The sequence below is a fragment of the Engraulis encrasicolus genome, chromosome 15, assembly GCF_034702125.1.
Source record: "Engraulis encrasicolus isolate BLACKSEA-1 chromosome 15, IST_EnEncr_1.0, whole genome shotgun sequence".
NCBI lineage: Eukaryota > Metazoa > Chordata > Actinopteri > Clupeiformes > Engraulidae > Engraulis > Engraulis encrasicolus.
Window position 1 is genome coordinate 8,638,197 of NC_085871.1, and position 71,711 is coordinate 8,709,907.

General features: G+C 42.8%; 5 protein-coding genes across 6 annotated transcripts in view; 2 read left to right on the forward strand and 3 right to left on the reverse strand.

Annotated features, from left to right (window-relative positions):
- The first annotated feature begins 3,559 nt into the window (after window positions 1-3,559).
- Window positions 3,560-16,497, forward strand: LOC134463737 (uncharacterized). The gene is made up of 2 exons (XM_063216976.1): window positions 3,560-3,582; window positions 12,331-16,497. Exon 2 carries the CDS (start codon window positions 12,426-12,428, stop codon window positions 16,137-16,139), a length of 3,714 nt encoding a protein of 1,237 aa, XP_063073046.1. The 5' UTR covers window positions 3,560-3,582; window positions 12,331-12,425; the 3' UTR covers window positions 16,140-16,497.
- An 8,434-nt stretch (window positions 16,498-24,931) lies between these two features.
- On the forward strand, window positions 24,932-28,647 carry LOC134463740 (uncharacterized). Its single transcript, XM_063216980.1, has 3 exons — window positions 24,932-27,006; window positions 27,341-27,413; window positions 28,501-28,647. Exons 1-3 carry the CDS (start codon window positions 25,063-25,065, stop codon window positions 28,584-28,586), a joined length of 2,103 nt encoding a protein of 700 aa, XP_063073050.1. The 5' UTR covers window positions 24,932-25,062; the 3' UTR covers window positions 28,587-28,647.
- A 19,956-nt stretch (window positions 28,648-48,603) lies between these two features.
- On the reverse strand, window positions 48,604-50,582 carry LOC134463743 (zinc finger protein 239-like). Its single transcript, XM_063216983.1, has 3 exons — window positions 50,375-50,582; window positions 50,148-50,216; window positions 48,604-49,697 (listed from the first exon to the last, which is right to left on the reverse strand). Exons 1-3 carry the CDS (start codon window positions 50,556-50,558, stop codon window positions 48,931-48,933), a joined length of 1,020 nt encoding a protein of 339 aa, XP_063073053.1. The 5' UTR covers window positions 50,559-50,582; the 3' UTR covers window positions 48,604-48,930.
- Window positions 50,583-50,686: 104 nt separating this feature from the next.
- Window positions 50,687-57,989, reverse strand: LOC134464805 (uncharacterized). Its single transcript, XM_063218148.1, has 11 exons — window positions 57,877-57,989; window positions 57,574-57,631; window positions 57,241-57,333; window positions 56,620-56,808; window positions 55,247-55,342; window positions 54,456-54,529; window positions 54,140-54,197; window positions 53,816-53,924; window positions 51,384-51,451; window positions 50,833-50,961; window positions 50,687-50,707 (listed from the first exon to the last, which is right to left on the reverse strand). The coding sequence occupies exons 2-11, from the start codon at window positions 57,583-57,585 to the stop codon at window positions 50,687-50,689; spliced, it is 849 nt and encodes a 282-aa protein (XP_063074218.1). The 5' UTR covers window positions 57,586-57,631; window positions 57,877-57,989.
- Window positions 57,990-66,443: 8,454 nt separating this feature from the next.
- LOC134463741 (zinc finger and SCAN domain-containing protein 12-like) overlaps window positions 66,444-71,711 on the reverse strand; it is an 11,563-nt gene continuing 6,295 nt past the window's right edge. For both annotated transcript variants that reach the window (XM_063216981.1, XM_063216982.1), the window contains 3 exons: window positions 69,917-69,974; window positions 68,910-69,102; window positions 66,444-68,234 (listed from right to left, as the gene is read on the reverse strand). In XM_063216981.1, coding sequence (XP_063073051.1) covers window positions 67,444-68,234; window positions 68,910-69,102; window positions 69,917-69,974 — 1,042 coding nt within the window. In that variant the 3' untranslated portion in view covers window positions 66,444-67,443. The remainder of the gene's footprint in view (window positions 68,235-68,909; window positions 69,103-69,916; window positions 69,975-71,711) is intronic.

The following is a 71,711-nucleotide window of genomic DNA, read 5'->3' on the forward strand; positions in this document are numbered from 1 at the left end:
GCCATCATTCTTTGTGTGTACATACCTCCAAGAGCCCTTCCTGACATCGCATGTGAAGTAATCCACACAACAGTTGCGAGGCTTCAGACACAACACGCAGATGCCTTCTTCGCAATATCTGGTGACTTCAATCATGTTACACTTAACTCCACTCTGACCAACTTCCATCAGCATGTGGATTGCAACACCAGAAAAAACAGGACCATTGATTTACTGTACTCCAACGTGAGGGATGCATACATCTCCTCCCCCCTCCCACCACTGGGCAGCTCAGATCACAACCTCATACATCTGCAGCCTGTGTACAAGCCAAAAGTACAACGTCTACCCATCACCACACGCACTGTCAGGATGTGGACACCGGAAGCTGAGGACGCATTGAGAGACTGCTTTGAGTCGACTGACTGGGGTGTACTGCAAGACCATGGGAACCTGGAAGAGATCACAGAATGCACAACAGACTACATCAACTTCTGCAGGATGTTGCAGTGCCCACCAAGACTGTGCGCTGCTACCCTAACCATAAACCATGGGTGACCCGTGATGTGAAAGAGCTGTTGGACAGAAAGAAAATGGCCTTTAAAGATGGCAACACAGTGGAGCTCAAGGGTGTCCAGAAGAGCTCAAGAAAAGACTGAAAGAGGCCAAGAATGCATATGGAAGGAAGATTGAGATGAAGATGGACAACAACCCTAAAGAACTGTGGCGGGGCATCAAGACAATGACAGGGTGTGAAGCCAAGAGTCGTGGAGCAGACGGCGATTGTAGCAGGGCAGACGATCTCAATAGCTTCTACAATCGCTTTAATTGCCCTCCCATTGTGAATGCTGCTAGCAATGGGATAGACATTAACACCTCCAGGTCACCCTACACACCTACCACGGATAACTTCACTCCCAGCACAGCACCCCCTCCTCCATTGCACCTTCAACCTGCCATGGGCTCTCTCCCCCCCGGACTACCTCTGAATGCTCATCAACACCGACCCCACCTCTGTTAACCATTCAACACACTCCTCGCCTCCCCCCGGATTAACCATCAGCAGGAAGAACTTTCACCAGTCTACCTTACACAAATCTCTCCTCTGAGCCAGCCCCCACAAGCACAGGATCACCTGGGGAAGACAGGACACACTCAATACACATACCCCCCACCCCTGCAAACTCAGCAAACTCCTCAGTGTCACAGCTCAACAGGTCAGAAGCACACTCAAGAGGCTCAAAGTAAAGGCTCCTGGCCCTGATGGTGTTTTTGTGCCAAACTACTTAAAACCTGTGCTGAGGAGCTTGCTCTGCCACTTCAGTCCATCTTCAACAGAAGCCTACAGGATGGGAAAGTCCCTACACAGTGGAAGACATCCTGTCTCATCCCAGTTCCCAAAAAGCCACACCCCAAAGAACTGAACGATTTCAGACCAGTTGCCCTCACCTCTCCACATAATGAAGACTTTTGAACGTGTGCTGCTGATCAACCTACTGAAGCCCCAGGTCCAACATGCTCTAGATCCCCTGCAGTTTGCCTATCAGGAGAAAGTGGGAGTCGAGGATGCTATCCTGTATCTGCTACACAGGGTGCATGTCTAACCTGGACAAGAGAGACAGGGCTGTGAGAATCATGTTCTTTGATTTCTCTAGTGCCTTCAACACCATCCAGCCACTCATGCTGAAGGGACAAACTGCTGCGAATGGGAGTGGGAACAGGACTGGTGACATGGATAACTGACTACCTCACTGGGAGGCCCCAGTTCGTCAGGCTTGGTGACCATACATCCCAGACTGTTGTCAGTAACACCGGTGCGCCACAAGGAACGGTGCTCTCCCCCGTGTTGTTCACCCTGTACACCTCTGACTTCAGCTACAACACAGAGACCTGTCACATGCAGAAGTTCTCTGATGACACTGCCATTGTGGCGTGCATCAAGGATGGACAGGAAGGAGAGTACAGGGGAACTGGTGGAGAACTTTGTCAGTTGGTGCCGGGACAATCAGCTGCAGCTGAATGCCACCAAAACAAAGGAGATGGTGGTTGACTTCAGGAGGACCACCCCACCACTGTTGCCTGTCTCTATCGAGGGAGAGACAGTGGAGACAGTCAACACCTACAAGTACTAGGAGTACATCTGGACAACAAACTGGACTGGGCTGCCAATTCAAATGCTCTTTTACAAGAAAGGGCAGAGCAGGCTCTACTTCCTACGGAAGCTTAGATCCTTCAATGTCTGCAACAGGCTCCTGCTGATGTTCTATCAGTCTGTCATGGCAAGTGTCCTCACCTACGCTATTGCCTGTTGGGGAGGGTAGCGTTAGGAAGAGGGACGCTGGACGCCTTGACAGGCTGGTGAGGAAAGCTAGGTCTGTGGTGGGTATGGAACTGGAGGATCTCACAACCACAGCCGAAAAAAGGACACTTAGCAGATTGGACTCAATACTTGAAAATGACAGACACCCCCCTGCACCCGTTTCTGGCCAACCAGAGGAGCCTGTTCAGCTACAGACTCCGGGCCTTCCCCTGCCGGACAGGACAGACTACGGAAGTCTTTTGTGCCCAGGGCCATCCAGCTCTTCAACACCACACAGAAAGAGACAAATTAAAGAGATTGTCATTGGTGACTGGACTGCATAAACTACCCCCACACTGGAACACTCAACCTGCAGCCACTACAACCCCCCCCCTTCCCGATTCTTTTCTCTACTGAACAGTTTACACTTCATCCCACCCCTACCCCCCACCCCCCGGAGCAAGCGCCTGCACTACCTTGGACACTTTAAGGGTTGCCCAATACAGGACAATAACCCACTACACCCCACCTCAGCTACCTCACCCCCTGGAATAGCTGCTGTGAACTACTCAGCTTTTGCATGGACAATAATTAGAACTTCTTTGGCTCTTGTATGTGTACTTAACATGGTTATTTTGTTTTTCTGTGAGTGTGAATGTATGCAACATGACACCCTACCAGGACCTTGTGTCTGTGCAGGGATGTGTGTGTGTGTGTGTGTGTGTGTGTGTGTGGGTGGGACAATGTGTGTGTGAGTGTGTGTGTGTGAGAGAGAGAACATGTGTGTATGTGAGATAATGTGTGGCGGTAGTACTCAAGATATATTTTTCCTGTAATGTTCAATTATGTGTATAATGTCTTGTGTATGTTTTGTATTTGTGTATTTATGTAATCTGACAGACACCTTAATTTCCTTCGGGATTAATAAAAGTACTCTACTCTACTCTCTACTCTACTCTACTCTACTTTCTATTTCATGCATGGCAGTAAGAGTGGGCGGGCACATGCTTCTCGGCTACATCTATGCTGGGTACGCGACGCAAGTCAGTCAAGGGTCCGTTCAACATGTATTTTTAGGCAAAAACACGTTTTCACAACCCCACCAGTATGAAGGCTCTTCTTGTACGTTTCAAATATCACGAAGCTAAATAACAGCGCCTAGTCGCACGGATGACTAAAGAATCGGATTCTGTGCCTTCTCTTGCGCCTGCCCAACTAGCCTGCCTGCTGAGCTATATCCTGCTTCTGGTAGAGAAGTCTTCTCGCGGCATCACGAAGGATGGTCGAAGAGAACTTAATGATCGGTCAGTGTCATTTCTTTCTTGTATGTTAGCTTAGGAAATCCAATTCTACTTTCTATGGTCTGGTGATAACCATGCCTATGTGGAAAAGGGAGGATGGTCACTCTGCGAAGGTGCAGGGTTATCCACTTCTTTGTTCTCATTTCAATTGGAAATTTACAGATAGGCCTAATGATGAAGGTCTCGGATTTGTCTACTGTAGACAAAACACGGAAATAACTCGTGCTGTTTTCGCAGACTAAACGAAATGTGATATCAATGGGGTGGGTAGGCACTTTTAACCCTTGTAAAGCTAAGGGAAAAATAGAGGGCTAGTAGTATTATTGTTCTTTTACATTGAGATTCACTGGCCTTGGTTCATCAATCCCCCCCGCCCACATTTGAGCATATAGGCACGTGCATTTGCTATTCGTAGAGCAATACATTTATAAATTCATGATTTAATCAATGATCAAAGCCATCAAACACCAGCAGCATGCATGCAGCCCCACACAAGAGCTGTATCCCTACCATGTTTCACTTTAGGCACCATGTATTTTTATATATTCTTCATCTCCAACACCATGGCAAGCATACTAATAATAATTAGGGAAGTACCTAAGAGATGCTTAGGCAAGTCAGCATGAGCTTGAGCAGACTTGTGTAATTATCAGGGAAATACCAAATAAAAATGCACAGGTAGGCTTGTGTAATTATCAAGAAGTGCAAATGTCAGCACTAAGGGGGTGGTATAAATGTGTTGCTGCTGACTACTGGTGTGGCTAAATGCCTGTGGTCCTTGTCTTTCGGTACTACCTCTGCCCCCCCAAAGGACTTAGGCCCCCTCAAACCATATGTAAAAGACTCAGCAAAAAACCTTGGGGTGTTTTTAGATTCATTTTTAGTATGGAGAAACAGGTCAATATGGTTGTTAAGTCTAGTTTTTATCAGTTACGAGTAGTATCCAAGGCCAAACCCTTTTTATCTTTTAAAAACTTTGAAAGAGTCATCCATGCTTTTATCTCATCACGCCTTGATTACTGCAATGCCTTGTATGCTGGCCTCAGTGCTTCCACCTGGTGCTTCCTCCCTCTCCCGCCTGCAACTTGTGCAAAACGCTGCTGCCCGCCTCCTTATTAAAGCTCGAAGGCGGGAGCATATCACGCCTGTGCTTGCTGCTCTTCACTGGCTCCCTATACGCTACAGAGTAGATTTTAAGATTCTTTTATTTGTTTTTAAAGCTCTTCATGGCCTGGCACCATCTTATTTATCTGACCTACTAAACGTAAACGCCCCCTCTAGATCCCTCAGGTCATTAGAACAAGCGCTCCTCATTGTACCACGCTCCAGGTTGAAAACCAGAGGAGACAGAGCTTTTGCTGTAATGGGCCCCAAAGTCTGGAATGACCTGCCACTCTATATCCGCCTGTCCCCCTCCCTAGCTGCTTTTAAAACTCACCTTAAAACTCACTTTTATGCATTAGCTTTTAACACTGTATGACCTCTGTGTTTGCACCTAGTTATTTATCTATCTATTTCTACTTTTTTTTAAAAATTATTTCTTTGTTCTTACATGTTGATCATCCCCTTAGCTCTTATATGTATTCTTATTTTTAAATATGTCTTTTTATGGTTTGCCCTTTAGCATAACCTATCCACCCCCCTTTTTTTGTTCTACATGATCCTCAGTTTTTAGATCTTATTGATTGTGATTTTTCTTCTTTATCTTGTCCTATGTCCTCAAGTATGTCTATGTGTTCTAAGGTTGAAAGATTCCTTTCAAGTCCTCCTACTTGTCCAGCACTTTGGACAGCTACCTCTGTTGTATTTTAAAGTGCTTTATAAATAAAATTGACTTGACTTGACTTGACTTGACTTGACTTGAAAATTGCCTGTGGTTTGAACCAAAAAGTCTGTAACTGTCCCAGGGAGTACTAGGGAGTGTGAGACAGGAAAGTTGTTGCCCTGTATTGACATAAAGAGATATTGAAGGGGTTATAAAAAGGAGATTAGCATACTTTTTGAAAGAACCATTAGAGCCCTGCACAGTATATGAGAAGAACCTGTTGTCTTGTCGGCTGGTGGCTTTATCCACTTGCTCTCACGCTGCACAGTCGGTGACACCATAGAAGAACATACAAAGTACCATCATGTCGCTGGTAATGCTTTGGCATGCTCCATAAATAACGCTATAATGTGTTGCAAAGTGTTAGCCACTGCTGCCGTCACTCGAACATTGTCCTCACGTAGGCCTGTCACGATAACAAATTTTGCAGGACGATACATTTGCCAATAAATTATTGCGATATACGATAATATTGTCTTCTCGGTCATTTTCTAAAAATATAATGAAAATGGGATAAAAATGCGAATACACTCTTTCTAATTGTTAAAGTGTTGCAGCAGGGGGTGCTAGATAGAGGGGTAGATAGAGAGATATACAAGGTAGAGAGACTGAATATCGATAGGCACATTTCACTCAGCGCAATTATGCTTAAACGTAGGTGTACTTTTAATTTCCAGTCTAAGACAGAGTGACGAGAAAAACAAAGAAGTATGCAATAACTTATTGTGGAAAAAAGTTAAATGCTTGTAAAAACTTATTGTACGATATATTGACTTATTGAATATTGTGACAGCCCTATGCTCACATGTGATTGGTGTGACACAATAAAACTTAATTTACAAAGCATAGGAATCGATTCTGATGTACTCACGTTAAGATATGTTATCCCAGAATGGAGTTGGTAGGAGTACAGAAACCACAGAAACCGCTACAACATCCAGCCGACTAGAAAACAGGTTCTAACCATGCACTACACACTGGTCCAATGGCACTTCCAATGTGAAACACCTGCCACGTAGCATTTTGGGATTCCCGTCTGCGTGCGCAGCTGGGAAGAATCAAAACATACGAACCCATGTATAGTGGCTATCTTAAAACGTAATATGCTACTACAGCTTCTAAAAGTTGAGGCATTATTTGATGGTACATCAGCTTCTGTTTTAGTTTCTGTACAGTCCATGTGATAAAATGCCAAACAAACGCCGTTTTAAAAGACAATGGACAGACGTCATGGCCATTCATGCCTAGGGGGAAGACAGAATTGATGGCTGGCTACCATTATCAAGTTCCTAGCAGAAGAGCTATAACAACACCCTCAAAATGGATGCTTTTAGGCCTATAGATATTTTTTTAATTAATTGTTTGGGAGGTGTAATATTGAAATAGCCTAGTAAAACACAGTTTCTTATCTCCATGTCTCAACTCCAGTGATTTCGTGCCAAGCTAAATAAATCAATCGAACAGCCGTCATGATGTTTATCTTTCCTATTTCAAATCTCCGCGGTAGGGTAGTGGAAACACAGCTGACCAATCAGGGCTCAGTACTCTCCGCACTGCTGCTAGCGCATTGACCAATTACAGTCTTTTACTGTCCAAGAGCATATCGGGAGCTCACAGACATTTCAGTCTGGGAGAAGCATACCTGAATTGCTGTAACGGTAGGGACACACGCGAATTTGGCCAAGCGAAGCGAACTTCGCCACTCATTCCTATGAGGGAGACGAAAGCAAGCGAAAACAAGCGAACAGGAGCAAAGCGAAGTGAAATTATTAAACCAAGTTTAATATTATGCAAATGAGGAGCGAATCAAATCAACAACATAACTGTTCCATTCCATTTGATTTGCCGCAACAACCTGATGTCGGTTGAATTGTCAGAATGGAACACTGTAGCGAAGGGGAGTAGAGTTGCCCCGCCAGGACTCGAACCCAGACCTTCTGGGGTAGTGAATGGGGGCTCTGACCGCTACACCAAAGAGCCGGGCTCGTTGACTTGACAGTGAGAACACACCCACAACCCTACTGATGGTCACTCTATCACACTGCCTTCCCCTTCAGGAAGCACTTCACACATTCATGGTGTCCCTCACGCAACTGCCCATCATGCTTCTCCCATTCAGTGTGCCCCATCAATGCTTCACTCATCACTGGGGTCCCTCACACCAGGGTCACCAATCCTGGGGATCCCTCACATGGAATTATGGCCTACACACAATGGGTACGCTTCCGATGGCCTCACGGTAGCCATCCCACTTCTGACACCATTTGTAGTGAAGAGGAGTAGAGTTGCCCCGCCGGGACTCAAACCCGTACCTTCTGGGGTAGTAAACTGGAGCTCTGACCGCTACACCAAAGAGCCAGGCTCGTTGGCATTAAAGTCAGAACATACCCACAACCCTATTGATGGTCACTCCATCACAAACACTGAATTTCGCATCTCTTTGCCTCGCTCATTTCACCTGTGTCCCTAGCGTAAGTATGGAATAGCGGACGACGAGGTGTCCCGATATCAAGGGAAATAATGGACGAGGCGGAGCGTTCTAAACAGCCCGACGGCGCAGCCGAAGGGCTGTTCGCTTCGCCAAGTCCATTTCCCTTGATATCGGGACACCTCGAAGGCCGCTATTCCGCTTATCACCCGGTTACGAGCATTTAAGTATTAATTTATTAATAAGTTGATCTAAGGCTTCGTGAGAAAGTAGATTCACCACTGCGCTTGGTACGTTGCTATGGGCACCACTTCCTAATCTAGTGAGACGCGCCTCTATCGGAGGCATAGCCTAAGGACGCGCGCAGAATGTTGGGGTGACTTGACAACCAAATGCGATAGAATTGACGACTGGGGTTTTGACTTGACAAGGAGATGCAATAGAATTAGTAACGGGGTCTTGACTTAAGGGCTCGTTGCAGCGCTACAGAGAGGGCGCTGTTGCTGGTTTCTCAGCTGCAGCAGACGGACAGAGTATGAACTAGGCTTGAGGGGAGGCGCGCAGAGGGTCATAGTGAATAAAAGGCAAATGCCCAGGCCCTCAGATCAGACTTAACTTAAGTTGCTGTTTAAAGGGTACTCTACACCAACCCAACGTTTGGGTCTTGTCATGCGTTGACTACAGTTAGGTCAGAATTGGTTGTGTGTGTCGTTGCGTCTGGGGTAGTTGGAGGACGTTGGTGGTCGTGGGTCTCTGTCGGGAGACTTTCAACATGTTCAGTTGGGTTGAGGGCCGCGTCGGTGGTCGGGCTCCATGTCGGACTCTGATTGGTTTGTGCTAACTGGGCAGGAGGTGGGAGGGCATTTGTTACCTAGTTGTTACCTCAGTCTAGAAAACAGCAGGCTACGTGCAGGAAAGGGTCCGCATATGCGCTTAAAAACAAGTAGAAAAAAGGCGCACAGGTGTGACTTCCATCAACCCTTTCTCTTATTAAATGCTTAGGTCCAACCGGCACACAAAGAGCTCTTTTCCAAAATGAGATGTATCCACATCCACGCACGTGTAATATCTAATTTTGGAAAAGAACTCTTCATTTGTTGTTAGGTATCTATTGTCTGAGCAACCTCTGCGAGACGAAAAACTTGGGCAAAAATCGGAAGGTGAAGCACAGAAATGAACTACAGACCTACGGCTTTTTCAAATGTGTCAAGATTTATGCATGCGCCGATGTGTGTGGTGAGTGGAGATTGACTTTGGAGCGGAGAGGGGGATAGAAAGAGAGAGCGAAATGCTCCGCCTGCCGAAATTCATAAATCAGCCTGAAATCGCTAGTAAAGAGCTGCCCAAAATCGGACAAACGTTGAGGTCGATTAGCAGGATAGGCAGCATTATTGTCCTCCGCATTAATAGGCTTGCAGTGTTTCCCACAGAAATTTTGGAAACTATGGGGGCAGCCGGGGTTTATTTTGTCCGGGTGAGGGGGGGTCTTCTCACACGGGCCTTTTTTTGGGGGGGGTGCGGGTTGTATTCTTGCAGCGTAAATGCAAAACGGCAAAACAATGACTACAGTATGACATTGGCGCATGGAGAAACTGTAGGCCTGGGCCTATATTTCAGCCATTTATATTTTGAGAAATAAGGCTACATAAGATTTTACCCATGACTTGTATAATAGTAGTACATTGTCATTGTCAAAAAATGCAGTACAGTGAATAATTTCTGTTTACAACACAGTTTCATTCGTCCCTCATGCAGGGGTCTGGGAAACAATAAAACAAAATAGGAGCAGAGATAAGAATTTAAGAGCACTGTGAAATTGTTAAAGGCCAACTTCCGATAAAACTCAGTTTTACTCACTCCTTTCGAAGATCGGACGGTCACCCCAAGTTAAACTCACTTGCAAGGCTCTCATAGCGGTGCGTCAACTCTCCTGGCTGTGTTTCCCGGTGTTTCCCAATTTATATCAATAATGCAGAGAAACGAGCGAATCACGAAAGCCTTTCTGCGTTTCGTCACGTCGAAAGAAGGCGTTGCCCACAAAGGTTTATATCGACCCATTTATCTAAAAACATGTCGAGTAATTTTTTTCTGCTTGTTTTCAAAACAAGCAACGTCTGGTGGTCCGAAACATAGCTTAGCTTAGCTATCAGCTGGTTGCTACTCTCAGGTACACACACAGCACAAAGCCTCATACATAAAGCCTGCTCACTCCGGTTGCTCCGTGCCTACAGCTCGCCTAGGGGTCGCTGTCGAAAGAGCACAGCCCTGAATGGAGCCTGCACGCCTCCGTTGGCGCCCCTATAGTGCAGTACCATCCGGGGAAGTGGCGACTCTGTTTCCCATTACATTCTCTCCCAAGGCTGGAGGACTGAGCCAATCAGAGACGCGTTTCTTTGAGAGCAGGAGGAGTGAGCCAATCAGAGACGCATTTCCACGAGAAACACGGAACACTCTCTCGTTTCTCCACAAGCCACCTTGCCAGCTTGCAAAAACGTCTTGAAACAAAGCAACCAGAACGTTTTTTAAAACAGGACCAACGCGTAACACATTCAATAACAATTGGGAACACGGCAATATTAATTAAATTACGTTGAGAGGCGATCTTTAACGCATAGATAAAAAGGGTCTTAGAGGGTAGGCTATGCCTTTTCCCCCACACATATCTGTAGGCGTACACATTCTACATGAGGGGTGCTGGTCACAGGGCCAGTTTTTTCCAAATTCCTCCCATTAAAAGGGCTGAACAACATATTACACATTTATGTCTATATTCACATTCATTACACATTCATTTCTATATGCAGCCCGATGTCTCCTCTGCTGTGTCAATGAAGGTCTGTCACCAAACTCATTACAACTGTAAAACAAAGCCTAGGGAGTGTTAGTAAACTCATCCCAACTGTCCCTTCTCTGAAGGTTTTTTTATATTGCTCCCAAACCCAAGTAAACTACAACAACTTGACTAGGCTTTTGATCCCTGTCTTTCAAGCACTTGTGGTTCTCTCTATAGCAGGGGTGAGAGAGAGAGAGAGAGAGAGAGAGAGAGAGAGAGAGAGAGAGAGAGAGAGAGAGAGAGAGAGAGAGCAACGAGAGAACTCATTGGATTGGTTAACACCCCTGTTAAGAGTGACTTCTTCTATGAAGGGTTTTTTTTTCAGCTCTCTGGGACAGTAGCACAGCAAAGGCTTTCTATTGTGAGTTTGGCCAATCGTTTTGTCCACAACTGAAGCAATAAACAGCACAAATTGAAGTGAATTCCATACATGTCAACAACTAACATTTCCCTTACACGCGGCACGCGATGTAAACGCAGTTAGCGATGATGCATGCGACTAGCGATTTGGACGAAGATCCTCGCATATCGGCGTGTCATAACGCATCGTTGCGCACATGTTCTGTTACTCACCCGATGTTACACGTGTGCACACATGAATCAACTGTAATACCCTTACAGTCACTTCCTAATGCTTTCCCCTCATTCTGTGTTACCGTGGGACTACTTATCTAACCAATACAGAGTCTATAGGATGTATTTACTCCAGGAGGAAAATGCGAAGGAAATTCAAAATCGTAATTCAAATCGTTTTTAACAAAAACGGATATCGTTTAAAAAAAAAAAAAAAAGAATTTTTTTTATTTTTTATTTTTTATTTTTTTTACATTTTCGTAAACTATGGCGGCAAAATTTAAACTATGGCGGGCCGCCATAGTTTCCTCAATGTATGGGAAACACTGTAGGCCTATAGCCTAAATTAAGTTTACAGTGAAGTAATGAAACCGCGAAAGTCGTAGAGTTTTGTGAGCAAGAGAAAGAGATAATGTGGTCTTGCTGGATAAATAGGAGGGGGGCTTTGCCTATGGGCATTGGGCTTCAGCCTATTAAGAGTCATTAATGCATCTACTATCAACTCCTAGGCTACTTGTGACTACTTGTGAAAAGAGTTGACTTCGCGAAAACATGAAAACATATGACAACACGACTTGGACTTGATTGACAACCACACCATCCAAGGGTGCACGACATACCTAATTATCATGAAAATTCCTCAAGGAAAGTCAACGAACTTTATTTCACACAATTTGACACTTCAACCGACTGCAACACTTGAAGGTGTTAGTAGCAAGGTAGCACCCCAGAACTGCATTTTTGTGAATCTGACACCAATATTAAGGGAGAAACGGACTAGCAGAGGTTTCTATGTGAGGGTAGGACACTATGCATTCAGCCTTGATTATATCAATCACTGCAAGTCACTAAAGGATGTCTGAGGTATTATTTGAAAGCTCTTTTCTGGCTCTACAAATTACTCAAACAGCATGGAATACAACAACCTTCAGAATATGAATTATGATACATTGAAAAATTAGAAATTGAATATCAAAAAAACTTTTATTTTAAAATGGCTGGTTACTTGTAAGTAAGTGGCCGTTTGCAGTGGTTCTCAATCTTTTCTGAACGCCCACAATTTACAAAGATGTCTTGTTTTGTCTTTCACAGGAATACCAGCACCTGAAGACTGGACGCATGAGGTTGTTCTGAGTCTCCAGATTTGCTGATGCCAGTTCGTCTTTCAAGCACAACCAATAGGAAGCATGAATGGAAGCCAAATTCCAAACTCCACTGGGAAGATCCCAAGTCATCAAGCCACCACAGTTCAATATGCACTGCAGAATGGAACCGTCTTGCAGCAGACTGGTGTTGTACAGAACAGCACCGGCGTACAGCTTGTGTACGCACCTGCCGTTCCTGTTTACCAACTGACGGGGTACTGTTTGCAGTCGCAGCAGGCAAAGGTGTATGTCATTCAGCAGCCGCAAGCCCAACCCTGTGTGCCTGCACTGGCCAGTGGTAGCCCTGGCCAGGCAGGGCAGCAGCAACAGAACAACGACAGTGCCTCCCATTCCTTCCCTGTAACTCAGTCTCGACCAGAGCCTCCAAGTGATCCAGAGCAAGCACAGGTTCCTGCAAATGGACCACCCAGCAATGTATCGGCAACTGGCCAAGAGCAGCAAGGTGTTGGGCAGCTGGTGCAACTGGAAAAGGACAGTATTGGTGGTGGTAGTACCTCCCATTCACACTATAGCAAAGCAGGGTTGGAGAATTCCCTTGCACCTCCGGGTAATAGATTGTCCATGTTAGGCTCTCTGCCCGCCACTTTAACCAGTTCTACCAATTCCCCTATTTTGTTGGCAGTTTCGGAGAACGGCATCTTTAACAATTCCACAAACTTAACAGTGACACAACCAGCCCTTTCTGTTTCTGTAAGGCGACAGTCAGATACCTCAATCAAGCTACCAAGTTTATCTAGTGTGATGATGAAGAAAAGTTCTTCAGCACCTCCAAAGGCCAATAGAAACAAGATGGTCACAGCAATGTCTTCTGTGCCTACTGTTAGTCAACAATCTGTGCCTTCTGAAGGTATGAGTGTCCTTGCACCTGAAAAGCATATGGATGTTTCCTCACACATAACTAGGATCTCTAGAAACGATTTGATAAACCTATCAATTGCCAATCGTGCCAAGAACACAGCTCATGCTGGTATGAATTCGACGCCTACAAAAGGTCAATCTCATGCTGCTCAGAGAAGGACCTCTTGCACTCAGACTCAAGCACAGAAGGCGCAAGAGCAGAAGGCACAAACACAAAGTCACAAGGCTGTGGCTATTGTTCCACCATTATCAAAAGAGTGTGCTGATGGAAGAGACGAACGACAAACATCTGAACCATTAAAAATGCAGCACATTCGAGGGCCTTCTGGAGAAAAAACAGTAGAAATGTTCAAGGCGGGTGATTTTAGTGCAATCAATCCTCCAGTATATCAACAGTCTGTTGATGACAAGTGCAATGTGTGTGTTGAGGATGATCCTTTAGTCCAACAAGAGCAAAAAAAACTACCTGAACTGTCTGTGGAAAAGACACATGGGGCTAAAACATTGTCAGGCTTAATGATGTCTGATACTTTTTTCTTACAAACCCCCACAACCAATTTACATGAGCCCAAACCGTCTACAAAAAAGACCCTCAGCCAGAAGGAGTTCTGTGGAGAAAGGGCAGCGAAAATATCACTGGAATCGTCAAGACTTGAATCACGAATCATGAATCACAAAAGCACACATGCCACAGGGGTTGATGAGCACAAGGTGGATTCTCTGCCATCAACAAAGGGAAATGAGGAGAAATCTACCCAAAGTCCAACAAGGCCAGCCAATGCTCAACCCGATGAAACCTCTCTCCATTTGGCTACTTTGGCTGAACCTGTACAATCCATATCGCCCACACCCTTTAAATGTAGTGTTGGGATGCTGAAAGAATTGGTTGCTGATCTTGAAGCAAAAAACACGGCAAATGAAGTAATGGAGCAAAGTACCAGGTCTGGCAGTCCAAACCTTGTGAGGTCCTTACTTGATATTTACTGGGGTGGAAGTGCGCGTAATTACCAGGCTGCAAGGGCAGAAGGCATTCATAAGATATTGAAAAACGTCTCCATGTTCACAGGGGCAGATGACTTTGTGTTTGACTGCATGAACACAGATATTTCTTCTCAGTTAGAGGATAACGTCTGCGTTCTCAATGGGGACCGTGATGTTGACACGGCAGAAGTTACTGTTGAGTCACCTCCTAAGGACATTGGAGAAGAAATCAAGAGACTTGCTGAGAACAGGTCCAGCTCGGAAGCCTTGGGTCCTTTACTAACAGAATGCCCTGAAACCTCTAGTCCTTTACAAACAGGATGTGCAGAAATAATGGGTCCTCTACCAACGGACTGCTCTAAAACCTCCATGCCTCCATTAACAGAGCGCCCTGAAACTCCTAGGCCTTTGCCAACAACGTGCTTTGAACCCACAAGTCCTGTACAAACAGAGAGCCCAAAAACTCCCAGGTCTTTACAAACAAGATGCTTTGAACCCATAACTCCTGTAAGAACAGGATGCTCTGAAACATCTTTGCCTTCACTAACAGAGTGCCCTGAAACCCCTAGGCCTTTACAGACAAGATGGTTTGAACCCATAAGTCCTGTACAAACGGAATTCTCTGAAAACCCTATGCCTTTACGAACAGAGCGCCTTAAATCTCCTAGTCCCGTAGATCCTGTACAAACAAAAGGCTCTGTAACACCTCATCCTTTACTAACAGAACACCTTTCCACCCCTTCACCTTTGCAGACAAATTGCTTTGAACCTGGTAGACCGTTACTAACGGAAGACATGACGGGGCACGAAGTGAATGACACTCTTTCACATAGTCCCAGATCCCCTTGTATATCTCCAGTTAACATCACTCTTGTACCGGCAGAGGACATAGAGTGGCTGTTTAATAGTGGGAAAGATGACCAAATGGCACTCAACAAAGAGCCCTTCTCACCCCCATTGAGCAATGAAGGACAATCGGATAGTGTTTTGAAAGACATAAAGGTGACAGTTTGTTCAGTAGACCAGGTCAAATCTATTTTTGAGCTGTTTGAAGATGGTCTAGAGCCCTCGTCTAAATCTCCTGACCAATCAACCATGTGTACAGGTGAAAAAACAGAAACCTCATTGTGTAGTAATGTGGCACCGTGCAGTTCTGGCTCGGACAAATCATTTATCGAGAACACAAAAACTGTGTCGGACAATAAAGCTGCACCTTGCAGCACCGGTGTGGGAAAATCAACCTTGTTGGACATTGCCCCATGTCCTTCCAACTCGAGCAAATCTGTTGATAAGAACACGAAAACCAAATCAGTTGGCCATTGTGTTGATCGTCACCTCCTCTCTGTACTAAAAAAGAAAACACAGAAACCGTTGTTCAAAAAGGCACTCAGCTCATACATAAAAGAGAATACCAGGGTCCCTCAGAACAGCAGGCAGAGTGAAAGGCCGTCCATAGCAACAGTATCTCCCAAACAGACTAAGGTCAAAGGTCAGATTGTGTCACCAAATGACCGGAAAGGCTCATGTGCCACAACAGGACTGGACTTTCAAGTCAAAAGGAAATTATGTGAACATAGTGATGAGGTTGTCCATAGAACTGCAGAGAGCCACTCTACTGGTTCACAGGACGACAGAACCTTAAATACTGATGTAAAACTGAAGCGGCACACAAGTCCAGTCGACACCTCTCACAGTAGTTCCACAAAGAGACCTTGCAAGGAGGCCTCATCCCCAAGTCCTGTCTCAAAAACACCTGTCAAAACCGTGGACAGCAGGGACCATTTAACGACCAAAGCTTTTTTGTACTCTCCTGCAGAAACGTCCGCCAAAAACAAGGTGAAACAAAATTGGGCAACTGCTTTTGTGCCACTTGTTAGGTATAAGAAACCTAGCTGATATTGGACGAATGTTTTGTCCAATTATGTTTTTTAATTCATACGATTGTACAATTGTAATTCATGTATTCTAAAAGTATATGCAATGTGAGGCACCCCCATTTATCTTCTTTCTTTTCACTCATTTTCCGTTTTTTTTTTTTTTTTGGTATTTTCATCCATGACTCTTTCTAAACTTGTTTTTTTATTCACTGGGAAATATTACGTTGTCAATGGAAATGAATTCTACTTTTGTGAACATTTATACGAGCTATTATCAGTGTTAGATCGAAAAGCATGCTATTGTTTTGTTATCAGTATTAGATCGACCAGTATGCTATTGTTTTGTCCAAATAAATTGATATTGAAATGAAGTGTTATTATGATTTGACTATTACTGCATGTATTTACTGAATGCTGAGCAAAAGTAGGTAGGCTACTGCGCAACAGCCACAGGGTGAAAACCTGGGGTGAGTTTCTCAAAAGGGAAGTTGTTAGCCTGTTAGCAACTTCTGTAGTTGGCAATGGGAAAATGCATTGAAAGCAACGAAGTAGCTAACGTAGTAAGCAACTTTGGCTTCGAGAAATTCACACCTGAACCCTTTCTTTCCCACTCTGGAGGAAGCTCCAGAAGTTCTCTGAGGAACCTATGTGTGACAAATAAGGTGCTGTTTCCACGTAGCAGGATATTTTTTTAGCAGGGTATTTTTTTCTCCTGCTAGGTGGAAACGCAACATGTGGATTAAAAAAAATCCTCCATTGTAACAAATGCGTGTCAGACCCCTAAACAGGATATTTTTTTCTCCTGCTATTTTTTTCTCCTGCACCTGGATTTTAAAATATCTGCTACGTGGAAACGGAAGGCCAAAACCAATGCAAAACCAATACAAGCAGGAGAAAAAAATATCCACATAAAAAAATATCCAGCTACGTGGAAACGGCACCTAAGTAAGACTGGGGTTCTCTTGATGGTGCTTCAGAGAGAACCCAGGAATCCAAAGTTTCTTTGAGAAACCAATCAATGGCCCTCGTAGAACCTCTGAATGTTTTCTGCCAAGGTTGCAGCTTCCCCACATTGACATCCATAACCTTAGTTCTCTTGATGTCCCACTTGTTTTTACTTTGCAGATCATATGAATACCAGGAATATGGACCCTGTTTCTCGACAGTGCCATTGTCCCAGTTTGCAACTTAGTAAGTTGCCAAAGGGAAATTGCATTGCAACCAAATAAGTTGCTGACGTAGTTAGTAACGACACTGTCGAGAAATGCCCTCCTGTATTGAAGTGATTGTATAAGACCATTGACTTATAGGGAGAACAGAGTTGATTGTTATGGTTGTCACACTCGGCATGTCAAAGCAGTTGACACAGAAATGTGTAATTAGTGTAACGGGACATCTACATTGATATTGGAGGTAAAAACACAATAACCTTGAGGTGAGACAACATCATGTGTTTCTCACGTGAAAATGATTTTTTGTTTTGTTTTGAGAATTCAAATATTTTCCTTCTCACTCATTGCACTGTGGGCTGAGATGGAAAAAATAGGCCTATATTATGGCCATTTGAAAGTATGAGTTTGAATTTGAAAGAGTAAGCTCACTAAGCTATTTTACATTTTTCTTAACAAGGGCAATCCATGTGGGAGCTAGCCTCCAAAAGAGCTAAACATGTCAGCTGGGGATATCGTCACAATACTTTTCATTGCCTGTGTGTTTTATCTTTTAGTTTTAAAGACCAACCAGTGTCATTTATAATATTTTCACATTTTTATTATCACATGAGTTTTTTGTTTATGTCACTGAATCTTGCCTAATTAAATAGGCCTAGGCCTTAATGGTGCACCGTATAAGATGGTAGCGCAGGGTGGCCAGAGTAGGCCTAGGTAATGCAACTATGCAGCTCATTGAAACTATGCTGCCTATTGCCACATTTGATCTTTTCATGAATATTTTCTGAATAAACCAATAAAGCCAGAGCACAAGAAGTTGTGCAGCTAAACATGTCAATTTCTGGAAATTCTAATTTGATGGTGGTGGTGTGGTAATTTTCGGTGATGCAGCAGAATAAAAAACATTATAAAACTAACAAAATAAGTTGTTTATGTCACACAGGGAAGAAAAAGCTTAATATCATAGAGAGGTCAACCAACACTGTACTGCACAGTGTTGCAAGTCACAGGCCTGGACACGTATGCATGCAGGCCAGTGTGAGACTAAGCGTGTGGGCCTGCTGAGCGTGTGGGCCTGGGGAAAAATGCATACTCAGCACTCTCCTCATACTACCAGTGTGCTTGCCTAAGGAGAATCACAGCTGGGGTTTTCCAGATAAGCAAGGAAGTTTACAGTAAGCAAAAATACTGGATAAGAGAAAGATTACGCAAACCACGCCCACTCAATGCAAAAGCGTGGGCTCAAGTTGGGTCTCCTAAGGGGGCGTTGTCCCCTCCTTCTTCTTCTATTTTTGAGGTGTTTGCTCAAGACGTGCGCTACCACCATCTACAGCGCTAAGGGGACTTGATTTATTCTCAACCTCAGGACTCCGAAGGTCTCCTAACCGAAGGTCTCCTAAAGGGGCGTTCACCCGACATAAAGTGGATACCGGAAAAGAAACAAAATGACGCTTCTTGGTTAGATCCAGTTTCTTTGACAATAAGTCTTTTTGTTTTGGGCGTCGAGCTCTGCTATCTGTGGAGAGCAGGAGGGTGCGGGGGTTATGCTTCCATGAAAAAGGGGGAACTTGAAAAGGTCATAGATAAACAGACATACGCCAGACCAGGGGTTGGAGTGTTGGTCAAAGCCCTGTATCAGCAATATTTCGACTCAGAAACATGGGGTTTACCAGAAAAAACTGTTGACTCCAGTAAAACACCATTAGTAAGAAATGTTGAATAAGGGATTTTGATAAACATTGCATTGCTGATGTATCATTATTTTTTAATGGCATAAGCGATATAGAAATCCACAATTGTAAACTTTCAAGTACGTCATAAATCAAATAGGAGGGGCCATGGGGCTCTTTTTGCATAAAAGCAGAGCCCCTGGCCCCAGAAAGGCAGAAGCTGTTGGACGATTGACTTGCACACTCCGAAGGCATCTTCTCAGGGCTGATCAGCACTCTGCTCGTTGGTACAAGGTAGTCTGTTGGCCTTTTGGCTGCAAACTTTTCTCTTTCATCATGACTTGGTGTTACTATGTATGTTTGGCATTCTGTTATTATTTGCAATTGTAAGTAATAAATTCTCTCAACAACTACTTAAACTTCTGAGTACATTGTGTGTTTTTGTGTGGATCCGTTTGCTTGAGGTCAGAACTTCAGTGGGCGCTCTTGCTGCCCCAGGCGGTCAGTAAACCAGCAAAAATCCACCACAGTGGTAAATAGGCTATTTGTTAAAAAGTTAACCTTTGTGAATGAAAAAGCATGGATTTGGAAATGAAAATCTAAACATGTTACACGGTGTACCTTTAAAGCTCTCACGAAGACCCTTCGTGCATTTCCGTTCAACTCAACCATTGCGCGAGAACCAGGGTACCAGTTTAAATGACCTTGCTGTGGTAGGCTAATTATGGGGATAGCCTAATAAAGTGTGTAGGCCTAGGCTATTTTGTGTGCAATCGGCCAAAGACCGTTAAATCACAAGCACAGTATTTTCTGCATAACACTGTCAAATCGCGTTGGGAAAGTTGAGTGTTTGAACGAACAGTGCCGCGGAAGCCATTAATATTCTACTTGTAGAACGCTGCGCGACTGGACACACAAGCACATGTGACGCAACAAAACGCACAGGAATCTAACAAGCATTTGAACAGGGCAGTGCTGACCTGAGTTAAAATTGTGAGTAGTCGTGTTTATATAATGTGAGCCATGCTGTTAAAGAAACGGCAGGATAATGATCTATTTCAGTGAAATGGCGCATCATTGCCTTCTGAGTGCCATGGACTAAAATGCGTAGCCTACATGGCGCTGCTTCCCCATCAGGTAGGTCAAGGTCATTATTCCTGGCATTTGTACTCTGTTGTGTCTTTTGTTTTAGTTAACAAAAATAGACCTGATAATTCGTTTCTCAGCAAGCTATTGCTTAGATTTTATCATGTCAATACCAAATCATAGGCCTAGTATGCCTAATGATTGGGCTATCCTATTGAAGCTCATGCTGGCTGTACAGCATCTTCTCTCATCCATTCAGCATCTAAAACTATGACTGCAAAGTGAAGTCTCTGCACTTAAAGGTATTTTCTAAATCCACTGTAACAATCAAGTTAGAGTTAATTAGCCAAATCAACAGTATAACATTGCTAGGAATGTATATTGGTTTGCTCGCAAATTTAACAACACAAATAGGCTACACAATAAACAATGAAATGCTATGTAAAGGGAGAGAGGGGAAAGGACAGCAGACTTGGCTCCCTCCCGGTCGATCAATGGCTTGTTTACATTGAGATATTTAATTCAGAAATCACTCAATTTAATTAGTAAAAAAACAGCTTTGAAAACATAATGTAAACACTTATCATTTAAGAATTAAATGAAAGTACGATGTAAACTCAACTGAGCTATTTATTTCTGAATTAAAAACAGCATGTAGGCCTATGCAGGGTGCGATTTGTCAGAAAACCAGAAGGGGGGATATGTTTCAGATTTTAAGCAATATCGATGGAATTACATTAAACAGTGATTAATCATGTAGAAAAAAAACAGAAGAGGGGACAATCGTATAGTATAGTAATAGTAAATGTAATAATTAATATGCCTAAGTCAGGGCAGTCATGGGTGAGCAGTTAGGGCGTCAGACTTGCATCCCAGAGGTTGCCGGTTCGCCTCTCCTGCCGGCTCTCCCCCATCCTCCTCCATGACTGAGGTACCCTGAGCATGGTACCGTCCCACCGCACGGCTTCCCATGGGGCGCCACTGAGGGCTGCCCCCTTGCACGGGTGAGGCATAAATGCAATTTTGTTGTGTGCAGTGTGCAGTGTTCACTTGTGTGCTGTGGAGTGCTGTGTCACAATGACAATGGGAGTTGGAGTTTCCCAATGGGCTTTTAACTTTCAAGTCAAACAAATCCCCCCCAACATCAGATCTGTGCCCTGACGATGAGGACCTGCGTCTGATCACTCTGCTCTGTCAGTCCTCTTTATATGCTTTCTGCCAGGTCTCACCATTCACTTGCTATTGGCTGAGCTTTGGTTACACCACCCTCTGCCTTGGCCAATCATAGTGCACCACCTAACATGGACTGTCGGTCAATGTCCCTTGCATTCTCTTGGAGGTCATGTCCCTACAGGGTAAATGTTGCCATTGTGCATACAAGCTCTCGTGAAGAGGCAGCAGACATCATACAGGCATTATACTTTGTATAAGCACAAAGACACCCTTTCTCATCTCATAGCCATACTTACCCTGGATCTCAAATGGCGCTAATAGTAACTAATACGCCATACGCACTGAAACATGAACACTGAAGTGCACAAGTGCACCATTTGAAATCCAGCATTAGATACACCTTTACATCACCCTCAAGTAAGTTATTTTCAACTTCATCATTAATCCATGAACACTTTGTGGCATGCTACATGCTTCAGAGGAGCCTCTTATTGACTTGCCCTGAAGTTAGTTAATAATTAATCAAATATGTTGTGCTCCACATGCAGAGTGGCCCAGTTCAATTAAAGGCACACTATGCAATATTTCAAATCAGTGAATAATATGGTTATTACAGTATGCATGATGTATTGGCTTATTAAAGTTGAATGGATATTCTCTCTGCACTCATAGGCCTTATATTCTGTAAAATCCTATCATCAATAAAAAAAAAAATGTGACCACCAGCGGCTGGCGCTAGTTTACTAGGCTACTATCATCATAGTGCGAATGCAAAGTTTTGGCAAACATTCTGATAACAGATGTGAATGGACACCCCAAAGAGTCAAAAGCGACGTTGAAAAGTATGACCACAGAAGCCAAGGCAAACCATGGGTGCATCCCAATATGTGACCTTGCCTCCTCCACTTGCTTCTCGTCATGATGACATCACTGACAACAGCATTATATTTCAATATCTTGCAAAAGCTCAATTGTAAAGTCCTTTTCTCATTTGCAATTGGGATGGTGAATGAAAAACAGTCCCTCAAAAGTTGTTGTGGCGAGGCTGACAGCTGGGAAACTTTATCGTTTTCTCCACGGATGAGGGGCCAGGAGGCGGGACGAGGAGACAAGCACAAGTGGAGGAGGCAAGGTCACATATTGGGATGCACTCCATATCACTGACGTCAGTAGAAAAGAGGCCCTGACATTTGACACCCAGAGCAGAGGCCCCAGGAAGTATGCAGACTTCCTGCAGATAATAACAGTTGAAGCACACAGAGACCATGGGGCATTTCTCAAAAACTCTGGTGTGCACACTTCCAAGTGTATCAGCCTAAATCACGCCCAGTGACTGGATACTCTTTATTAGTCACACCCAGTGATTGGATATTCCGTAGAGTTCACCAAAAAGTATCCAATCTCTGGGCGTGACTAATTAGGCTGCTACACTTGGATGCACACACTAGGTTTTGAGAACTGCCTCATGTAAGGACTGCAGACACAAGTGAAAGCAGAACTGAACAAAGCAGTGAGCGAGTGTGACCATCCAGATGTCCAAAATGTAACGGAGGCCAACTAGCAGAGTGTGACATGGAACATTAGTAAATCTCCCCCTGAAGCCTCATACAGTATTGGCAGAGATTCTTTAAGTATATAGAGATATGCCAATGCCTTAAGGGGGATTCATACTTGTCGTGAGTGGGGCTAGTCTCCTTCATACTTCACTCACGACGATGGCGCGCGCCGTCACGTGACCTAAAATTTCGACACGCCCCCCGTCGTAAGCTCAAAATTCGGCGCGTGTCGCAACGTCGTGCACACAAGGATTTTTCTAACTTGTCGTGCGCCACCAGCGACCATGCAGGTAGGCAGACAAAGCAGGAGTTGCGAAGAGAGGCTACAACTACTGTAGGCTACTACAGAATGGATCCTGCATCATTTTGAGGATAATAAAATGTCATAGAGTTATTTTATCGTCTCTCTTAAATGTTGTTCAGTGAAACAATTGTTTACTTTGTTCAGAGGCAGGTTGTGTTCGGCAATCTATTTATAAATTCTGCCGCCAGAACAATGCTCTCACATGGTCTTGGAATTATCTGGCAATGTAGGCTACAACAAAAAATATATGTTTCAATGTGGTAAGTCACAAGTCAGACGTTCAGTAGCCCTACAGCAGCCGTGTTTGGCTTTCTATTTTATACATCAGTAGAACTCACGCTGCGAGTTGCGAAAAATACTGCCGTTTCTCTCATGAACAGCAGAGGGCACTTCCGACAATGCGAGCAAGGCGCTTTTAAAGTATGAATAGTCTGTCGCAAGTGATGACGTCATTAATGGTTCTCGCGCCACTCGCGACAAAGTGCGCACGTGAAGTATGCAGAGCCCTTTAGGCTGCTATGGGCACCTAACATGACCAGGTTCCGGTCTGCCTAAAGGGGCGTGTCATAATGCTCCTAGCATTGAATAGAACAGTCCTTAGGTCTGCCTAGGTCTGCCTAAAGGGGGATCCCCCCCCCCCCCTTTGCAATAATAGAACCCGGAAATAATGGGCCAATGGAACCTCTCTCTCTCTACTCTCTCTGGTATTGGTAGCACTGAGCGATTGGACTGGTACTTTAGCTGAGTGGTATCGTGCTGTGACTCCCATACCAACCTGATTCAAGATTAAAAGATTAAAGAGTTTATTGTCATTGTCAAAAAGGCAACGAAATTGTGTTTGGGGTACAATACTAAGTAGCAGCAGGTTTTCAAGTAAAGTGAATGAGAGGTAAAAGTGACACCAGTGCTTGAACACAATCGCATGCACACGCACACAGAAATGTCCAAAGGATAGATGGATAACGTTTTAGGCAGTAATGTTCTGCAGCAGTCCTGCAAATTCAAAAGTCTTTTTGGTCCTGGTCTGGTCTGTTGGCCAGTCTTTTAGCCTGGCTCTGAAGGGACCTGTACCTTCTTCCTGAGGATAGCTGTTGGAACAAGTGATAGGCAGGATGGAGGCTGTCGCGCAGGATGGAGGCTGTCGCGCAGGATATTCTGCACTCTCCGTAGACAGCGCGTAGACAACCTTGAGTGCGTTTTAATATGCGACCTTGCCTCCTCCACTTGCGCTTGTCTCCTCGTCCCGCCTCCTGGCCCCTCCTCCGTGGAGAAAACGATTAAGTTTCCCAGCTGTCAGCCTAGCCACAACAACTTTTGAGGGACTGTTTTTCATCCACCATCCCAATTGCAAATGAGAAAAAGACTCTACAATTGAGCTTTTGCAAGATATTGAAATATAATGCTGTTGTCAGTGATGTCATCATGACGAGAAGCAAGTGGAGGAGGCAAGTGGAGGAGGCAAGGTCGCATATTGCAACGCACTCCTGGAGTGTTGACTTGGAGGTGGGGGGCTCGAACCATGAGTGGCGGACTGCGCAAGAACACCTCAGTTACTCAAACAAGGAACAGATTGAATCAATTCGTGAAACCTTTATTGCCCAAAAGCAAATTTGTCTTACCAACAATAGAATAAACACTTAAATTGGACAATTACAACAGTACACAAAGCCAAGTGTAAAAACATACGGTAGCCCGTGTAGATTGAAATAAAATACTGATAAATAAATAAATGAAATAAAATTTACATTTTGTATATTGGTGTATATTTGCTGTGCCTTTGAGTATCTTGCAAGACACTCACACATTATGTATTACAAATAAATGATAAATGGAACTTTGACATTTTACAGGTCCTCCATCAAGCAGTGATTGAGGTCAAGATCACAGTAGGCTACTCCTCTTACTTCCACTGAACCCAGCAGAAGAGTGAGGAGGACAAGGAGGAGCTGCTGGTGCCTTTAGATGTGAAACTACTACAGAAATCATGGCCACCAATGTGTTGAAGCATAAACCTTCTTCAGAAACCATGCCAATGTCTGCACAGAATTGTAGAACGACTTCAGAAGCCATGTCCTCCTTTGCGTTGAAGTGTAGGCTTACTCAACAGGGCACAACAGGGTGCGAGGTCCTGCACCCCTCTGAGATTGCTACCTTGACTGCCTTTAGAAGTAGTCCTAGTCCAGAGGATTTGCCCACCCGAAAACAGGGCTCAAAGTATGAGATCCTACAGCCCCAGGTCCCTGGTGCCTGTACTGTCTTGAGATGTAAGTCTGCTCCAGAGGAACCTGAAGGCATGTCCAAATCTTATCAGCGCAAAAAGTGTGAGGCTCCACACCCACCAGAGGCTGGTGCCTCTTCTGCCTTGACATGTAGACCTACTCTCCCCTGCAGTATCCTGCAGACTGGCCAAGAAGTCAGGAATTGTATGGGTGACACAGGGCGCTGTGGTCACGCCAACGCAACTGAGGTGAACTCTCTCATGGGAACTGGAAAGTGCAGAGGACGGTTTCTGCCAAGTGTCTGTGAATCAGAGCATGCCCAGACAGCCAGGGTTGAAGCATCTGACCCATGGCGTTCTGCTAGTGTCAGACGCAGCCCTGAGGGCATCTCATTCAGGATTGAACTCGGAGGTGATACAACTCTACACAACACCTTTCAGCGGGAAGATGCAACCAATACCTCTTCCGGCAATCAACATTGTAGCCATACCTCTAGAAGACGGCAGCAGTGGGATGTTGGATTCAATGATCTTCACAGAGAGGACAGTCGAATAAGTACTACAACATGCAGCTGCAACATATCCTCTGCGGTTGAGGCACTAAGGCGCACAATGGAAAGGATGGTTCTGTGTGTAGACAGTGCTGCAACAGTCCAGGAGACAGTTAGGTCCCTTTCCACAAGTGGAATTCTTCAACCACTCATCCAACACCTCATAGATCATCTCATAGAGGAGGCCACGTCTTGTGGTGAAGCACCTACAGGTCACCCGGTCTTTCGTGCTGAGAACTCTGTCTCTGACCCCGTCCTTTCTATGACTCAAGAGGAAGACTGGAGTCTGCAGGGCCAAGTCATGGAGAGGGATCAAAAGTTAATTCGTGCCTTCAGCCAAAGATTCATTCGTTCTCTGTTGAAAGAGCTATTGATCTCCTTACATGATCGCTGGGGGGAGAACAAAAGAGCTACTTGCTATTCCAGGACACCTTCTGCAAAGGTGTGCGCTGAGGTTCGGCAGGTGTTTACAGAGGTCTTGGTGCAAGATGTGACGGCATCCTTATCCAAGAGCAAGGTGTACAGCTTCGTATCGCCCTCACCCTCTCCATCAACAGATTCTTTACTCTCTTCTTCCAGCCTGGCCAGTGAAGTCACCACTGACATCACACCCGTGACAACGACACAGATTGTCTCCTCGGTGGTAGCAACACCACACACATCCAGTCCAACAAACCCCTGGGGGGAAGACTATCAGTCTTTGGTTTCGACGCTGGTATGGCAGCTTCTGTTCAAGATTAGCCAGTTCACTGTGCCCATGGAAGCCTTGGCCCGAACGCTCACCAACCGGGTGCTGTTTGAGTTCTGCACAATGTCGGGTCTCTATAAAACAGACGCCTATCCGCTGTCGCTAATGGTCCAAAACATCTACCGGGACATATACGCAAAGCTGCTCGTCGAGTTTGGGACCAAGGATAACCTTCGTAGAGCCCTTGTGGCCAGGCAGCTGTCATTCAGCAGGAGCATAGTGGGTCTGCTATGCGACGAGCTACTCTGGCAGTGTCGACAGGAGAAGATGGTGGGTGTGTTTGCTCTGAACCAGAACAGGAAGGAGGCAGTATTAGTGGCTAAAGTGGACAGTAACAACAGCAGCCCTCCAAAGACTCCGCCCTCAGCCAAAGTGTCCTCTTTCTTCAAGGGAAGGCACTCTGTCAAGAAGGTATACAATCATTGCTATAAGCTTGTGTTATCTGGACAGTGTATGTTGCCCTATAAGCCAAAACAGAAGTAACTATACAATGAAACTGAGAAAAACAAATTTCAAGTATGTTTTAAGTTGACAAAGGTAATAATGTTAGATAGTGGTGATGCCTTTATCTTATTTTGGTTGATAAAAAATAGGCTGAAGTAAGAGGCACGTACAGTACTTCTTCTCAATGCGATATAGAAGCTATTGCTTTTTGTCTTTGTAGGGCAGCATAGTGTACAAGAGTGATGAAAATTGTTTAAAAAACTATAGTAAAACTTAAGACATTTCATTTGATCTCAAACAGCTGTTTGGCAGAACCAACAGAGTGGAGCCAGCATGCGGAGCAGTCAGTACACCTGCTCAAAGTTGTGATGAAGGTAGGCAAAAAAAGTGGGATTGCTCAAGCTTCACATAATGCCTTTACCACTACCAATGTTAGAAATATTGTTCGAAAACACCAGTAGGCCTAAGTCAACTGGCTCAGGGCTGGCTCAAGACATGACACATTTCATTTTACACATAATTTCTCCTTTAATAATGTCCATCATTGTTAATCATGTAAATCAGGGGTGTCAAACTCATTTTGGTCCGGGGACCGCATACAGCCCATGTGGACCTCAAGCGGGCCGCATTAGTAACATCATCGCAAAAAAAAAAAAAAACGTAAAGCAGAGGATTAGTGTTCAGTACTATCACGTTTTAAGTGTGTTGAATATGTAGAAAACAATGCAATACTGATAATCCTATGCAAAAATTCCTGGACTTCATTCAGTCATTGCCAACCTTAAATTAATTAAGTATGGGACAGTTCATTTCGGTGGGGGGTCTTGGGGTGTCCCCCAGCAAAATGTTGTATCTCTTAGATGTAATTCCCTGCATTTTCACACATTCTAACATCCCGTTTCCAGTTTCAGCTTAATAGGAACCAATACAAATCCAATTATATTTATTATTTAATTACAACCAATACCAATATAATGAGAATAAGAAGTGTTAGCATTTTATCTCTATATATGAGGTCTATAATATATGAGCTTTATCAAATGCCTGTTACAGTACAAATTCACCATTTATAATAGAAGTATGATGTGCACTTTACTACATATATACAGTATAGCAGAGGGACCATTGGGTTAATGTCATGCAGGTATCGATTTTGCCCCGAGGGGCGTAATTGCGCATTTCGGTTATTTCATTAAAAAAAAAAAAAAAGTTAAAAAAAATACATATATATATATTTTTTTTACATCCGGGCCGGATGGAACCCTCTGGCGCGGGCCGTATGTTTGACACCCCTGCTATAAATGGAATACTGTTCCACATTTTCAAATGATTAACAGACCTCCTTGACAGATAGGCCTACTAATGGTAAATTTGACCCGAAAATCTACTTTAAAAAAATACTATTAATATTTATCGTTTCCTTTGTTTTTCCCACTATGTATTATTTTATTTTGATTTTAGTGTGTTCTGAAGGAAACAACCTCCCCGTTGTGTGTGAGAGTGAAGAGATCACAGGAGGATCCCACCACTTGGTTAGAGGGCATTAACCAACAAGGAGACTTAAGAGGAGAGTTCAGAAGTCATCGTCTGTACTGAATGACCAACATTTACATTTTCTAATTCCAGAGTTCTCTCTCTCCCTGTTCCTCTGTTCTGGACAAAGCTATTATTTTATGTATTTAAATTACTGCCCTATCTGATGCTGCATTTGTATACCACAATCATTGTATCTATAAATAAATATGTGACTGCAGAAGTATATTCTCCTTCTGAATTACTTTCCTGAACAACTCTATACTCTATAATGGTTTGGCTATCACAACTGCGGCTATCTTCGAGAATTTAGTCTGGCTTATTCACATTGCCAAACCCTTTCTCAAAGGGGCAAAGGGTGTGTAGAGCTCTTGTTCATAAAATGCCTTTGTATGCTACTTACTGGTTGAACACTGTTTCCTTCACTCACCAGCTAACAGAACTGGTGAGCAATTGTCTGAAACACGCTTTATTGAGTCATTTTGTGCCAAATTTATGTCAAACCAGTCACGAGAAAAAAAAAACAATATGTCAACAATAAAATGAATTTCACTGCCTTTAGTGTTATCTGTAAAAGTGCATATCACCACGCAGTAACTATGACTGTGAACCAGACAAAAAATTCAAACTTCTTTACACAAACCACACAGTGCGTGAATTTTTTTCCCTCCTTTCAAATGTCAAGAATAGTGACTGAGTGCATTTGGAACAGGTGGTCGTTGGTTTTGTCATCCTTGTTAGCCAACTCCATGATGAGTGAGGTATCCACCTGCACAAAAACACAATAAATATGTACACATAATATTGACACATCTGGTTTATGAGTCTGTAGCGAAGGGGAGAGTTGTCCAGCTGGGACTCGAACCCAGACCTTCTGAAGTAGTAAACCAGGGCTCTGACCACTAGACCAAAGAGCCAGGCTCGTTGGCGTATTAGTCAGAACACACCCACAACCCTAGTGATGATCACTCCATCACAGAGTCATTGATGTTTTTAGTAACAGACATCAGGATGGCACAGTCACAGCTAATGTCACTATTGTATGTGAAAACATTCCATTAACATGGAGTGATAAAAAAAAAAAAACTCAGCAAAAATAATAATTAAATTCATACAATAGTGGCACCATCTGTAGTTGCGCCACATGACTACTAAAAACATCAAAGACGCGTATCCAGTTCTTATCCAAGCAACAAATTCTCTAGCCAGACACCGACAATGATACAGACAAAAAAGACAATCTCAGACTGACAGAAGGAAACAGACAGACTCTCTCTCTCTCTCTCTCTCTCTCTCTCTCTCTCTCTCTCTCTCTCTCTCTCTCTCTCTCTCTCTCTCACACACACACCTGAGCCGCTGACGGACACTGATCCTGCTACCAGTAGCCTGTAGTGCGTGTTATTGGTGATTCTCGTTGATGGCCACCTGGTTTATGTTGTCTCACTCCAGCAGCACAGACCTGAGAACACACACCTTATGTCCTTCATTTAACCACATTAAGTTAATATCAAAAGGGTCTAAATCTGTTGAATAATCTGACAACCCTTTTGACCAGCAATGCTTGTAATAATGCAATACTAATACAGCAATAGTAATGCTTGAGCTGCCTTGGTCCGAGGCCAGACTCTTGACATGATGTGTGTGTGCGTGTAGGCCTAATCTAATTTACTTACCTAAAAAAAATAAATAAATAATAATAACACTACTTTGCATCTGCACTTGTTGTTCAGTATATTTCTTGTGTACTTTGTAGTTTGTATCTGGTAATGATGTTGGCTATGATTATGTCTTCTATTGTAAGTCGCTTTGGTTTGGTTAATGTAGCGTAATGTAAATACAGTCAATCCGGAAAATATTCACAGCGCTTCACTTTTTTCACATCTTACAGCCTTATTCCAAATGCTACAAATGAATCTCTGTTGTCAAAATCCTACACAAATTATTCCATTATGACCATGTAAAAAACAAGTTGTCTTGACAGTTTTGAAAATTTATAAAAAATAAAAAACAAAGTCATCTTTGTTCAAAAATCTTTGTTTTGTAAAAATCATTTTTACAAAAGTATTCACAGCCTTTGCTTAATACATTGTAGAACCACCTTTGGCAGCAACTACATTCATTTCTTTCATTTCGAAATGAAAAGGGATTAAAAGGGAGGTCATCGGTGTGTGTTTCAACCTTTCAGTACATTGAAAATGTACTTTTTGAGTCTGCACCTGGCTAAAATAGATGGGTGTGAGTTTTGAATGAAATCCTATGGAGAGTATCATGGTCTGCTTCTGTAGTCACAGTGCATGTTGACATGCATCCTTCTATAGATGTAATTCAGATTTCCAATGTTGACAGCATTCATACATCCCCAAAGAATGTCAGTCCCACTACCATGCTTGACTAGCCAGATGATGCACTTTCTTGGTAAAATTTACTTGTTAACCACCACACATGCTTAACACCATCTAAAGCAAATTTGTTTATCTTGGTCTCATCAGACCTCACAACATGGTTCCAATGGTCCATATCCTTGGTCTGTTCATCTCTCCTGCATGTGTGCATGCTTGCTTGCGTGCGTACCCTTTCCGTTGGCAGGGTAATATCAGCCAACTAGTCTTCAAACACAAGCACACACACTTCCCCAGGTATTGTGAGGTTTTCCTGCACAGGAAGGAAGACGTGCTAGTCAGTGAGGTTAGGCTGCCACGATCCTTCCGGAGGGAAGTTGTTGTCATTCTACGCCTTGAGTCTACTAGTTGGCATCCGTTACACACTTACCGTTAGTGTGAAGTATGGGCCTACCAGCACACACACACTGTTGTAGAATCTGGAACTGCTGTAGAATCAGGATTTGTTGGGGCTGTAAGGGCCATGAACATTACACTGGAAGACTGGATGACACACAGACACCCGCAACAGGTTAAAGTAGAATTGCGTCTGGTGAATTCTTTGGTGAATATGGGACCTGTACGATTCAGTGATGCATGGGATGTAGAATTTGCTTTATGGTACAGTACATCGCCCTTTCAGGGTACTAATGGTTCGTTCTTTTGAAACTCGGCCGTCGGTAGATCCGAGGTTGTTCTCCAGACAACCGTTGTAAATGTATTCTATTGAAAAATCTGGGGACAATACAAACGTCTGAAAACACTAATGTTAAATGAACTCGGAGTACACAGAAACGCTCCGAGTTTGTGTTTCGGAACCCCGATTTGAGTACCCCCTCTTTTGCACTTTTCCGAGGCGGAAGCCGGAGTTTCCGACAATCGAGTTTCAAAAGAACGGGCCATAATAAGGTCCATCATTGGAGTTGGAGGTTTATGGGGGGGTACCTTTAACTTGGGGTTCCCTGGTCCTGTTCTGGGGTCGATGAGCTTGTTGATGACCTGCTTGTCCTTCAGTTTCTGGTCGGCCCAGGAGGCGTTGGTGTGGCTCTTCATGAACGTCCCTTTCTCCCTTTCAACACACCTTGTATGGTTAGGTTAAAATAGTGTTTATCAACGGTGGTTCTACAGCACCCCAGGGGGCTAGAAGGTCACTGAGAAGGATACAGTCGAGAGGTGAGGGTGCTTAGTTGCCATTGGGGGGCGTTTGTTCATTTTGTTTTTTAATGCTAGGGGCGTTGGCAGACTTATGATCAGGTCAAGGGGGTGTTGGGAGGCTTGCCACGAGGTTCAGGGGGCGTTTATTCAAAAAAGTTTGAGAACCACTGTGTTAAAACAACTATGCCATTGCCCCATAACCACAGTAACACATATAATAAGGGGCAGACCACAATAGTGTAAGAACAGGAAGTTGCACCATGAACCCCTCCCCAGGAAATGACAGCGTATGTTACAACAACAAAAAAACAGGAAACAAAAAAGCCCCATCACCATGGTAACACATAGGGGCCCAATCCACAATCACAGCCAGTCTACAAACAGCTGCACCGCTTGTCATTCGGCCCATGCATGTAGTTCACCTCGGGGTGATGTCGAGCAAGCGCAGCCCATAAGGTTGGCGGCTAATTTTCAAAATGGTCCTTGCTGTCGGCTGAAACCTGAAAATATTTCTGTGGTTTCTGAGAGACCGATATGGATTTACATCAAATGTACAGTACAATAACCTGGGAGTTATAGCCTTCTTACAGGTTTGGCATTTGTGCGAGTCAGCCTCTGAAAGCATCTGGCTAATGAAATAGCGTTACAGCAGTCCTGATAACAGCAATGCAGCCGGCAGTGCGTGAAGTCACACGTGACGTAATATTGAAAATAAAGGCTTATCTTATGAAGATCAAGTGAGTTTAAAATTCAACTCAGTGCTGTTTGGAAGGATAATTTATCCTGCCTTTAGGAAAATTAAAATAGATAAAATATTACAAATTCTACACTCGCCTCCAAAAGAGTTGTCGCCTATCCATCTGTTTGGAATAACAGCTAATAACCTGACTTTCAATTAATCACTTGGCTTCAAAAGTCACACATATGAAAGCTACAACCCTCCCGAATGAAAATGTATGTACAAAAATAAATGTCATGCACCAAAGAAAGATTGACCCTTTATTGAACACAGACAGGGCAGATTTTCACAAGACAAACGTTTTGTCGCCTATCGAACATAATGTGAAAATGAGCAGATAAGTCACTTCAAAACACTTCAAATACGCAGATTGGGTGTCATACTTAATCACTGAATCACTCTCACCTCTCCAGAAAATCAACTTTGGCCTTAGGTGTATGTTTTTAGGGTCATTGTAATCATGGAAAGCAACACAATGAAAATCAATGGAGTTCAATGAGAGATGGTGACATATTCGCTATTCTTAGAGCAATACATGTTTAACTTCATGATTTAATCAATGATAAAAGCCCTCAAACACCTGCAGCATGCATGCAGCTCCTCATAAGAGCTGTATCTGTACCATGTTTCACTTTATGCACCATTTCTCTTTTTCATATTCTTCATCTCCAACACCATATAGTTTTGATGCTATCAGTTCTAAAATGGTTGATCTTGGGATCTTGACTTCAGAGTATGAGTCCCATTAGCCTTCATTTTTGTCAGAATTAGGCCTGACATACTCTTGGCTGGCTTTTTTGAGACAGGACAGTGGGAGAGACTTCTTTGGTGTTAAAGGTGAAGAATTTGGAAAAAAATACATGGTGCCTAAAGTCAAACATGGGAGGGATACAGCTCTTATGTTGAGCTGCATGCATGCTGCTGGTGTGTGAGGGCTTTTATCATTGATTACATCATGAAGTTAATAATGTATTGCTCTACGAATAGCGAATATGTCACCATCTCTCATTGAACTCCATTGATTTTCATTGTGTTGCTTTCCGTGATTACAATGACCCTAAACATACACCCAAGGCCAAAGTTGATCTTCTGGAGAGGTGTGAGTGAATCAGTGATTAAGTATGACACCCGATCTGCGTATTTGAAGTGTTTTGAAGTGACTTATCTCATTTTCACATTATGTTCGATAGGCGACAAAACTTTTGTCTTGTCAAAATAGTGGCACAAAGGCACTTCATACAACTTAGAGAGAAAAATGATTAATTAGTGCAGGGTCAACACCCCTCACAAATCCACCTCAAGTAAACACAGAGATGAGGATAGGTGATGGAGTGAGGAGGACAAGTCAGCAATCTAACAGAGACCACAAGAAACTCTATTGCTTCTCAGATAGAGAAAAGACTTTGGATAATTTCCAAGAAGAACCCCAGTTGCCTAGCCTGGTTCTCACTGACGGTGCATGTGTGAAGCTCTGAAGCCCCCTGGTGGAGAGCTACACACACTTCCGTCTGGTAGCGCTGCCATTAACATGCTCCTCTCAAGTAGAAAATGAACGGAGCATTTATTGCTTAAATATTAACGGCAGCTTGCATCGATGAGTCACATGACAGATTATAGACTATATTGACTCTTTGGAGTTGAACAGAAAACGTTTTTGGAGGAATTTGTTGGTGGTGAGTAGCAATAAATGCACCATTTATTTTCTGACTTTCTGACTTTTCTGGAAAAAAGGATGTTTCATACAATTGGAGAATGTTTACCATGAAAATTATTTCTCAAGATTGTGTACACACAATCAAAAGATTGTACAGTATAGTTTTGAAACAGAGGACTATGTACATGGATGAATAACTTTGGTGTGCACATGTAATCTTATGACACTAAAGTCAAGTATGAGCAATGTAGGTTGGATCAATAGTGCTTAACTACAATGATTGAATCCATAGCTGCAAGTTGTGTGCCTGTGTGATTGTGTTTATTTGCCAGTGTACCCATGAGCTGTTGTAAATGTAAAGGTAGCTTTCTGTCCTGGGAAATATTACTACATGTGATTGAAGTTTATATTCCTCTTACTTAATGCAATGAACAATATTGGCTTGTAGTAAAATGTGTGTGGTAAGCCAAAGTACTATGTTGCTATCTGAACTGAGAGATCACAGGAAGGATGGGAAATGACATCACAGGGTGTCAACACATTTAGTGGTTGAGTGATTGGATCAATCACTAAATCTTTTGAAGTAATTTGATGTGATAGTTCCTTCACCCTTGTGACCCTTATGATGATAGAAGACCCTTTAGTGATTGATGTAAGATAATGAACAAGGACCACCACAGGTCAACAGAATTTCACAGGAAGCCCAATGGACCTTTAGTCTGGGGGAATCCCATGCTGCTATGCACAATCGTTCCGATCTGAAAGACAGTATGGAATCTATCCCTCAGCCAGGGTTCCCGATAATGGTCTCCAATCAGAGAGCTTACTTTGATCAAGAAGGGGTTTCACAAGCAACCTACAAAAGGGATGCTTCAGGAGAAGATGGACAGTTTTGTCTTGCTGCTGTTAGGCTGAAGATTCAGAACTCCAGAGCTCTGTAATGTTTTAATCATTTGAAAATTCATTCTACTATATGCTGGATGCATTGGATAAATAAACCAACTTAATTGGACACCGTACTCTTGGACTCTTTTCAAAAGAACACACTGGTTTCTGGCTAACACAACACACATTTTTTAAATACATTGTTATGATGGTTTTTAAGTTTGGTGTAGAATAGCCAATAGGGGTGTAAATCCCAGCCTCCATGACGATACGATTCAATATCGATATCTTATTATTCGATGCGATGCGATTCGATTATTTTCGATTCTTCAGAATGCCCCATGATGCAATACTATTCGATTTGACTTTTTTCCAATTACTTTCCACTTTTATTATGTCATGGAGCTAGGGCATTGGGCAGGGGCCAGTGATTCAATTATTTTCGATACTTACGAATGGCCACGATACGATGGGTTTCGATCGTCAGATTATATCGATATATTGATATATCGATACATTTTGATTATTATTAACACCCCTAATAGCCAACCTCTCCAACACCATCTAGTGCATGAGAGGCTAATTTTGACCAGTTTGCAAAAAAACGGTAAAGAGCCAGGAAATACTGTAAGGTACGCGTTTGTGTGCCTGAGCTGGCCGAGACCTGGGAAAGACTCATAGGCATGTTGTGTGTTCGGATGTGTCTACTCTACTTAGGGCTGTGCTAATATACTTAAAATCATACAAAAAAAGCACACTAACCCTACTTGACGCAGGCACTTATTGTTCTGTATACTGTATTTCCTGTGCACTTTATATATGCAAGTGTTGTATGTTATGATAATGTCCTTGATTGTAAATCACTTTGGATAAAGGCGTCATGACAGGGGGCGCTGTGGAGCAGTGCGCTAAACCCCCCACATTTGGGCTTGCATGCCCACGGGGACCTCGGTCCGAGTCAGGCCAGGGTCATTTCCCGATCCTCTCCCATCTCTCTGCCCCCCTCACTTCCTGTCTCCATCTCACACTCAAATAAAAGCATAAAAGCCCCTAAAATGTTTTTAATTAAAAAAAAAAAAAAAGTGTCACGACTAATATAATGTGATTTGAGAGTGCATAGAAGAGGGTGTGAGATGGACTGATGATGGATTGTAGTCTGAGCGCACTGACTGCATTGAGTTTGAGCACGGTCCTCTCGATGTCGCTGAGGTTGGGTGGAGACAGGGCTGTGGAGAGCAGCATACTCGGGTCCCCCATGTCCAGGAGCTTCACCTTCAGCAGGATGGTGTCCATGGGGGGGCACGCTGTGGAGACGCATGCACGCACACCACATTACTTGCACACAGACCCACACACACCCACACACACAGACTCTCTCACCAGCATCACACACGTATGGTCGGGTCTCTCACCAAAAAAAAGTAAACACACACACACACGTTTCACCAGCATTTCTGGCACCACATAGTCTGGGATCTCTCTCTCCCAGAAGTCCTTGGTGACCAGCCGGTAACCGTAACCCTTGGAGGCGCAGCCCGCTCGACCTGTGAAACAACACATTCAGCACTCAGCTGCCTCAACATGGCCCTCACAAAGAGCTGGAAATAACAGTGCTGATGGGGTAATGGGTATATTTAGTGGTTTAGTTAGATATGGTTAGACATGGCTAGTTAGACATGGACATAATAGTTAAAACGTAAAAAAAAACAAAAAACAAAAAACAGGGCAGTCATGGTCAAGAGGAGTTTGGTGGGCAGCTTCAGGGTGGCCATTTATACACTTTTGCTTTTAAGAACTTGAAAACTAAACAGTTTATACATCATTAATAACAAGCCTAGTAAACCTTTTCATCTTAAGCCTCATTTATGCTTTTTTGTGCAGACGGACGCAGAGCCTCTGCAAAGTATAAAGATGACAGTAAGATTACAATAAACATTTTCAGCCAACTATAAACAGGACTTAGAGATTACAATAAGTGGGACTTGCTATGGCAAGCCCACATAATAATAAACACAGACGTGGGACTTGCTGGGGCAAGCCCAATTAATAATAAAAAAAGATTTGACTTTTTCTGAGGAAGACTTTTTTCTGCCTATTGTCCTACTTTCCCCCCCTTTTTTTGAGCACAGATCTTTCCATTGCTCATTAATAAAACTTGTCTTGTATTCTGTTAAATGGCTTAACAATAAGCTTAGTCATGAAATGCATGACAAACAATACAATACATTTGTGAAGTAAAAACACATCTTATGGCTAATGGAAAACAGAGGAGCAGAGGGTTTGTGTATTGTGCATGTAACTAGAGTCCTCTGCTGGCCAATGTGGGGTAGCACGCTTTTACCTACAGCTCTTGCTGCACCGTCACATTGAGCGCAATGGGAGACAGTACAAAAACTGTTACAGAATACAGAACAGAATAGCTATCACCGTGTTTAAGCCCATATGAAACCCCACAGATTGAGGGTATGGAATATAAGAATAGTAAAGTATCTATGACTACTGTTTACAAATCATAGCATTTATCATCAATGATTATGCATAGGCTCTATTATGAAATATTTACAGACACACAGTGCTTATGCCAGGGCTCCCACTGAAAGTAAGAAATGTCAATTCTATGATTCCAACTTTGTGGACACAGTTTGGAGCATATCCCTTCCTCTTCCAACATGACTGCCCAATGCACAAAGCAAGGACCATGAAGACATGGATGACAAGAGTATGGTGTGTGAGTATGTATTGTGTGTGAGTGTGTATTGTGAGTGTGTATGCTGTGAATGAATGCGTCAGAGAAAGAATTGTAAATTCATGTATGAGTGAGTAGGTTAGTCGTGTGTGTGTGTGTGTGTGTGTGTGTGTGTGTGTGTGTGTGTGTGTAAGAGAGAGAGAGAGCTTATTAATGTCTTATTTGAATGTTTTTTTAGTTGAACTGGACATTAGAGACTGGTCAAATGCAATTTCAAACTACTGTGCTAACCCTGTTACATAGATTTTTGACAATAAAGTACACTTGACGGTATGGATGAACTTGACAATCCTGCAAAGAGTCCTCAAACGTATCTCTTCTCCAAGAAGGACAAAATGGAGGATGAAGGCCAAAGGCTTTATACCCCAGACTTGCCACGTGACACGTCTCCACCATATCTTTCTTAAAAGAATAACACTAGCTTGGTAACTTTGTACTCTTCGTTCCTTGAACTGTTTACCAGTAACCTTCTGTTTATTTTTAAGTTAACCCTCCTGTTATCCTTGGGGTCTATTTGACCCCTTTCAATGTTTAACGTCTGAATAATACATAATGTACATAATTCTTTTGCCTTGTCTTTTCCTAAATATATGTGGTCAATGTGAAAAAAGTGAAATTTCCACAAAAAGGTTTTCCCTAAGTGCTGTACACGTTTTGGTTACATCTGTGTTCCTTGGGGTCAATTTGAACCCAATTTATTTTAGGTGTATTAAACATAAATGGAACATCCATATTTTCTTAATACATGTTCCAATCTGTCTAGATTATGTCAAATACATGAACATAACCTATTTAGAACAGAACATTTTGCTTTATTTCGGGCTCTGATAACTAACAATATGTATGGACAAGGCCCAAAACTAATGCAAGGCAACTTTTGGGCAGTTGTTGCACATTTTTGCCTGGTCATGGATTAGTTATTTTGGTGTGTGGGCTGTGTGTGGGGGTGCTTATCTAAAGGGCTTTTTATGTCCCCAACAGAGCAACAGTAAATATCTGAGGCATAAGCCGGTGCAAATGTTTTTGCTTCTACTGATTTTGTAGACATTACAATGGCTGGGGTCAAAATGACCCCAAGGATCACGGATGTAACCTAAATCTGAGGATAACAGGAGGGTTAAATGAACCAAGTGTCCAGAATTATGTCCTTCACGGCCTTTCCCCATTCAACTGAGGCTCCACTTCTCCTCCACACCGGCCTAGGAAAAAAACCCTACATGGAATGCAAGGAGATGTCCTCCCTGAGATCATAACTCCCCAACTCTCTCTGTCTTGCACTAATTACCTCCGGCTCCACCAGTGGCGGAACAGCTGCACACAGGGCCCCAGGGCAAGACACTTATAGGGCCCCCTATACAGCTTGCCAAGCTCACAATAGGGCCCCCACCACCAATACGGGAGGGCCCTGGGCCCAGGGGCAAGTGCCCTGCTCGCCCTCCCTATAGCTCCGCCCCTGGGCTCCACCAATATATGCCCAATAGTTGTAAATATGCCTAATAGTCGTAAATATGCTCTATCTGAGCATGGCTCACCTAGGCTACCTCTACTTCCTCTCAACAGTATAGGGTCAACTTATGGTGTGTACACGTGAGCAAAAAACATACGCCAGTATTCTACAGAACCCAATAGAACACATTATGGATGAATAAGACTGACAGCCAGGCCTTCTCGACCAACATCAGTGTACGATCTCACCAATGCGCTTTCGGAAGAATGGTGAAAAAAAATCCAATAAACACACTCCTCAACCTTTGGACATCCTTCCCAGATGAGTTGAAGCTGTAATAGCCACAAACAGTGGCCTGATATGAAGTTGAAGCCTATGCGTTAGGAAGTGTATGGCAGTTAGATCATATGTGTGTCAAGGCAGGTTAGTGAATACTTTTGGTAATATGGTGTATGTTAGATACACAAGTTACAAATGCAAATTATACTTCAATTTAGTAGGCTATAGATGAATGGATTTCTAATAGTTTGTTAAAAAAGACGATGGATTCCTCTTCCTCCTGTGTTCGGCTGTGATCGGTATTCGGCAGATCATGATTTTGAGGATTGGTGATGGGGCCAAAAAAGATGAAATGAAGATAAAGCTGAGAAAAGGGGCATTGCTCATACAAAAGCTTCCGTCTAATTGCAGAGTGGTCTTTGAGTTGAAGAAAACAGGGAATATACAACATACAACACAATATATCTCCCACTCAGCTCAGCAACAAATGAAAGGCGAGTGGTTCAAGGACTTGCCCTGTGAGCCTCTGTCTTGTTTTCTATGGGGACCCAAACTTGCACAAAATCGACGAAAACGAAAAAACGACAAGGGCTATGGACACACAAAGCATTTTTTTTTTAAATCCAAGCCGAGCAGGACGTTTTAGTGTTTGAACAGTGTCTCTATCTCGAAAGGCCTAGGAGAAGCGGTTTCTATTTTTACTGACCTGCATAAGAGAAGCAAGCAAGGAAGCAAGCAAGCATAAACTGTACTTAGAGATTACTATAAGCGTGGCAAGCCCGCTTAATTATATTGTTTTTGTTCACCAAAGACATTTCGGTTTGAGGTGAAAACATGAGTATGAAATAAAAGTTCAGAATGTCAGCTTTTATTTCCTGGTATTTCAATCTTTATATGTTAAATACGTTTGGATTCATGACAACACCATAGACTTGTACAACTTTTTTTGCAATAACTTCAAGCCTGCTACTCATGGACATCAATTGTATTCTTCATTTGTCTCAAAGTGCCCCCAACCAGTTTGAGGAGCCTGAGGCCTGGTCCTGCCCCCTGTAGCCTGGACATCTAGCATTGTAACTAAGTAAATATTACAGATGTTTGCCCTGTAATGCAGCAAAAAGTAGTGCATTACAGTAATTGAAAAAAAATATTTAGGCTATAGATAAAATTATTTGTAAAAGTCAAACACATTATGCCAAACACAAATAAAAGAATATGTGAAAAAAATATAAACTGATCATAGGAAATGAGGGATTCTAGTTTGAGGCTTCACATGATTCATTCACCATCTTGGGGAAAAATGCATTGTACTGGAATAAAATGGTACTTATTAACACAGTTTAACAGAGTTTTGCATCCTAAAGGAAAATCTGAGGGTGGGAGGCAGTTTGGATCTAAACAACAGCTTAGACAGGCACTATTCTCACAACCTGCAAAGAAATCCAAGCAGAAACTCAAAAAATAAAAATGATGCCTCAGGGAGAAAACAAAATTGAGATTTTTTTTTTAACATGACTGTGAGGTCAGCGAGACACAGGAGGCTGCTGATGGCATACGTCCAACCAGAGCCAAGGAAGTAAGAGTTCTGCCACAGTGGGTTTACAGTAAGTGTCCAATCTCGCCCTCCAACCCGTGCCTGCAGTTCACCTAGGGAGCGCTGTCGAGACAGAAGAGCCCATAAGGCGCAAATAACTGACAATTGTGCTCGCTGTCGGCTGAAACTTGACAATATTACTGTAAGTTCTGAGAAACCAATATGGATTTAAATGAAATGCACAATAACCTGGGAGTTATGTCCTTCTGATTTCTTACAGCTTTGGCATTTACGAGTCAGGCTCCACTAGCATCTAGCTGACAAAATTGCTTTACGGCCGTCGTGATCACAGCAATGCTGCCGGCCGACCAATCCAAACGCAGTGTGTGAAGCCACTCGTGACGTCATATTGACAATAAAGACGTATTTTACAAAGATCCAGCGAGTTTAAACATTCAAACTAAGTGCTGTTTTAAAGGATAATTTATCCTGCCTTTGGGAAAAATAAAATGAAACGATGATACCAATTTTCTCCCAAAGCAATGGCAGCATCTGTGATTCAGCTCCATGGGACCCCATTCATTCTAACAGCCTCTGCGCTCTTTGGCGCTCCTCTGCGCTGTCTGGATGGCGCCACTTAGTGGATAGTACCACCCGGAAAAAGTCGTGAGATTCCTCTCTCGTACTACCCATAGACCCTCTCTGGTTCTGCCAATTTCTTGACCTCCCTTCAATTCCTTGTTCCATTTTAAAGAACTATCAATGGCGGCTCAGGACTTCATGGATAGTTCCAATAGTCCCTGAAATTTGCCGTAGAACACAGAAAGTGCGATCACCGTCTCTACAATTAAATCTTTGCTTATGTTGTGGTTCTGTGTTACTCTCTAGCAAACACAAAGCCCAAGAAACCCGACCTTACACTCAGGAAAAGTGGGCGTGCCGTGAACATTTGTTGATGCAATGCAGGTCGAGATTTCTCGAGGTTGATCTCAGGTGGAAGTATATTACAACGAGTTCCCAAGATGACGTTTTCAGTGACAGCACACGCATCACCAACATGACGCCCATGCACGCAACTGGCATAAATATCACAAATGCTAAAATGTCATCTTGTAAATCACTATTAACAACACCAGTTAATGTCATTCAATTGCAGATGCACATACTATGTCAGTAATGCTGGTCTCTGACTGTTCAACTTAGCCTACTTCAGCTAAAATGATGTCGTGGATGTGGAGGCTCAAGTGGAGGTGAAAAAAAGAAAAGAGAACAAAAACAAAACACGCATGATTCCCAATTGTTCATGGTACGAATACAGCTCTTATGAGGAGCTGCATGCATGCTGCAGGTGTTTGAGGACTTTCATCATTGATTAAATCATAAAGTTAAACATGTATTGCTCTACGAATAGCGAATATGTCACCATATCTCATTGATCTTCATTGTTTTTCATTGTGTTGCTTTCCATGATTACAATGACCCTAAACATACACCTAAGGCCAAAGTTGATTTTCTGGAGAGGTGAGAGTGATTCAGTGATTAAGTATGACACCCGATCTGCGTATTGGAAGTGTTTTGAAGTGACTTATCTGCTCATTTTCACATTATGTTCGATAGGCGACAAAACTTTTGTCTTGTGAAAATCTGCCCTGTCTGTGTTCAATAAAGGGTCAATCTTTCTTTGGTGCATGAAATGTATTTTTGTACATACATTTTCATTCGGGAGGGTTGTAGCTTTCATATGAGTGACTTCTGAAGCCAAGTGATTAATTGAAAGTCAGGTTATTAGCTGTTATTCCAAACAGATGGGTAGGCGACAACTCTTTTGGAGACGGGTGTATATGGATATACAGAGGTTAGACAATGAAATTGAAATACCTGTCATTTTAGTGTGGGAAGTTTCATGGATAACTTGGACCGCCCTGATGGCCAGTCTTCAATAATTGCACATTGCACCAGTAAGAGCAAGAGTTCTCAAGATTCAATTAACAGGGTAAGAGCAAAGTTTTGCTCAAAATATTGTAATGCACACAATATTATGAGTGACATATCCGAGTTAAAAAAAGGAGCAATTCTTGGTGCGCGTGGTGTTGGTGCATTTTTGACCATGGCTTTGAGAAGGATACAGCTGGGAGGGGCAGAGCTCACTTGCAAATGGGTGGGCATTACATTTAATTGTAAGGGGGGGTTGGCAGGCTTATGATGAGGTGAAGGGGGTGTTGAAAGGCTTATGGTGAGTCAAAGGGGAGTTTGTTCAAAAAAGGTTGAGAACCACTACTACATATTGGTTTGTCAACCACGAGTCTCCCAAACTTGAGTTCTTGCGGGCAAGCTCAGACAATCAGAATGACAAAATGACAAAACTATTTGCAGTACCTGGCTTACATCTGGTGAAGTTCAGAGCCATTGACCTGTGTGACACAGCAATGTACCTAAGTCTCTACCCATTTCGGTCAGCTCATGGGGCTTGAGAAGTCAAAAAGTTTGACTTCTAATTAGGGGTGGGCGGTATGGCCAAAAATTTATACCTCGGTATAATTTTAGCCACGGTATATATCACGGTATATATCACGGTATTGCACATTTGTGTATAAAATGATAAAATTAAGCGTTTTGTGGCAAAATGACCAAAAAACACAATTTTTTGCATTTTATTTTTGGAAATGACTTGTCAGACGTTGTTTTATCTATGTGGGAATTCTTGTCATTAAAATAATTTCAAAAAACATATTTTTAAACTTTTAATCTATAACTATAACTCTACATGAAATGCATTTTGCAATGCATTGCATTGCCCTATGCAAAAAACGTCTACTTCCCAAGTCTTGAAGGGGTTAAGCTACAGACACGCCCACACAGGAAGAGGGACGAGTGTCCAAATGAAGGAGACACATGGATTTTATTCAATATTAAATCGCTCATTGCACCTTTCTGGAGTTGTTGAAGCTCATTTGGAAATGTGTGCTTGAATCTGGGATTGTGCCAAACCTAATGTTGTAAGCTGTTACTGTTTCAATTGAAAGAAAAACGAACTTTCAGAGCCATCAATGAGACTAGCATTATTTACAATACAAGTCAATGGAAGCTATCACTTTAGCGCTAGCATGCTAACGGTGTTAGCGAAATCACGAACGTCATCATTTTCAACTGTGAATAATTAGTTTAGTCACCAACACCCAGTCAGATACCATGAATGATATTTTCTCAACTGGGCATAGTAACACACAGTTATTGAGGCTGGTGCAATGCCTTAAAATATAAGGCAACTAGTGTTAGCACATCTTTGTTACCTGCAATGAAATGAATAACTTGGGCTGTTAGCTAGTGAGCTTGCTTTTCATACAGCCTAAGTAATTTTACAGTCCAGAATCGAAATGTTTTGGCATCACATACAATTGCAAACAATTGTAGCCTACATTACACATTTTGTATTGTGTAGCTTTTTAATGAAATGCTTGTGCTGCTGTTGTTCCTCTGCTAGTGTGAGGCAAAGCTGGGCGGCTGTTCAAAACCAGAGCAATACTGCCATCTACAGGACGCAATGCGCTATGGCGGTAGACGGTATAAGACAAAATCTCTATCATGGATGAAAAAATACCGCACACGATATTATACCGCGGTTACCGCCCACCCCTACTTCTAATGGACTGATCAAACCCCTTTTCCGCCCCAGCCCGCCTTTCCCCAAGGTCAGACATATGCCATATCGTCGCTCTAGGATTATAAGGTTCTATCTGACATTTTGGTCGAAATTGAGTTATTGCCATAGACATATTATAGTAACACTGCTTTACATCCTAGAATATGTTTTGAAACGTTTTATGCATTTTTCACCGTTTAATCCTCAGAACCATAAGGTTCTATCTGCAAACCCGCACTTCAACTTAGAATTATAGGGTTCTATCTGACGCAATTGAACGTAGCAGCTTTGCAAAGCGGCTAATCAGCTGCTTTTTCGTTTGTTATGATACCAACGCATGTCTCCAGTCTCAGTGCTACCATTTCCTCGCAAAATCTTGCAAATATGAGCTTCTGTTTGCCATTCAAAGCAAGGATGGCGACTCCAATGCACCCCCGCTTATTTAATCAGCAAAAGGCGGAGCTATGCACCAAGTTGGACAGATCTTGCAACTTACGGTGACACTGATGTAGCCCACGTTAGAAAGTTGAAGTCGAAACACATTCAAAGAACAAACGTGGCAATTCTTAATCCCATGCTTGCCAATTAGCTGTGCTTACGTGAGGCAACATTAGGTTTTGCGTTGCGTTGGGTCAGAATTGCTCAAAAAGTAGCCAGTAGTAGGCTATCATGGACATGACCAAACTAGCTATCAATATTAGGCCTACCTTACGCGATGAGATGCCATCACAGTCGATTTTACTGAGCCAAGCAGTCCCTATTTATATGGGAAGGTATAATGACGGTAAACCTTACGTTACGCACGTGTTGTAGACTTGCAGTGTTCGTATTTGACCAAGTGCTCGCTGGTTGCGCATGGCGTACCAGCATGGTATTATCTAACCATTTAATATACTATGGCTTTGGGTCACTAATTATTATTATTTTTACACTTTTTGGTTCCCACTGCAATAATGGGACAAACGTTAAAATAAAATCTCTCTATCTAGCTAGCTCTATCTAATCTTGCCATGGCTAGCCTTTCCCAGGTGCCATCTGTGGAACAGGTGCTGTATATCCTATTGGACCTTTACTTTTTGGTAAATTAAGCTGATGTTAAGATTTTTTAGTGGCTTTTAGCATATTAGGCCTATTTATTAAGATAATGTTGTGGGCTCAATGATAGATTACACCGACCCACCCAGGCCAAGTGACCCAAGAACCAAGGGGGCCCTAAACCTCATCATCCACTTTTAAAACATTGTGCATATCATTATTCATTCCCTGAATGTGAAAAGCAGGTAGCCTACCTGTTGTAATTTATTATATGGAGCCCTGGAATAGTCTAACAAGTACACCTTTACTGCAGTAAATGCAATATGTTAGATACATACCTCCATACTATACAAAAACATTGACTGTAATGCACATTTGAATTGTATTGCAGTGCTGACAGATCTGTACCTGGTATATATTTTACAGTACATTACATAACAGTAGGCCCTCATCCAAAGGGACTTAGTACATGGTATTTGTACAGGGTATTGGCTATAGTCCCTGGAGAAGTAAGGGGTTAGGTTTCTTGCTCAAGGACATCTCAGCCAGGGAGTGAGATGGTGGGATTTGAACCTGTAACAATTAGTCTCCTTAACCACTTGGCCAGGGGTGGAGAAACTTTTGCATCTGTACTATGAACACAAATCAGGATTTCCCCCTGCACTTTAGGCCTATATTGAAGGCGGCCACCTTCACAACAGACCCCACCTTCACTAGGTCCCCTGAAAATGCAACTTAATTGTATTGCAAATGTAATTCCTAAGAATACTTTACAAAATATGTCATATTTCATGTGAAGCTGCATAACATTAAAAGTATATCGGGCCCGGATAAGATGATTACGGCCCTTGGGACATAGGTTCTCCACCACACTGGGCCATGGGCCATTCTGATATTGTGTTAAAATTTGACTTCCCCCCCCCTCATTTTCTTGGGGGACAAGCCCCTGAACCCCTAATAACCAAGGGTTTCTAATATCTAGGTTAAACTCTATCTAACTACGGGTATTGTATAAATACATACAATATAGGCTACATATAGGCCTTCAGTGGCCTGAAATCTCCAAATGCCAATTCATATTCTTTAAATAGTGTTGTTACAACCATTGTATTAGTAATCTATGAGTTTTGTTCCGAAATCATTGTTAATTTCTATGTTTTGGTAGATAGAACCCTATAATTCTAAAAACATTTTGCGGTAAGGTTCTATCTGCATTCTACCTGTTTAAAAAACACCACTTCCCAAAGTTCAATGATTTAAATATTTCAGATTTAGAGTTCATTTAAGGTGTCTTTAACTCTAGTGTATCAAATTAACATTTTCCATATACCAATTATGATCTACAGACTGCCCCAATTATACAGTGCAAAATCGCATCTTACAGCAATACATACAGTGGCCTGCAATCTCCAAATACCACTTAATTTTCTTTAAACAGTGTTGTTACAATTATTTTATTAGTAATCTATGAGTTTTGTTCAGAAATTATTGTTAATTCTGATGTTTTGGTAGATAGAACCTTATAATCCTAAAAACATTTTGCGATTTCAGTGCAATAAGGTTCTATCTACATTTTACCTGTTTTAAAAAACACCACTTCCAAATGTTAGATGATTTTAATATTTTAGATTTACAGTTCATTGAAGGTGTCTTTGAGTCTAGTGTATCAAACAAACCTATTCCATATGCCACTTCTGATCTACAGAGTGCAAAATCTTTAAACCTCAATATCTCAGAACTGGTCAAAAGTCAGATAGAACCCTATAATCCTAAGGCGACGATATCTCAAAATTAATGATAACCAATAGTGGGGTTGTCCGCTTCTCTTGGCAAGCGATTTCTGAGTTGTGTGCATGCAAATATATGTTATTATTTGGACTAAACATTACAAGACAAGTTGCATTTCCGAGATTGCAGCCACTTTGGGCGCGGTGCAGCAATAGGGTTGACTGCGCACCTTCTGCCTCGGTTCTCGTCAAATAAGTAAGGGGCACACTGGAGTCCATTACCTAGTCTCGCACATAAACTAAAAAAAAACATTTCTTTCCTGCCGAAAATGAGTGGTCTTATGACTCCAATTCAAATCTTTATTATAAATTCGCTCAATTCGCTTAATTGAAATCCCGAGCAATTGTGAAACAGAATCAGGAATTAGCTCGGCTCGCCCCGTTCACTTCCATTCAAATTTTTAGCGAGTTAAGGCCCCATAGTTCTAAAGAAGAAGGGTGTGACTCGGGTACATTACATTACATTGCACTTAGCTGACGCTTTCCTTTATTCAAAGCGACTTACAGTTATTATTTTTCAGGGTATTGGTTACAGTCCCTGGAGCAATGTGGGGTTAGGTGCCTTGCTCAAGGGCACTTCAGCCATGGATGGAGGTGTAGGGAGAGGTCAACCCCTAGATTGAAAGACCAACTCTCTAACCACTAGGCCACGGCTGCCCCCATAGTGGCTCATGGAGCCTTTGCCACACAGATTGCCAGTGACATACTGCAGTTCCACTAGTTCCAGGAAGTAGGCAGAGACGGTGCGCGGTGTGCGTAAATGTTATTTGTTTCTACTTCATCTTTGCTTGTTATTTAGTGGCTCTGTGTTGGTCTCTAGCAACCAGAAAAGCTGCTGCCTAAAACTATTTGAATCTACGTGAATCACGTCACCAAACGACTTCCTGTTCCCCGCTAATCACAACTCTGAGTTCCATGGCTCTGGGTGGGTCAACGTCCATTCCCCGTACAGGCCCACAGGGAAGCTGACGCAGGGGGAACAAAGAGGTCTGTTGTCCCGGGCCCAGGTAGACATGGGGCCCAGAATTGGGTCCTCAGTACATTGAATGAATTGAGCGGGGGAAGGTGGGTGGGGGCTTTCAAATGGATTTGTCCTGGGCCTGGCAAAAGCGCTCGGTGGTCTTGCAGGCCCCTGCCTGGTGCCTTTTAAGGTGCGTTGCTGTATAAAAACGTAGTCCGCACTGGTCACACTGGTGGGGCCTCTCTCCGCTGTGAATGAGCAGGTGTGTCCTGAGGTTTCCTGCGATGGAAAAGCTTTTCCCGCACTGTCCGCACTGATGCCGTTTGACTCCGGTGTGAGAAAGCATGTGTTGCTTGAGATTCCCCGCGATCGCAAAGCTTTTCCCGCACTGTCCGCATTGGTGGCGCTTGTCTCCGGAGTGCGTGAGCTGGTGCACCTTGAGATTCCCTCCTCGTGAAAAGCGCTTGCCACACTGTAGGCAGTGATACGGCTTCTCTCCCGTGTGAGTGCGCTTGTGCGCTCGGAGACTCGACGCCTGCGAAAACGTGTTTCCGCACTGACCACAGCGATAGGGCCGGTCCCCAGTGTGAGTGATCTTGTGCTGCTTCAGGTTCCACTCGTGAGCAAAGCCCCTGCCACACAATATACAACAGAAGGGCTTATCTCCTGTGTGGACCAGCTGGTGCTTGTTCAAACCTTCCTTTCTGGAGAAGGTTTTTGCACACAGGGGGCACTGATACGGACTCCCTTGATGGAGCCGCTCGTGTGCTCTCAGATTCCGCTTGTTATTGAAGCTCTTGTCACAAATGGAACATTTCAGATGTTTCGTTGTTGTAGTCTCCGGGAGGGCTGCAGACGAAGACGGTTGGGATCCGTCGTCTATCTCTGAACCAAAAGACACACACACAAAAAAAATCTGAAAACCTTCACAAATATTATGGCACATTGGTCCAGCAAAGCGTATACATATAGACTAGCATCTGGCCTCAATTACAGAATTACCAGAGACTTTAACCTCATTGGGCAATAAGAGTAGAAGTCACTGAGATCTTCTGCCGGAAGATTTAGGATTGTGTTAAAACTTATCTTAAAACACATCAATACCCTGTAAGTACTGTAACTGTAAGTCGCTTTGAATAAAAGCGTAAACTAAGCTGAAATGTAATATAATCTATACATATTCAAGACATGAAATAGGACACATTTCCAAGTGAATGAGAGCATAAGAGTACTTGAAGAGAGCTAGACACATATGGATCGTGTAGCTGATGAAGAAAACTTTATTCATTTAAGTCCAAGCCTTGTGTGTGTGTGTGTTTGTGTGCAATGTCTTACCAGTTTTGGGTTTTTCTTCATCTTTCTCAGTCTTGCAGTCTTGTGTCCTTTTCCATGGCTGATGTGTAGCTGATGAAGAAAACTTTATTCATTTAAGTCCAAGCCTTGTGTGTGTGTGTGTGTGTGTGTGTGTGTGTGTGTGTGTGTGTGTGTGTGTGTGTGTGTGTGTGTGTGTGTGTGTGTGTGTGTGTGTGTGTGTGTGTGTGTGTGTGTGTGCAATGTCTTACCAGTTTTGGGTTTTTCTTCATCTTTCTCAGTCTTGCAGTCTTGTGTCCTTTTCCATGCTTGTGTTGCACAGCAGTCCACCAGTTGCACTGATAATCTCAGAGATTTGGTCAGGGACGGTGGATGGGACTGGCTCATCCAAGAGCTGACTACTGGAGCCCTGTCTGAGCTGACTTCTGGAGCCATGTCAGATTGTACATCTTCTTCCTAAATCCCTCCAATGAAAGGCAGGACACAAAGACCAATCGTTTAGAATCTAATATTCTTGTAATATACTCACAAAACACTAAAATGTAATTTTCCGGAGATATTTTTCATGCTGCATCAGAGTGACACTGAGGTTTGGATACAGTCTTGTGCCACAAATTAAATCACTGAGTCAAATGCATGTTTCAACTAAATTCATCTAAATCCAAAAGTTAGCCTAATCATTTTTCAAAAAAGCAAATTGTGACTTTACCTGCGCTGCTTCAGTTTTAATGTCTGCCGAGGGGTCAGACGCAGCATTGTCGTCATCATCAGCAGCAAGATAATCTTCTTCCTCTTTAATGCCAGTAACTACATTCTGCAGTGGACCATCCTCCTCGTTCTGCAAAATGTATAGAAAAGCTACAATTTTATCCACAAAAGTGTGTGTGTGTGTGTGTGTGTGTGTGTGTGTGTGTGTGTGTGTGTGTGTGTGTGTGTGTGTGTGTGTGTGTGTGTGTGTGTGTGCGTGTGAATGAGACAAACCCTGTGGGTTTACCATCACTGGGCTGGCTCCCCAAAGCGGGATGCACTACCATGTTTCAGTTTCAGGCAGTTTCTGGTCACTCCTGAAAATTGCAGCAAAACTGCAACCGTTACATCTGTCTAATCTTACTAAATCTTAAAGTCGCCCTCTGCTGTTTGTACAAGTTCAGTGGTGACTGTGGAATGCCTGTTCATAAACCACTTGGTCAAAAAGCATGCTTCAATTCAATACAAACATGCCTGATCATTTCAGTCAAACAATGTCAATAGTGACTCTACCTGCAGCAGCTCAGCTTTGATGTCTGCAGATGTGGAGGTGGCCAGGTCAGTGGGGGCGGCAGTTTCATCTACAAGATGAGACAAGCAGAGATTCTTTAAGTATAGAGATATGCCAATGTAATAGGTTGCTATGGGCACCTAACATGACCAGGTTCCGGTCTGCCTAAAGGGGCGTGTCATAATACTCCTAGCATTGAATAGAACAGTCCTTAGGTCTGCCTAGGTCTGCCTAAAGGGGGATTTCCCCCCCAATAATAGAACCCGGAAACAATAGGCCAATGGAACCTCTCTCTCTCTACTCTCTCTGCCGAAAGGAATTGCCGTGCAGACCGGACCGGCCATTCGTCAGGACTGTTTTGTCAGAGATTCGTTAAGTATATAGAGATATGCCAATGTAGGTTGCTATGGGCACCTAACATGACCAGGTTCCGGTCTGCCTAAAGGGGCGTGTCATAATACTCCTGGCATTGAATAGAACAGTCCTTAGGTCTGCCTAGGTCTGCCTAAAGGGGGATTTCCCCCCCCCCCCCCCTTGCAATAATAGAACCCGGAAACAATGGGCCAATGGAACCTCTGAGACAAGTGCAGACAGAGGAGACTAAAATGGACATGGTCATGGTCAGCAGCACAGTGGTCAGTTCTCTAAATTCATTTTGCATCCCTGGCCTGAGCAACACCCCTTAACACACATTTTAGCTAATAAATGTCTAAGCCCTTTTTGGGCAAAAGTACCCTCAGCCTATAAAAACCTAAATATCTCATAAGCACATAAAAACACGAAATGACTGGTATTTCAAAGCCAAGACCCTCCTCTTGCATTAGCATGAGTTAATTCAGCCCAAACATATCCACATTTTTATGTAAAAAATCTCAAATCTCAAGAGCCTGAATGCAGCATCCATGTCGCTCCAGGCGCCTAGGTCAATGCAGCGTATATAATACGTAGCATCAGGCTTATATGGGTTAAGGAAGGACAGGAGACACATTACACAGTAACCCACAACCACAGATACAGGTATAGGCAAGCAAGATACCTTACGTTAAGTTACGACATCTTATGTTAAGCCCAAGGGGAGGTAGATAAGACAAGATATGTACTGCCGTATCCAAAAGTGTTGTCGCCTATCCATCTGTTTGGAATAACTGATTTGCTAATAACCTGACTTTCAATTATTCACTTGGCTTCAGAAGTCACTCATATGAAAGCTACAACCCTCCCGAATGAAGTTTTATGTACAAAAATAAATGTCATGCACCAAAGAAAGATTGACCCTTTAATGAACACAGACAGGGCAGAATATGATAAAAGAAACATGGTGCATAAAGTGAACCATGGTAGGGATACAGCTCTTATGATGAGCTGCATGCATGCTGCAGGTGTTTGAGGGCTTTTATCATTGATTAAATCATGAAGTTAAAAATGTATTGCTCTACGAATAGCAAATATGTCACCATCTTTCATTGACCTTCATTGCTTTTCATTGTGTTGCTTTCCATGATTACAACGACCCTAAACATACACCTGAGGCCAAAGTTGATTTTCTGGAGAGGTGTGAGTGATTCAGTGATTAAGAATGACACCCGAGCTGCGTATTCAAAGTGTTTTGAAGTGATTTATCTGCTCATTTTCACATTATGTTCGATAGGCGACAAAACTTCTGTCTTGTGAAAATCTGCCCTGTCTGTGTTTATTAAAGGGTCAATCTTTCTTTGGTGCATGAAATTTATTTTTGTACATAAAACTTCATTCAGGAGGGTTGTAGCTGAGTGACTTCTGAAGCCAAGTGATTAATTGAAAGTCAGGTTATTAGCTGTTATTCCAAACAGATGGATAGGCGACAAAACTTTTGGAGACGGCGGTAGATAGCGTATGTAGTAGGGATGCAAATGATCGANTAATTCATTAATCATTCGTTGATAGCCTTATCGATCGACTTACGATTAATTGATAAGCAGCGTTTTCCCCCCAAACTCTCAATGTTTCTAAAAAATAAAACCCTACGAAATCTAAAAATTTTAATTAAAAATTGAGATAAAATACCACATTTAAATTAATTCTATTTCAATTCTTTAATCCAAAGGTGATTTAAATATTCCCACTATTCACACCCCTCTTCACACACACTCTTCATATGCCCATTTCACCTGGGTCTCTTGTCAGTTGAATTGTCGATTAATTGTTATTAATGTTTTTTTAATCGATTAATGCATTGATCGATTAAAGTCGATTAATCGTTTGCATCCCTAGTATGTAGATACGAAAGTTAGTACTCCAACTTATGGAGTACAAAGCACAAATGAAACCTGTACCCATCAACTGTTACGAGAAAAAACATCTAATGGCCACATTTTTGCATAAGCCAGGTTGTAACATATTACTTATATTTAATATGTTGGGCTTGTTTACTACTATGTGTGTGTAAAAATCATACCAGACTGAGTACACTGATATTCATCAGCAGCACCATCATCATCAGCAGCAGGAACAGCGTAATGGCCTTCCTTTTTAATGCCAGTTTCCTGTTGACCACCCTCGTTTTTCTGCAAAACATGCAGCAACCACAAGAAGAACAGTATTATGTATCTGTGTGTGAGCAAGAGGTGGGTTTGTTTGTTTGTTTACATTTATGGCCAAGTATGCAGCTGTTGTGGCTATTTCATGGCCAGTACAGGTAATAAAATTCCCTTCACATTAAAAATCAACAATGAGCGAGAGGTGGGAGTCAAAGAGAGGGGGAGAATGTGGGTTTACATACCACCACGTTGGACTTGCTCTCCCCATCCTGCCGTCCTTCAGTCACTTCCTGATTCGTGCTGCAGGAGACACAGATCTCAGAGGTCACAGTTCAAAAGTGAAAGTGGATGCCGATATTCAATCAAGGCTCCATGCTGCTACTACAGGTGCAACTTTCATTTTGTATGTGTGTTTGTGTGTACATCATGGTCAAGTCAGTGTTACAAAGATGGCTGTCGAGTGCAACGCCTATAGAGTGACTTCACTTATGCCCTTTTGTGTGCATGTGTGTGTGTGCATGTGTGCGCGCGTGCGTGTATGTATGCGTGTGTGTGTACCTGTGACTATTCCATTGACTCTGCTTCAGCTGATGACGCAGGCTTCTCCCGTCATGCTCAAGCAAAGAAATACTCTGCAAAAAAAGAAAAACAGACACAATACATCCATCCATACCCAATGTACCTTACAATTGAAGAAGATACTATTAGGACCCCTTCTTAAATTAGACATCACTCTTGATTTCTCACTGAGAGTGACCATTATTAACAAGTTTCTGTTATCCTGGAAACAAATACACTGTGGAGATACATGTCCAATAAGTTGAAATTGGTTTTAATTGTTACACTGCGTTTAAGCTTTTTTTCCAAGATCAAAATAAAAAAAATATAAGCCCCCTGATCATTAATAGTCAATCTTAGTTGTTTGTTTCAGGTAAATCGGTTTAAGCAGAGCGGAACCTATTCACATTTTGCACCCATAGCAACCCATTGGCGTATCTCTATATATTAGAATGTCTAATACAGCCTTCAACTGTACATCCATAAAAACACACATAATGACTGCATGTTAACGTAATTTCTCCCTCTCTTAGGTTGTTACCTATGTAATAAATAACAGGGGATGTATTACTTTTCACAAGAGAGTTAGGTCGGGGCAGTAAACCAGCACGTCATTTATTCCCTATTGCAATGGATACAACTATAATTTACACATAGGGAAAAGAAAATGATGGAATCGGGTTGAAGTACTGTACAACAAAGTTATCACTTCACACTTCACTTTCACTAAACTGGACCAATTTAAAGGGGAAGTTGGCATCCGTGCAGAAATATATACAGTACACACATACTTGATTGGCTTGTGTTAGCGAGATGTCTTTGCCCTTCAGTCGTCTCTGCATCTCTTGTCGCAGGATTCCCCGGTCATGCTTCATCAAGGCAATAGTCTGCAAAAAAACAAACACAATACATCCCACAGTCACTCAATTTACCTCCGTAAAAGCACACTATGAATGTAGCATAGTTACGCCTTTATTTGACAGGACAGTCGAAGACGATGACAGGAAGCGAAAGGGACAGAGAGCCAGGGGAGGATTGGGAAATGACCCTGGCAGGACTCCAACTTTTGGCATGCAAGCCCAAATGTAGGGGTGTTAAGAAATTCTCTGCATGTATTATTAAAAATATAAGCTTTCTGTTCTGTGAGCTCTTGCTGTGAGTTATGTGACATCTGTACTAGGAGGAGACTTCTCTCCCAGGGTTGTCTCAGACAAGTTAGCACTTTGCTGAACTATGACCTTGGATGTTTAGGCTACGTGGAAGCTATACATCACAGAACGACGCCATTGTCGGAACAAGGGACAGACAGAGACCATATATAGTTCTACATATGCATGATAGGAAAGATGACGTTAGTATTTAGTTGTTAGATCATGTCATGGACTGTGGGGCTGGGACTGGTTAAATAGGCTTGTTTTTGTATACACTTCAGGACTTGCTGGGTGGTTCATGTCCCCACGCAGTAACTCCTCCGGCCGTTAAACAATAAAATCTGCTCGCAGATTTTAAATGCTACCTCTGTTTCTGTGTGTGTTCTTTCAGGTCAATTTGATAAGGTAATACAGTGAAATTGTTAAGGTGATATAGTGAATTTATTCAGAAGGGGGCTTAGTGTGCTGCACCACAGCGCCCCCTGATTAATTATTTTTCACCAGAGAGTTAGTGTAACGGAGGCCAACGCGCAGAGTGTGACGTGGAACATTAGTAAAACCTCCCTCCTGAAGTGTCATACAGTATTGGTAGCGCTGAGCTATTGGACTGGTCCTTTAGCTAAGTGGTATTGTGCTGTGCCTCCCATGCCTCAACTGATGCATTGACTAGGAGCTGGCGGATTCGAGCCCCGAATGGCAAACTACACAGGAAAACCTCCGTTACACAAGGCCAGGGCAATAAACCAGCAGCCTAATTTATTCCCTACTGAAATTTTGGAGTGCATCAAATTCCCTTTGAAGCCAAAACTAGCAGTCAAGTTATCACTTTCACATCACTTTAGTTACACAAAACCAGACCAATTTTAGGGGAGAGGGTGTGGAAGTTGGTGTGCATGCAGACACACACACACACACACGCACACGCACACGCACACGCACACGCACACGCACACACGCGCACACGCGCACACACACACACACACACACACACACACACACACACACACACACACCTGGTTGGCTTCTGCTAGTGAGTTGTGTTTGTCCCTCAGTTGTTTCTGTAGTTCATCCACCTGGAGCTTCAGCTGCTGGTTTGCCTCCTCCAGCGCTGATAGGCTCCCTACATTCTCAAACGCTCTCTCAGCTTTCTCTTCCAGGCGCTGGATTAACATGCACAGAGCCGAGTTCCTCTGGACCTCATTCTGATTGAAACACACCATTGTGTCACCATTATCAATATATTTCCCTAAAGTGAGACTTGCTCATTATGAGATCAAGGGGTGCATTTCTCAAAAGAGTTGTTAGCCTGTCAACAACTTCGGTAGTAGCCAATGGGAAAATGCATTGAAAACACCAAAGCAATGTAGTAAGCAACTTTGGTTTTGAGAAATGCACCCCAGGTCTCTCCACAGCCAAGATATATAAGAGCCAAATGTAAGACTTTTTCTAGATCTCAAATGGTGCCCTTGTGCACTTCGGGCACCATGTTTCAGTGTGTAGTCAATACGCCATACAGACTGAAATATAGTACCTGAAGTGCACAAGTGCGCCATTTGAGATCCAGCATTTATGTTTTATGTTATTAAGCATACTAACCTGTTCTTTTCTGAGGACACCAAGCAAGGGTTACCTACCTGCCATGCTTTTGTGATGAGTTCGCTGGCCCTCTCAAAGTCACTGCAGGCTTGATGGTGACTTGCATCAACATGTTGTTTAATTTCACTAATCTACAAGCAAATACAATACATGTTATGGTTCTACGCCACTGTAGTTGCGTCAGAGACAGTTTAGATTAGCTCTGGTTGCGTCTTTGAAAGGATACAGTAGGTATCCAGGGGTCTTAAAAGATAATCAAATAGTGTCCCAGTAACCTAATGGGTTCTGCTTGTAGCTGACTGTGGGATGAATAGGTTGGACATACAGGGGAAAAAACCCTCAAGATCTTTAATCATGTTCCGTCCACTTACCTCAAACTCCATTGTTCTGGTGTTGCGCAGGGAGTTCAAGACATGGACCAAGAAGACACTAAAATGATATGGTTTGCAACATTTAGATTTACTTAATGTTACAATGCCAAGGAATTGAAACTGTATATTTAAATAGACAATGGCATGATGATCTTAAAAACAAGTATCCATTTTCATTCCCTGTTCACAACGCAATAAAGCCAGAACGCTATCACCTCAGTTCACTCACTCCAGCGAAATGAAAACAAACCACTTTAACGTGTCATTTCATGCTGAACACCTCATTAAATCAATTTTACCCACCTTTCAGCTTGTCGTATGTTGAAGCTGGGAGAGAAAGCAAGAGGCAAAAGCCCTAAAATGCTCTAGTAAAAAGGTGTCTTCTCTTGTTTGTTATGGTGCAAGCAGGAAGCCAGGAGCTGAGACTGACTGTGAAGCTGGCGACACTAGCAAAACGATCAACACACGCTGCCCCATTCTTTTCCAAATTAAAAGTCCTTGGAGTGTTTCTAGTTATTTTCTATTTTCAGTTTATTTCCAGAATGTACAGTTGCATTGCTGCCCACTCAGAAATGTCATATTTTTCATGAAAATTTAGTTCCACTTCCAAGTTCCTCAGTAGTCATTTTGGTTTGGAACTGTAAACTTTTCATACTCATATATCAATGGATTCATACTATGAATACGCCTCTTTTGGCTGCAAAACCTACTAGATAGATCAGTAAATTAGTTTATTTTCTTAGTAAATATTGAATACAAAAATCATAAAAACAAACAGCCTACTGAAATGATGAAATAAAATAGAGCATGAACCTTGCCACGTGGATAACTGACTCTAATGACTCCATGTAGGCCTACATCAACTGAATGTGGCACATATTAGGCTTGCCATAGTAGGCCTAATGACTGTACAGTAGTTGATTTACTGTATTTATTAAAGGGGGGGGGGGGGTAACTCACTGGTAGAGTGTCTGCATTACAGTGGAACAACTGGTGCAACAATGTCACACCATGTAAGCCTACAGAATATTTACTTCCACTTTTACTTTTGACACCTGTGCATACAAGTTTTTGATTTCACAGCAAAAACAAATGTTTGTTTTAGGCCATACCATTCAAATGGCATCTCCACAGACACATTCTGCATTAGCGTTTCTCAACAGGGGCTCTATAGTCCCCCAAGAGGCAATGGGGAGCAATTAGTTGCAGATGGGGGACAAAAGTCCTTTTTTTTAAGATGAGGTCAAGGGGCCATTTGTTAAAAAAGGTTGAGAACCACTGTTCTATATTAATACTTGCTCTGACCAAATTAATGTGGAAATAACTTGGAATTAGTTATCAACAAAACACATTCCCACATAATTCTGCATAGCAAGCGCCTCATCTCAAGTGCCTCACGTGTTCCTGAAAAGTAAAATCACAGAATCGTGAAGTGGTGTTAATCCTCTATTCTGAGTAGTCTGCAATGCAAAAGAGCAGCCCTCATCTTTTTTATGTTTGCTGCTGTATTTGGCCAATTTGGATTTCGAATGGCCGTCTATGGGCATGGCTATACATTTGTTCTTAAAACCACCCTAAACATTTGTTTTCAAGTATGTTCAACTGACCAAGTGTTCAGTGTAATTCCCTGGTGTAATTCCCTGGTGTTGTAGCAAAACATGAATTCTTGTGGATTTTATTTGGCACTTTGTAAATTCGTTGTTTCCATTCACAAAATTCAAAATAAAAGATGACAGAAGCCATGGTTCGACTCAAACCTGGGAATAAGACTCAAACCTGGGTCGCCATATTACATTAGGCCTACAGACAACTCAGAAAATAGTGGAAATGGGAATTGATTAGTGGACACAGGGATTAACATGGCATTTGTGTAAGGCTCGTTTTTTAGATGCGTCCCAGCATCTCTATAAGAGGGTCTGTCTGTCCGTCCGTCCGTCCGTCCGTCCGTCCGTCCGCCTTCAATTGTGTCTGAAACGCTTTCTTTAAATTGTTCCTTCCTGTGGCCACAGGGCGGCAGACTTGTCATTTTGGACCGGAGCGAATGCGTGCAAGCATAGCCTTTCTATACTAAACCGGATGCTAACGTTGGCGAAAAGTAGCCTAGCCACAGGCTAACTGACAAACGTGAGGCCAACAACTCAGCCGATCGTGATGTACGCCACAAATATACCAATCGACCTCATATTTAGACACTACAATGTTGATTTCTGCCTTCGATTTTCATCAGTTAAGAAATCTAGCGTCGGATTAACACATTATTAAGGTAGTAAAGTTGGCGAGTTGCCGCCATGTTTGTTTTCCAAAATCACCCGGGTAGAGAGCTCACGTGCAGCATTCTGGGTAATTGAGTTTCAATTCACCTAAAGGGTGAATCCATAAGCGCATGATTCCAGGGCCGCGTTAACCCTCGCCGAGGCCCGGTGCAGACGCAATCCGGGGCCCCTGCACCACATTATAATGTGCCATATTCAAAACGCATGAAACAACGCAGGCTACACGTTCTACTCCAACACAAAAAAGGGTACGCTGAACCCCCTGCTGAGTTCACCAGTCGCAACGCAAGCCATTGGAAGCATAGCCAGCTGACAGAGAGGAGATTCTGTGCACTATTTTTGCTACGTTGCTGCCGACCAATTTGTCGAATCGAAACTGTCGTGGGAAACACGTGTTGTTAATTAATGTAACCTCCAATGCCTCGGAAAGACTGGCTGTCTCAAAGGAATGTACTCAGCTGTCGCTTGTCGCGAGGAAGGGGATTCCCCTTAGCAGCGAACCACAGCAAAGCGAAGCTGTCACGAAATCCCCTCAAAATGTACCATATACAGTTGGCTACCAATTAAAAAGTCAGCTGTTTTCATCTAGATGGTGCATTACACTGCAATAGTATGCAACCATTACAGTAGGCTAGACTACGGTGCAAACTCGTAATGTTTATATGTGGATGTGTATGTATCACACAAGTTTTTTCTCCCAGATAAGAGCCACTTGCTAACTGAACAATCCGCGAGTGGTACCCAGGCATGCTGAACACAACCCGAACGCAAATATGCCTATGCTGACAGAGCATCGACATTATTACAGTGCTTTAGGAAATGGCCTTAACAGTGCTTCAGGAAAATGCGACTATATCATTTTAGTGTTTGCTAGATTGGCTTGCCCTGTTGTTGTCAGACTGTCGAAACTTTGAGTGCTGGTTGGTGCACTTGCTACGTAGCATGTGAACACTTTCTAAAAACACCTTAGAAGTGGTCGCCGCGCCATGCAGTTGGGTGCGTGATTTATTTTTCCATGTTTTAACTATTGAATAAGATAAAGTTAGGTTGGTGTGCTGTGCTCTGTTTGCTTAGCTTAGGCCTACATGATTGCACAAGTCCATGATCGCTATGCAACAATTACAAAAAGCGATTATAACACTGACATTACAAAAAAGGATAACGTTGCCAACCTTCTCTTCAATGCGTTAATCCATGCCGGGCAGTTTATCCGTACAATCTGAAACAAGTGCTGACGCCGACTTTCTCACATCTTTTTTAGACAGTAGTCCATCAAAAAACTCAAAAATGATTGGCCACCGTTTTCACTGGTGGCACACAACCAGAACCATCTGACTGTCAAATGATAGCCTAAGTTCCGAAGACCTCCGATTCCTGCGTGCATGCAGAGGCGATTCTAGGCTCAGTAGGGGGGCCACACGAAAATTAAAAAGAAAGAACACTTGTAACAAATCGCCACTTCTGTTCCCCAGCTACAGTCTTGGGGGGCCCAAGCTGCCTGTCTAGCCTGGTGACAAGATATGCATATGCGCCTCTGCGTGCCTACGGGTGGCGAAATGTGTCAAAAGTACAATTGATCGTCTCAAAATATCGTTTCATATTTTCCAATCTCACGACGTCCGGGGCCCCCTCTAGTGGCGGGGCCCGGTGCTGCAGCACCGGTTGCACCATAGGATAACGCGGCCCTGCATGATTCACCCAAACGGTTTTATGTATTTATTTATTATTTGTCGATGTTTACATTCTTTCCCACATGCACATAATGCTGAAATGGCGTGATACTAAAGGTTGTTAGGCCTAATAAATGTCTGGTAATTTGTAATGTAGCCTACTTCATCTAGGCTATGTGAAATTTCAAATCATAGCCTATGGTTCTTTTCCAAATCCAAGAATGATGATAAGCTTATTATACCCTAAACTGCAAAAAATAAAGCCATGTCTCGCCATTTTGCTGCCTTGCTGCCTGCCACAATATTTGGAGTGTCCATGATGACCAATAAACAAAAAGTACATCCTCGGGGGGCGTTGACAGAGGAGGCCAGGGGGGCGTTTGGGGGGGAAAATGGCATAGTTGGAACTGGCAAAGAGGGACGCATCTGTTGTCCGCCTGTCGGCCTTGTTTTCCAAGGCTACAAAGGCAACCAACTCAAATAAAAAACTAAACATTTTTTTGTAGAATATGCAAATGATTATTTAGGAAAATCAGGACAGAAAGCAGACAAACAAACAATAAGAGAGTCACATTCCACACGGGGAGATAAGCATGACAGACGTGATAAGCAGGGGTCAACAACAAGCTACATTTCCAACATATTCAAGTTAACACCCATTTTTCAAATCCTTCGTAGTTTTCAAGCAAACTGAAAGATAACAGATGACAATCGCGTTGATATGACAATGTGCTAGATCAGTGGTTCTCAACCTTTTTTGAACAAGCGCCCCCTCATCCTCATCCTAAGCCTCCCAACACCCCCTTGACTTCACCTTAAGCCTGACAACGCCCCTTAGTTTAAAAAAAAGTAATTTTCTAATTCCCCCAATGACAACTATGCACCGCCCCCACGCGCAACTGTATCCTTCTCAACTCCCCCTGGGGGGCTGTACTGCCCTCGTTGAGAAACACTATGCTAGATAAATAACAGTTCCATTGATTGATTGAAACAGTCATTATTTGCTTGCCTATGTAACTGTGTACTATATCTTGTAAGCTAGGATATCTAGGTAAGGGAATCAGTTGGGTATCGGGTTCAGGTTCACAGGAGGACTGCACTGCCCTACAAAGCAAAAAGGCAGTAACTGCATTGCTGTTGAAAATGAGTTACTATGATTTTAATGCCATATATATCAAAGTCTAAAGCTAAATAAAATGATTGGTCTGCAAAAAAGGTGGTAATATAAAGTAACAAAACTGTCACATGTCAATAATCTCCCAAAAAACACTTATACTGGATTGTAGTATAATTTAAAAGTCAACTGACTCCGTTTTGAGCTCTGCGCAGTTACTGCCTTTTTGCTTTGTTGGGCAGTGCAGTAGTGAACACTAATTAGTATATTTATGCCTTTACCACCCACAATAACGCACAAGACAACAGATTTGGTTATAATACAAAAAGTTCTGTATTGATTAAGTGTAAAAACGTTATCTGGTATAAAAGCATTTACAGTGAAGGGAAATAAACGGTAAGGAAAACACCTAATTGTCCAGTACACTTCTCAATAAATCTCCATGTCTCTCAATAGAGTAGGCCTATATCTTGGGGGACACTTTGTAATGTGTATGAATGTTGTATGATGCGAATGGAGTGCTATGGAGTGTTAAAGGAATGTACCCAGGTAAAGTTTATCTGGCCCATTGTTGGCCGGATCCTTTTTTCGCGAGTGCTGACAGTCGGCCCAATTCTGGCTTTGTCCGCGGCCCAATAATGGCCCTATTACCGTATGCCGACAGTGTCGGCTCAGTTACTGCATGAGACTGACAGTTATTTTCAGTGTCGGCCTAGTGTTGGCTCAGTTACTGCATGAAGTGACAGTTATTTTCAGTGTTCTATGAAATGTTGGCTGAGTCACGGTAACCAGTGTTCCAGCCGAGCCGACTCTCAGCCGACAGTGCCGACATTCTGCCAAGATTGGGCCGACTGTTCTTGCTACCTGGGTAATGTAAAGAGGCATGCGATGTATGTGTGGGGTGAATGTAATGTGTAGCATGCTGAATACAGTTCATAAGCAACTCACCAGGATATTCTTCTATTAAAAAAAATGATTGAGGAGTCAAAAGAAAACAAAAGGGTCTTCATTCATCAGTGTGTGGATGTGTTGTGGGAATATGTTGTGCTGATGTGTTGTTGCGTCTGTGTTAAATCTCAATCCGGCATTCGTATCTGTATCTTATCGCATCTAATCGTATCAGTGTTATCAGTGAATTTGTGATGTCTCGAGGGGAAAGGAAAGACTGAAAAGGTATGTAACACCTAAAAAAGGATCAGTGTGTGAATGTAATGCTCTAAGAATGACTGTGTAAGTGTGGTGCAAAGATTCATAGGGGTTACACCTGGTTACCACCAGACCTAATCTGCCCTACAAAGCAAAAAGGCAGTAACTGCGCAGAGCTCAAAACTGAGTCAGTTGACTTTAAAATGATGCTGCAATCCAGTATAAGTGGTTTTTGGGATATTACTGATATGTGACAGTTTTGTTACTTTATATTACCACCCTTTTTCCAAATCAATCATTTTATTTATCTGTAGACTTTGATAAATATGGCATTAAAGTTATAATAGTAAGTCATTTTAAACAGCAATGCAGTTGCTGCCTTTTTGCTTTGTAGGGCAGTAATCACAAGTGATATTGTGTAAGGCAGCATAGGAATTCCCAGCGTAAGTCTTTGCAGCCCTCTGTGTTCAATTAGCTGATACCTATTCAAAATCTGTACTTGAGAGAATTACTTTCCACTCAGTCCGTAGTGAGCAAAATTAAATTCAGGGAATAATCCAATTTTAAATGGAATGATGGTAGTATTTGGTTTGTGCAAAAGTCATGTAAACTCTTTAATCATTCTGAATGTAGATGTGTTAAGGGGATATTCTAGTTGCAGAATACTGTTGCACACATGTAAACGGAACATTCAGGAACTTGTTTTAAACTGAATGCTGACGATATTCCGTCTGAGAACGGAATACCCCGTGCAAGTAACAGTAGATCAACTGACGCAGCAGAAGAAGTTAGAAAATATTTGTCTGACCCGTTCTTACTAAGGCAAGAATGTCCATTGACTTACTGGAAGGAGAGTGCAAAATTGTTTCCAAACCTGTATACACTGTCAAAAAAATATCTGTGTACCTGCAACCAGCATACCATGTGAGAGAATATTTTCAAATGATGTAATTAGCAAAAAAAGAAGGCTCAGTCCTACAACTGCTGAACAAATTATTTTCTTAAACAAAAATCTGTCTGATTAACAAATGTTCAATGTCATGATTGTATGTTGGTGTACTGCAGTTTATATGCAGGTATGCAGGTATGTCCACTAGATGTCACTGTGTGGAGATTTCAGACAGCGCCGTATATAGAGAGAGTCTGGCCAACTATGGGGTCGAACGTTCGAGCTATCCCGCTATTTTGATTGGTTCTGGGCTGGTCACATGTTTTATGGACGCCATTTTCATTCCCCAGGCTCCCATTAATGAGCATTATCAAATATAAAAAATATCGCTTCACTATAATATAATAACATTATTATTATGACAAACTGTTGTGCATATGGGTGTGGTGCAGGGCCGGGTCAGGAGAAACAAACAGCATCGTTTAACTCGTGACATAATCAGAGGATTTGGGACATGCATGGATATAAACTCCTCTTTATGGAATATAAAGGTCAGAATTAATAACCGGAAAGCAGCAGATTTCTCCGTGTTGTGTGTGAGGTAAATGTATTTTTTTCCCCCTTCCACTTTTGTTAACAATTACTTTTGAAAGAAATAGTCATGATGATGACATGCTCTCAAAAACTCCTGCACTTAGGAAACGAATGAAGTTAGGTTTGTCTTGAAATTAGCTTGTCAAATCTTAATTGCCACCTGTACCTATGTTTAGGCCTACTGTGACAAAAGACAGAGGGGTGTCGCGCCATTGAGAGTAAATAAATTCTATTTACTCTCAATGTGTCGCGCCAGTAACTCCAGTCCTTGTGGGTGCGTTGGTTCCAAAGCGATAATCCACAGAAGCAAAGAGTAGAACTCGCACACCAGCAGCCGATGCAGTAGTTGATTTATTGCTTTACATATGTACAAGTGATCAAGGTGCTACCCAAAAGTGCGAAATGTTTTCGGTCACCAGACCGCACTGAGGAAGGTCTGGTGACCGAAAACGTTTTGCACTTTTGGGTAGCACCTTTATCACTTGTACGTAAAACAATAAATCAATTATTGCATCGGCTGCTGGTGTGTGAGTTCCACTCTTTGCTTCTGTGGATAGGCCTACTGTGAAAACATAACTTTGCCCACCAAGTTATTATTTCTGTCGCGCTAATAAGGTCCTTTCCCCCTGCGATTTAAACTCACGTCCAGTTTCATACTATGAATATGACTGATCCACAGTTCTAGGCCTACTGTCTGCAATCGCGATTATGCACTGCTGAGCACATCGTTATTTTTAAACTACTAAATCTCGACACAACGTGAAACTTTGGCGCAAGTATCACCAGGGTCCCTGTACATGAACTTGACCATCGCTGTGAATATTATTTCTGTACATTACTTAAATATGACTGATGTTGGCTGTGCCTAGGCAACAACAACTCGGAAGTAACGCTTGAATGCACTGCTGAGCACATCAAAACTATGCTGACAAAATCCTCTTTTAAGCAAACCCCTTCTATACGAACAAACTTGTTAACGTTTGTTTTCATATGTTGGGATCTTGATAATACTACAACCCAAGTTTGATGGTCTATGAAGCCTTATTTGTATTTTAGATCCAGCGATTTTGACGGTATGCTGCCCATAGGGTTACACTGTAGAATCCTCGCCGTGGGGAACGAAAATGGCGTCCATGATTCGAGTTGGCCAGACTCTCTCTATAAACGGTTCTGGTTTCAGATTTCGGAGCTTCATGAAGCGATTGGTTCAACTCAGAGCCATACAGAGAACAGAGTCAGGCGATCTCCGCTGTGTGCTAGGGCCGACTTCCTCTTTAGCAAAATTAGCTGTTTTAGCTTCTCAGTACTGCTCAGCGTTGCGAATGTTAGTTCCTAGTAGTGGGCGTAGCACACAGCAAATGCAATGCGATGCAATGCAGGGAATATGACAAGACTTGCTGTTCGTAGTAATAACTTCAGATAAACATCACAGGTGCTAAAAGTGTTGTGATTATCACCACCGAGACAGTTGATAGTTTACATATTTGTGGTGATTACCCCGCAGTATAGTTCGTTAGTCCTTATTTTTGGCTTTTAATGTGGTGGTTCTATGTTGAGTCTATGGGAAGACAGCTGCTTTAGGCACAACCTTATCTCGTTGAAAGGCGGGGCTGCAATTTAATTCCTGGTCCTCCAATCGCGTAACTCTGTTCTCTGTATGGCTCTGGTTCAACTGTTTCAAAGTTTCACAAAGCCTCACCCTGCCCATCACTAGTAGGTGCCACCCTCATGATGATTGGTTACAGCCCCTGGAACAGTGTGGGATAAGTGCCCTTGGAAAATGGCTTCACTTAGCCTCGCGAGCCATCCTACGTACTTCCGCCAAAGGATTGGCTCCACTACTGTAGTCTGGCCGTGCTTCTCTGTGGAGTGCTTGGAGCAGTAGAATGTTGATCGCAACGCCCCCCCAGAAAACAACCAATAAGCGAATACGCCCCCCACGTGGGGGCGAAAGGGGGAGGACGCTCGTGACAATGACGTACACATCTGCGCCAGAGCCATTGGTCTGCGCTATGTTGTTGTTGAGTAACTGCCAACGATTGGGTGAGAGGTGTCCAATAATTTCAAACCATAACTGAGTGCAAACTTCCTGCTTCCTACAATCGCGTCAGAGCAAACAAATGCCAGACCATGAATACGAAATGAAATGATAGTATTATGGGATGGTCAGGACCAGGCTAGGCTTCACTTGCTGTCGCCCTCAGTGTCCAATTCTGCGTGATACTTCTTCTGGTGACTCCTCAAACTCCTCAACTGTGCGAAGCTTTTGCCGCACTCCGTACAACGGTGAGGCATCTCCGTCGTGTGACTCTGCGTCTGCAGGTGGCGACGGAGGCAGTCCAGCCGCAGAAACGCCTTGCCACACTCTTTGCAGCGGTGACCCTTCTCCTCCGAGTGAACGAGCATGTGGCGTTTGAGGTGCGTCGGCAGGGTAAAGCGCATGTCACACTGGTCACACCGATGAGGCTTCTCCTTCTTGTGAATCAGCTGGTGCCGCGTGAGACCCCCCGGGTGCACAAAGCGTTTCCCGCACTCGTCGCACCGCAGCGGCTTCTTCTCCTCCATGTGGGTGAACTGGTGCATTTTGAGGTTACCTGGCTGCGAAAAGCTTTTGTCGCACTGGGTGCATTTGTAGGGCTTCTCCCCGGTGTGAGTGTGCAGGTGCAGTTCGAGGTTCCGCGGCTTGGCGAACAATTTCCCGCAGTGTGTGCAGCGGTATGACCTTTCTTCCGTGTGCATGAGCTGCTTGTGGCTTTCGAGATGCTCTTCCGTAGGAAAACGTCTGCCGCACCGGTTGCATGAATACGGCTTTTCTCCGGTGTGAATGACCATGTGTCGCTTGAGGAATTTGACTCGTTTGAAGTATTTCCCACATTGTTCGCAACGGAAAGGCGTCACTGCTGTGCCCCGAGTGGGTTTCTGACTGCTGGTGGAGGGCACAGCAGATGAAGACAGATGCGATGCTCCCCCTGTCCCTGAACGCAAAATACACACACACACAAACGCACGCACGCATACAAAACACACACACATACGGGAAAGGTTACACCTCCAAAAACACCTCCAGGTCAAGCATGCCTGTATCAAAACACCCAAACTCAGTGTGCTACTTCAAAGGCAGCAAGTGTTGATAATTAACTTTAAAAAGGTGGGTTTTTGAACATTCTATAAAAAGAATGTGTTCTATAACACTATCACACTGTTGTGACAGCACACCTTTATTTATTAAAGGCTAACTGGAACAATATTGAATCATGGATAATTGACTTGTTTTTATTGTCTAGTATGTCTCCACTGACCCGACTCTGAAAAGACTCAGACTCAATTCTTAAAGGACTTACTGTATACCAGTCTCAATCCCGTTCATTTATTCTATTAACATTGACTACGAATTTGTGCTACCCATGACATGTTGTATGGTTTTCAAGTTCAAGACATTGTTATGGAAAAAGACAGCAATCCTTCTAGACATTATAGAATCTAGTGGTCGTGTATTCACAAGAATGACAGCAGTACACACAGCCTACTAGTCATTCAGAACCTTGTGTGTGTGTGTGTGTGTGTGTGTGTGTGTGTGTGTGTGTGTGTGTGTGTGTGTGTGTGTGTGTGTGTGTGTGTGTGTGTGTGTGTGTGTGCACATGTTTTCTTACCAGTCATGGGTTTCTCTTTTCCACCATTTTCAGTCTCGCCGTCTACCGTTCTTTGCTGATCTGGTACTGCAAGGCAGTCGACCACTTGCTTTAATAATCTCAGTGACTTGGCTGTGGACGCTGGTAACTCTGGAGGGGGCTGGCTGATCTCAGAGCTGGCGTTTGGAGCCATTTCTGATGTTCCACCATCTTCCTAAAATACATTTCCAAACAACAAAATAAAAAAAACATCTGTATCTGCCAAAAGCAGCTGCCAAGAAAACAAAATGCGTCTTTCATGTACTTCACCAGCTATTTTCAAAGTGACTTCCGCCTACGCAATTTGCATCATCAAACAAGCTCAACAGACCAAAAGGAAATCAGTTTTCAAACGACCAACATTGCAGAACAGAATCAACTTGTGCCAATGTGCATGGCAAATCATTCAGTTATAAATATACAGTATATACATACAAAATGGACACTTAACCAAGGGAGGAAAATGTATCTGGTCTGTGATGAAAACAAATGAATTTGCCTGCCAGTATGATTATTTTTATTATTTGGATTGTCTTGCCTTAATTTGGATAGGACAGACAGGAAAGTAAAGGGAGAGAGAGAGAGAGAGAGAGAGAGAGAGAGAGAGAGAGAGAGAGAGAGAGAGAGAGAGAGAGAGAGAGAGAGAGAGAGAGAGAGAGAGAGAGAAACTAGTATAGGAAGACAAACTTGGACTGGAATTGAACCCGGGTAACCGGCATAACAGTCGGTAACCTACCTGTTTAAACCACAACTGTGGTCTCAGTCTATGTGATGTTGGAAAAAGGGCATCAGAAGTTTACCACAGAGCAAGATGGCTTCAATATCGCATGCTTCCATTCCATTGCATGAGAGTGAGAGAGAGAGAGAGAGAGAGAGAGAGAGAGAGAGAGAGAGAGAGAGAGAGAGAGAGAGAGAGAGAGACAGAGAGACAGAGAGAGAGAGACAGAGAGACAGAGAGAGAGAGAGCGCGATCATTTGAATTGGCTTACCACAACATTGGGCTTGCTTTGCCCATCCTGCAGCCACTCAGTCACTTCCTGAATCGTCCTGTAGGAGACACGGATACCAGAGGTCAAAGTTCAAGAAAAGGTCAGTAGATGGAGAGGGGATTCACCACAGACATCATATAGGAAGACTAGATGCGTCGTCCGCGTTCCCGTCATTCAAGTCGAACGTCGCATGGCGGCCATGTTAAAGCAGCCTTCTGGCTCAACCAGTTGCAGTGAGATTTGGGTGTTGTATACTCTTCAGATGGCCATAATTCCCTCAAATTTATATCGATTTTCGAAAGGGTTGGTTTTTTATACAGTATAAAAAAATCCAAACGAAAGTATATGTTGATACTGCATAGTGATGCATATTCACATTATTATTATATTATATTACATTATATTATAATGTTCATAGGTCTAAAATCATGTATAATATAATTCAGTAGGCTTATTCAGGCAATTAAATAGATGCCATAAACAAATGCACAAAGTAATCTTTTATATTTTCAGTAAAATAACAAATAAACGTTCACTTGTGGTCAACATTCTACTTTGGTTTCGACAGCTCCACCTTGTGTCCAAAATGAGTCGTGACGCTAAAGCCATCCAGATAGAATTAACTTGTTGCGCTGTAGGCTAAATCTCTCTTCCAGTACGTCATCTCTGTCGTCTATAATTTGATGCAATGAATATATCCATGCCGTCAACGTAATGCACAGCAATGGTTAAAATGTGTATTTGCTGTAGGTCTATCTAATTTTTTGGACAAATAGGTTAAGTGGGAAGCATAGGCCTATCACTCTCCTGGGCGTTTTACCCCAGTCTACACGTAAGTTTTAAGGAGCCCTACCATTTATAAACACGTGTCAATATTTCAGCGAAGCAACAGTACACATTTTCAAGTATCCCAATGTTTCAACTCTTCAGTTTACTTCAGGTGTAACGGAGGGTCTGAGGAGAGTTTAGGCTGCGCTAATATGGCCGACCTGTGCGGACGTGCTTGAAATACGCGATGACGTATCTAGTCTTCCTATATGATGTCTGTGGGATTCACTAACAGAACTAGCTACTAGCTACAACTGGCTAACCCTAACCCCCAGACAAGTGAAACATGAATGGGTGTCAATGAAGTTTCCTACAATTATATATTTTTTTCTCGTTGTATAATTTTTTTGCCCTGAAATATTAATATTCAGTTCGAAGCTAGAACTAATAAGAACTCATCTGAGTATGTTTTAGGTTTTTTTGCGCCACTATATCATTATACACTCACTGGCCACTATATTAGGAACACCTGTTACAACTGCTCATTGAGGCATATTTCTTATCAGCCAATTACATGGTGGCAACTCAATGCATTTGTGCATGTAGATATAGTCAAGATGATCTGATGCAGTTCAAACCAAGCATCATAATGGGGAAGAAAGGTTATTTAAATGACTTTGAACATGGCATGGCTGTCAAGCCGATTTGAGTGATTTCAGAAAATACTGATCTACTGGGATATTAACACACAACCATGTCTAGGGTTTACAAAGAACGATACAAAAAAGAAAAAAATGCTGTGAGCAGCGATTCTGTGGGCAAAAATGCATTGTTGATGGCAGAGGTCAGAGGAAAATTGCAAGACTGCTTTGATACAAAGGCAATATTAAGTCAAATAACCACTCATTACAACCGAGGTATGCATAAGAGAATCCCTGATTACTTAGAGATGCACCGGATCCTGATTTTTAGGATCCTACCGGATACCGGATCCACTGCTTAAGATCCTGCCGGATCCGAAACCGGA

Bases quoted from the DNA above. Each gene is read 5' to 3' on its own strand.
- LOC134463737 (XM_063216976.1), top strand. From the start codon at position 12,426: ATGAATGGAAGCCAAATTCCAAACTCCACTGGGAAGATCCCAAGTCAT.
- LOC134463743 (XM_063216983.1), bottom strand. From the start codon at position 50,558: ATGGCTCCAGAAGTCAGCTCAGACAGGGCTCCAGTAGTCAGCTCTTGG. The intron at 50,217-50,374 runs GTAAGACATTGC...TTTCTTCATCAG, and splicing joins TGAAGAAAAACCCAAAACTG to CTACACATCAGCCATGGAAA. The intron at 49,698-50,147 runs GTAAGACATTGC...CTTTTGGTTCAG, and splicing joins TGAAGAAAAACCCAAAACTG to AGATAGACGACGGATCCCAA.
- LOC134464805 (XM_063218148.1), bottom strand. The intron at 54,530-55,246 runs GTATGTGTGTAC...CTTTTTTTGCAG, and splicing joins CGCTAACACAAGCCAATCAA to AGTATTTCTTTGCTTGAGCA. The intron at 53,925-54,139 runs GTATGTAAACCC...CATGTTTTGCAG, and splicing joins AGAGCAAGTCCAACGTGGTG to AAAAACGAGGGTGGTCAACA.
- LOC134463740 (XM_063216980.1), top strand. From the start codon at position 25,063: ATGGCCACCAATGTGTTGAAGCATAAACCTTCTTCAGAAACCATGCCA. The intron at 27,007-27,340 runs GTATACAATCAT...GATCTCAAACAG, and splicing joins GAAGGCACTCTGTCAAGAAG to CTGTTTGGCAGAACCAACAG. The intron at 27,414-28,500 runs GTAGGCAAAAAA...TTTTGATTTTAG, and splicing joins TGCTCAAAGTTGTGATGAAG to TGTGTTCTGAAGGAAACAAC.